General features: G+C 47.5%; 2 protein-coding genes and 1 pseudogene across 2 annotated transcripts in view; all 3 read right to left on the reverse strand.

The window, feature by feature from the left end:
• Nucleotides 1-21189: 21189 nt before the first annotated feature.
• On the reverse strand, nt 21190-38183 carry LOC137914342 (pyridoxal-dependent decarboxylase domain-containing protein 1-like; annotated as a pseudogene).
• A 2946-nt stretch (nt 38184-41129) lies between these two features.
• Nucleotides 41130-47064, reverse strand: LOC137914346 (major histocompatibility complex class I-related gene protein-like; the record flags this gene model as incomplete). The annotated part of the gene is made up of 7 exons (XM_068757948.1): nt 41130-41755; nt 42016-42193; nt 42354-42458; nt 43677-43979; nt 44888-45184; nt 45428-45694; nt 47022-47064. Coding segments are annotated over 6 exons (1188 nt in total), but the record flags the coding sequence as incomplete, so codon positions are not given.
• Nucleotides 47065-59924: 12860 nt separating this feature from the next.
• LOC137914344 (pyridoxal-dependent decarboxylase domain-containing protein 1-like) overlaps nt 59925-68382 on the reverse strand; it is an 11256-nt gene continuing 2798 nt past the window's right edge. The window contains 12 exon segments of the mRNA XM_068757946.1: nt 59925-59957; nt 60117-60148; nt 60151-60208; nt 60332-60454; nt 60544-60688; nt 61877-62051; nt 62162-62267; nt 62737-62807; nt 63567-63627; nt 66472-66522; nt 67843-67911; nt 68228-68276. Coding sequence (XP_068614047.1) covers nt 59925-59957; nt 60117-60148; nt 60151-60208; nt 60332-60454; nt 60544-60688; nt 61877-62051; nt 62162-62267; nt 62737-62807; nt 63567-63627; nt 66472-66522; nt 67843-67911; nt 68228-68276 — 973 coding nt within the window.

The following is a 68382-nucleotide window of genomic DNA, read 5'->3' on the forward strand; positions in this document are numbered from 1 at the left end:
GTCGCATATGCATCTCGGACTCTTTCAGACACGGAAACTCGATATGCACAGATCGAAAAAGAACTGCTCGCAGTGGTTTTCGCGTGTACAAAGTTCAAGGACTACATATATGGCAAGTTCACAGTCATTGAAACAGACCACCAACCCCTGGTCACCATCTTAAAGAAGCCAATCCACACAGCTCCGGCTCGTTTGCAAAGGATGCTACTTCGTCTTCAAGCCTTCAACATCACTCTGGTATACAAGAAGGGTGAGCACATGTACCTTGCCGACACCCTGTCACGTGCTCCAACCTGCACTGATTCCCAGACGACAAGTGCACATAATTTGTTTGATGTAATGTCTGTGAGCTTTATCTCAACGGCCAGGCTCGAGGAACTCAGAGCACACACAGCAGAAGACCAGGTGCTCCAGACCCTCAGCAACGTGATCCGGAATGGATGGCCTAACAAGGAACGCCAGGTACCTCTCTCTGCCCAGCCATACTTTCCTTACAGAGATGAGTTGGTAGTGGAGGATGGCGTAGTTGTTAAAGGACACAGACCAGTCATTCCTAACGCATTGCAAAAGGAGTACATCCAAATTATGCACGGAGGTCACCCAGGTGTTACGGTTGTCTCTCTGCCTCTGCGTTGTGTTGTGTAACAGAATTGCAGGTCCACATACGGCTGGTTCTGTCGTCTTTTTACTGGATTTATACAAAAAAAAGGTACATTCGTTCATCTCGGGATCATGTACTGCTCCGTCCAGCGTGTTCGAATGAAGTGCTAATATTGTACAGAACAATAAAATTAAACATTTTCAACACGAACTGTATTGCAACTCAATATAACCACAGGTTAGCATTTTAAGCTAAGCGGAGCCTTAGCTTACTGCATAGCGATTAGCTTCATGCTAGCGGACTGAGTTAGCACAAAGCTCCAACCATGAAAACCAAAGAAAATAAATGAAAACCATGCTAGCGGAGTTCACTAACATTAAACTCGTAACATCAGCATCACAAAGAAATAAATAATTACACACCTGGATTTATACAAAAAAAGGTACATTCGTTCATCTCGGGATCATGTACTGCTCCGTCCAGCGTGTTCGAATGAAGTGCTGGGGGAGGGGAAGCAGGAAATGGGCCAAAACCATAGGACGGCAAGCCAGGAGGGACAAAATACTCCAAATCATAAACACCCCGAGATGTACATTATAACAAATGAAATAAAAAACGTGTGTAATTATAAAAAGGGAAACAAGACAAATACATTACTAGAAAATAAATAAATCCCCTTTATGCAGGATTTAACTGCATCCATATTTACTCCGTTACACAGGCATGGAAGCGACGAAAAGCAGAGCCAGAAGCACAGTATTTTGGCCCAGTATGAACAAAGACATTGTAGACAAGGTACTGTCTTGTGCGGTTTGTAACAGTACACGTCCGCACCAACAGAAAGAACCACTGAAACCACATCCTGTACCTGTTCTACCGTGGTCTACGGTTGCTACCGACATCTTTGAATGGCATGGACATCAATATTCGGTGCTGCTACTCGTACTCAGGATGGTTTGAGATAGATCTTCTCCGTGACATCTCCTCAGCTACTGTCATCAAAAAGCTGAAAAGACACTTCTCTGTTCATGGTGCACCGCACACCCTAATCTCAGATAATGGTGGACAGTACACAAGTCAGCGTTTCCGGGAGTTTGCGAAACAGTGGGACTTTGTTCACACCACCAGCAGCCCAGAGTACCCGCAATCCAACGGACTAGCTGAACGTGCAGTCCGCAGCGCAAAGCAGCTAATGGAAAGGTCACACAGAGATGGTTCAGACGTTTTCCTTAATCTGTTGAACATCAGGAACATTCCTCGTGACAACACGCTAGGATCACCGGCAGAACGTCTCATGTCTCGACACACACGCTCAACCTTTCACTCCAGCAGAAGAGACTTGTTCAGAAACGGTACTACGATGCAGCCAGTCGACCATTGCAACCACTCGCAGAAGGTCAGGTTGTCAGACTGCAGACCCCACTGTAATGTATTCGACACAACACACCGTGTTTAGCAGGGAGCCATCTTGATTTATTCTGCCCTACGGCAACTCCACAGGGACAAAAACACAACAGCACGAAAGGCGAAGCACGCACTCAATTCGCGCGTCATAACACAATACGTTACATCTCCCCTCCTTAGCAAAGAAACATGCATTATATATCAGAGATGAACATATGAACATAGCCAAAACTTACTTACCTGTTATTTACAGTTTTACTTACTTAGATAAATAACAAACTTAAATATCCAGTCTGCAGCATCAACAAACTTAAACAAAAACAGAAATCAGTGAAAACATTCGATTTCACACACTGCAACTAGGAAGGAATGTTATAAATTCAGTCTATCGGGAGGCTTCACAACTCTTCCGAGCCTGGTAGTAATCTGTCCAGGTGGGCGGACTCGAGTAGGGCTCAAATGTACTTTGGGTGATGAGGGAGAGAGTTCAGGAGACGCTGTCTCCTTCTCAGGCAGACCTGATGTCTCAGTCCAGGGTTCCTGACGCATCCAGTGGCGTGGACGGTTGGCTGCTGCAGTGCTTTTGCGAAGGTGTTGGCTGTTGCGGCGGTATTCCTTGTTTCCACATTCCACAACATAGGATCGCGGTGCACTGTGTGGCTTAACCACAACTCCAGGGGACCACTTGTGGTTGCCAGGATACGGTTGCATCCTGATCTCATCACCCGGTTTGAGAACAGCAGGCGGATTGCTTGCTCTCTTCCGGTCATAATAGAACTTTTGAGTGTCCTTTGTCCTGTCCAGAAGTTTCTTAACTTCAAGAGGGTTATAGGCTGTAGGTACAAGCAGCACACGAGCAGAAGGTAATGTGTTGCGAAGTCTCCTACCCATGAGCAGCTGAGCTGGCGACAGACCTACCGACTCCATTGGAGTAGTTCTATAATCCATCAGAGCTAGGTGCTTGTCTGGCGCTTTATACCACAGCTTCTTTACAGTTTGCACTGCACGCTCTGCTTCACCATTTGAGTGTGGAGTGTGCGGTGAAGATGTCTTGTGTGAGATTCCATAACTCTTACAGAAATCTCTGAATTCCTCTGAGGAATACTGTGGACCGTTGTCTGTCCTCAGAGTTGCAGGAATTCCATGTCTGCTGAATTGGGCTTTCAGAATCTGTACCGTGGTGCAGCTGCGCATGTCTTTCAGTTCATCCACTTCGATAAACTTTGAGTAGTAATCTACTAGCAGGATATACTGTTTTCCTTGAAACTCAAACAGATCTGAAGCCACCTCCTCAAATGGCAGTTCTGGAGTTTCTGTTGGCTTGAGTGGATGTCTGGGCATCTTATTCTGAAAGTCTGCACACTTGCTACAGTTCCTGACCACTTCTTCAATTTCTGAACTCATTCCTGGCCAGTACAGAACTTCCCGAGCTCGCTGTTTGCTCTTCACCATCCCTAGATGAGATTGGTGTACAAGTTTTAGCATGTGCTCTCGCATGGTTGGGGGTACTACTATACGTAGTCCTTTGAAAATAATCCCATCAGACATGACGAGTTGGCTTCGGGAGTCCCAGTACGGCTGAACAGCAAGAGGCGCGTCCCGTCTGTGTTCAGTCCAGCCATGTTGAATGGTCTGTTTGAGACAGCTTAGCTCGTCTTTTGTGCGCTCCTGCAGTTCTATTTGTTTCTGGTTGCTAACTGAGACAAAGCTGAGCATGGACACACACTCTAGTCCATCCATCTCTGGCCTGCTCTCTGTAAGCTGTGCTCTGGACAACGTGTCAGGCAGCTCCATGTCCTTTCCTCTCCTATATTTCACTGTTAAGTCATACCATTGCAGACGAAGACGCATTCTCTGGATGCGCATGGGAGTAGACAGCAGTGAATTTTTGAAGATATCCTCAAGCGGCTTGTGGTCGTTGTAAACCGTGACATGGGTGCCAAATATGTAGTTGTGAAACTTGATGCAGGCATGCACAATGGAGAGCATCTCCTTTTCGATTTGCGCATAACGCGTTTCCGCGTCAGTCAATGATCTTGATGAGAAAGCAACAGGTTGACCGTCCTGCAGCAGGACAGCTCCAAGCCCACTGCTGCTAGCATCGCTGAAAATCTCTACAGGCTTTGCAGGATCAAAATACTTGAGCACTGGAGGGTGTGTACACAACTCCCTGAGTTTGTTAAATGATTGCTGCTGCGCTGGTTGCCATGCAAACTCTACATCATTCTTGAGGAGCTGACGCAGCGGAGCATCCTCCTCACTGAGGTTTGGTATGAACTTTGACAAATAAGTGACAAAACCCAAGAAGCGGCGGACACCATCTTTGTCTGTTGGTGGTGACATACACCGAACTGCCTCAACTTTCGCTGGGTCTGGTTTCAGTCCATCAGCTGTTATCAAGTGCCCCACGTATGGCACTGACGCCTGACGAACGTAGCACTTATTGAAGTTGAGTCTCAGATTGTAGCTTGTTGCTCTCTGAGCTACTCTGCGCAGGATAGCATCATGCTCCTCCCTCGTAGGTGCTGCTATCAGAATATCATCCATCACGCTGATTGCTCCAGCGATGCCCTCGAGCATTTCATCCATGATGCGCTGGAAAATTTCTGGTGCACATTTCAGTCCAAACGGGAGTCTCAGCCATCTGTACCTTCCTATCGGGGTGTTGAAGGTTGTGATGAATGAGGATTCTTCATCCAGCCTTATCTGAAGAAATCCTGACTTTGCATCCAGAACTGAAAACACTTTAGCACCAGGTATTGCAGCTATAACTTCCTCTATGGTGCGCATGGGGTGGTGTTCCCTCTTTATTACTTTATTTAAGTCACTTGGATCTATGCAAATTCTGATCTTGCTATTGCGGACTACAGCTACCATTGAACTCACCCATGCTGTTGGTTGCTCAACTCTGGTGATATAGCCATCTTTCTCCATCTCATGTAGCTTCTCCACTATCTTTCCTTTGAGTGCAGCTGGCTGGCGGCGGACAGGGTGAACCACACCTACAGCATCTGGATCAATTTTGATCTTGTACGTACCTGGCAGGGTTCCAGTCGTGCGTGACAACTCTGGGAACTCAAGCAGTCCAGCTGTTACACTCTGTGTTGGAGCGGTGGCATCAGCAATACTCAAGATGTTCTTCTCAGCAGCATATTTCAGTGTGTCAACACGAACAATCAAGCCTAAAGCCTCAGCTGTCTCACCGCAGAGCACATTCTCCTGTGCAATGTCCACAATTTCGAATTCTGCACACACTTCACACTTCTTGTGTTTGGCATGGACATCAATATTCGGTGCTGGTAGACTCGTACTCAGGATGGTTTGAGATAGATCTTCTCCGTGACATCTCCTCAGCTACTGTCATCAAAAAGCTGAAAAGACACTTCTCTGTTCATGGTGCACCGCACACCCTAATCTCAGATAATGGTGGACAGTACACAAGTCAGCGTTTCCGGGAGTTTGCGAAACAGTGGGACTTTGTTCACACCACCAGCAGCCCAGAGTACCCGCAATCCAACGGACTAGCTGAACGTGCAGTCCGCAGCGCAAAGCAGCTAATGGAAAGGTCACACAGAGATGGTTCAGACGTTTTCCTTAATCTGTTGAACATCAGGAACATTCCTCGTGACAACACGCTAGGATCACCGGCAGAACGTCTCATGTCTCGACACACACGCTCAACCTTTCACTCCAGCAGAAGAGACTTGTTCAGAAACGGTACTACGATGCAGCCAGTCGACCATTGCAACCACTCGCAGAAGGTCAGGTTGTCAGACTGCAGACCCCACTGTAATGTATTCGACACAACACACCGTGTTTAGCAGGGAGCCATCTTGATTTATTCTGCCCTACGGCAACTCCACAGGGACAAAAACACAACAGCACGAAAGGCAAAGCACGCACTCAATTCGCGCGTCATAACACAATACGTTACATCTCCCCTCCTTAGCAAAGAAACATGCATTATATATCAGAGATGAACATATGAACATAGCCAAAACTTACTTACCTGTTATTTACAGTTTTACTTACTTAGATAAATAACAAACTTAAATATCCAGTCTGCAGCATCAACAAACTTAAACAAAAACAGAAATCAGTGAAAACATTCGATTTCACACACTGCAACTAGGAAGGAATGTTATAAATTCAGTCTATCGGGAGGCTTCACAACTCTTCCGAGCCTGGTAGTAATCTGTCCAGGTGGGCGGACTCGAGTAGGGCTCAAATGTACTTTGGGTGATGAGGGAGAGAGTTCAGGAGACGCTGTCTCCTTCTCAGGCAGACCTGATGTCTCAGTCCAGGGTTCCTGACGCATCCAGTGGCGTGGACGGTTGGCTGCTGCAGTGCTTTTGCGAAGGTGTTGGCTGTTGCGGCGGTATTCCTTGTTTCCACATTCCACAACATAGGATCGCGGTGCACTGTGTGGCTTAACCACAACTCCAGGGGACCACTTGTGGTTGCCAGGATACGGTTGCATCCTGATCTCATCACCCGGTTTGAGAACAGCAGGCGGATTGCTTGCTCTCTTCCGGTCATAATAGAACTTTTGAGTGTCCTTTGTCCTGTCCAGAAGTTTCTTAACTTCAAGAGGGTTATAGGCTGTAGGTACAAGCAGCACACGAGCAGAAGGTAATGTGTTGCGAAGTCTCCTACCCATGAGCAGCTGAGCTGGCGACAGACCTACCGACTCCATTGGAGTAGTTCTATAATCCATCAGAGCTAGGTGCTTGTCTGGCGCTTTATACCACAGCTTCTTTACAGTTTGCACTGCACGCTCTGCTTCACCATTTGAGTGTGGAGTGTGCGGTGAAGATGTCTTGTGTGAGATTCCATAACTCTTACAGAAATCTCTGAATTCCTCTGAGGAATACTGTGGACCGTTGTCTGTCCTCAGAGTTGCAGGAATTCCATGTCTGCTGAATTGGGCTTTCAGAATCTGTACCGTGGTGCAGCTGCGCATGTCTTTCAGTTCATCCACTTCGATAAACTTTGAGTAGTAATCTACTAGCAGGATATACTGTTTTCCTTGAAACTCAAACAGATCTGAAGCCACCTCCTCAAATGGCAGTTCTGGAGTTTCTGTTGGCTTGAGTGGATGTCTGGGCATCTTATTCTGAAAGTCTGCACACTTGCTACAGTTCCTGACCACTTCTTCAATTTCTGAACTCATTCCTGGCCAGTACAGAACTTCCCGAGCTCGCTGTTTGCTCTTCACCATCCCTAGATGAGATTGGTGTACAAGTTTTAGCATGTGCTCTCGCATGGTTGGGGGTACTACTATACGTAGTCCTTTGAAAATAATCCCATCAGACATGACGAGTTGGCTTCGGGAGTCCCAGTACGGCTGAACAGCAAGAGGCGCGTCCCGTCTGTGTTCAGTCCAGCCATGTTGAATGGTCTGTTTGAGACAGCTTAGCTCGTCTTTTGTGCGCTCCTGCAGTTCTATTTGTTTCTGGTTGCTAACTGAGACAAAGCTGAGCATGGACACACACTCTAGTCCATCCATCTCTGGCCTGCTCTCTGTAAGCTGTGCTCTGGACAACGTGTCAGGCAGCTCCATGTCCTTTCCTCTCCTATATTTCACTGTTAAGTCATACCATTGCAGACGAAGACGCATTCTCTGGATGCGCATGGGAGTAGACAGCAGTGAATTTTTGAAGATATCCTCAAGCGGCTTGTGGTCGTTGTAAACCGTGACATGGGTGCCAAATATGTAGTTGTGAAACTTGATGCAGGCATGCACAATGGAGAGCATCTCCTTTTCGATTTGCGCATAACGCGTTTCCGCGTCAGTCAATGATCTTGATGAGAAAGCAACAGGTTGACCGTCCTGCAGCAGGACAGCTCCAAGCCCACTGCTGCTAGCATCGCTGAAAATCTCTACAGGCTTTGCAGGATCAAAATACTTGAGCACTGGAGGGTGTGTACACAACTCCCTGAGTTTGTTAAATGATTGCTGCTGCGCTGGTTGCCATGCAAACTCTACATCATTCTTGAGGAGCTGACGCAGCGGAGCATCCTCCTCACTGAGGTTTGGTATGAACTTTGACAAATAAGTGACAAAACCCAAGAAGCGGCGGACACCATCTTTGTCTGTTGGTGGTGACATACACCGAACTGCCTCAACTTTCGCTGGGTCTGGTTTCAGTCCATCAGCTGTTATCAAGTGCCCCACGTATGGCACTGACGCCTGACGAACGTAGCACTTATTGAAGTTGAGTCTCAGATTGTAGCTTGTTGCTCTCTGAGCTACTCTGCGCAGGATAGCATCATGCTCCTCCCTCGTAGGTGCTGCTATCAGAATATCATCCATCACGCTGATTGCTCCAGCGATGCCCTCGAGCATTTCATCCATGATGCGCTGGAAAATGTCTGGTGCACATTTCAGTCCAAACGGGAGTCTCAGCCATCTGTACCTTCCTATCGGGGTGTTGAAGGTTGTGATGAATGAGGATTCTTCATCCAGCCTTATCTGAAGAAATCCTGACTTTGCATCCAGAACTGAAAACACTTTAGCACCAGGTATTGCAGCTATAACTTCCTCTATGGTGCGCATGGGGTGGTGTTCCCTCTTTATTACTTTATTTAAGTCACTTGGATCTATGCAAATTCTGATCTTGCTATTGCGGACTACAGCTACCATTGAACTCACCCATGCTGTTGGTTGCTCAACTCTGGTGATATAGCCATCTTTCTCCATCTCATGTAGCTTCTCCACTATCTTTCCTTTGAGTGCAGCTGGCTGGCGGCGGACAGGGTGAACCACACCTACAGCATCTGGATCAATTTTGATCTTGTACGTACCTGGCAGGGTTCCAGTCGTGCGTGACAACTCTGGGAACTCAAGCAGTCCAGCTGTTACACTCTGTGTTGGAGCGGTGGCATCAGCAATACTCAAGATGTTCTTCTCAGCAGCATATTTCAGTGTGTCAACACGAACAATCAAGCCTAAAGCCTCAGCTGTCTCACCGCAGAGCACATTCTCCTGTGCAATGTCCACAATTTCGAATTCTGCACACACTTCACACTTCTTGTGTTTGGCCATAAGATCAACTGCAGCCACTGGCTTCAGCTTGTGGTTAGAATATGAGCGGAGCACCTTGCTAGAGCGCTTCAGCTCACCTGAGTGCATTAGCAGCTGGTACCTGTACAGGGTCATCGTGTTGCACTTTGCTCCTGTATCTATTCTGAAAGTCACCTCCTGAGACAGAATCTCCAAATTTACCATCCATTTATCCTCCGCAGCACCATCAGTCCATGTCAGGTTTATGTCCAAAATTTCATCATCTGTGAAATCTTGACTTGGTTCGACACTCACTGTATTAATCGGTCGCTTTCGACACACAGCCACCCAGTGATTCGGTTTCTGACAGTAGGAACACACAGAGCCTTTAGCTGGACACTTGCCCTTGGTCCACTTATGTTCTGTGTCTTTTCCACAACTCGTGCAGCTTCTCTGCTGGCTGACTGATGCTTGCTTCTCATAAATGGGCTTCGTTTGTCTTTTATTGAATATTTTCTTATTGGATGCTGAGTAGTTAGGCTTAAAAGACATAACAGATACTGGTGAATCTTCTTCTCTGACTATTTTTATTTGCTTCTGCGACATTTCAAACTGCTGAGGTATTTCGATAGCTTTAGCTAGCGTTAGCTCCTCACCTCTGTCTAGCAGTCTTTCTTGGACACGTTTTTCTTTCACTCCCGCGATTATGGCATCAATTAGCATGTCGTCTGAATCCGGGTACTCACAGTCCATTAGAATGAGTCGCAATTCCTTCACAAAGTTATCAAAACTTTCACTGGAGCCTTGCTTCCTCTGCTTGAAACGGTGTCTCGCAATCCTTTTATTTTTCCTCGGTCTGACATAGCTTGCAAACTTATCCAGCACTTTCAAAGGATCTTCTTTCTCACCTTCGGCCCACGTCAGCGTCTTATATATTTCTCGTCCTTGCTCGCCGATCCACGTACCTAGCCAGCCTGCTAGCTGCTTAGCCGTTAGCTCGGAGAGCGGTCCCTCGAAGACAAATTCGACGTGACTCCTGAATCGCTCGAATTCCTTGTACATATCCTGGGCTTCCCAGTCGATCTTCGGGTGCTCAAACTGCGAAGACGCCATTATTGAGTTCTTTTTGACTGTTCTTGACAGACTTCTGACACCATGTAATGTATTCGACACAACACACCGTGTTTAGCAGGGAGCCATCTTGATTTATTCTGCCCTACGGCAACTCCACAGGGACAAAAACACAACAGCACGAAAGGCAAAGCACGCACTCAATTCGCGCGTCATAACACAATACGTTACACCCACAGGGATACGACCGCCTTGGCACGGTGGTACAGGCTTGCAAGGAGCCACGCTCCTACTTTATTAAATCAGAAGGAGGCACCTACAGGAGGAATCGCCGCCACATCCTTCCGGTCAGTGAGCCATCTCCACCTCCACATGTCGACCCTGATGATCCTTCTTCCCAACCGACTGTATCTGGTACACCGATCCTTATTCCATCATCACCACGATCACGTCGTTTTTCTCAGCCGACGATTCACCGTTCCACCTGTGAGCAACCAAACGCTCCGGCTCGCTCATCAGCCCTGCTGCCACACGGTGGCTCCCCTTATGTTACACGCTCGGGTCGGATTTCTAGACCGAATCCAAAATATAAAGACTGAACTGAGTGTTGTTTGTTTCTTGAAATAAAAAAAAGAAAAAGAAAAAAGGGGATGAATGTGTTATAAGATGTGATGATATGTTGATGTTTTTACAGCCTGAGTGATTTACGTTTTTCAGTGTTTCTCGTGCAACATTATTTAGGTATAGACACATAATTGGTTAAATAACTGTTAAATATTTAAGTTAATAAAATGCTGCTAATTTCATGCAGGACTGTTTACGTTAGAAATGTTTGCATAGATGATGGCAGTACACTTTATTTTATTCCTAGAGGCACAAGCTAAAGGAAGAGGATGTAGATCATGCACTAGAATGATCGCATGTTTATTGTGATGTATGTCCTACATCAGTTGCCGTAGGTTCGTGCTGCGCATGCTCGGGTTCTAGTTTATGGTCTTGTTGTTGTAAAAGCCACGCACGGGAGTAAGAGGCAATAAAGACGTGTTACCGAAAATAAGTATCTGTTCTCATTGCACGAACATTTTACACAGCCGTCCCAGCAGGGTGTGAGGGTCAATAGTGCCAGGGGCCATAAGGGCCCCCCGCTCAGCCTACCAATTATCCCTAACAATGAATGGACTGGATAACCCCAAATGTCCGAAAAATTTAACTAACAGCGCTCTAAGGCCTCAAAGGGTCGCCCCCAGACCGTCATCAGGTGAGGCGACGTGAGGAATGAAGATGCTACAGCCCAGTTAGCAGACAGTCAAGAGCAATATAATCTGAGTAAGTGTTACATCTAGTTCCTAGTGTCTCCGTCCAGTGGCCAGTGAAGTAATGGCATTTACACAACTGAACACAGTGACGGCCTGTGTGGGGTCATCCAAAGAAAAATTTCAATCAAACCTCCAATAATTTGGTCATCTCATTTAGTTAAGCTGAGTTACCCTCGCCGAAGCGGAAGCGAGGGTATTGCAATTGGGTGCGTTTGTCTGTCTGTCTGTCTGTTTGCTTGTCTGTTTGTCTGTCCGAGCGCATAACTCAAAAACTAGTAACCCAATCGACTTGAAATCTTTAGACAAGCAAGGTTCTGTCCGTGGCTCGGTCCTCCCCGAGAATGGCGTCGATCCGGATCTGGATCCAGATTCTAAAATTATTTTTACATCTGGAATTGTGCCTGTGCTGTAAACTGCCACTTTAAGAGGGAGGGGCACGAATGGCATGATGGGAAAAAGAGTCCAGAAGGAGTCTTGTAGTACGTTCCGGAGCAGCAAGCTAGAGCAGGTTTGGCTCCTCTGATCTGGAATCCTCTCAGGATTCTAATAACATCTCCAAGTTTGTGCTCTACCTCCAAACCTATTCCCTTTAACCTATCGTACCTAAAGTCTATCAGAAAGGCGGTCCACCATCCGCCCCAACAATTCAAGGAACACCTCTCTTTCCTATTCTCAAAATTAGTTCCACATTTTATTTCCCACTTCAGGTCACTCACACATCAAGCAAACACCACCGATTAACATCTCCATCGTCCGAGGGCGCCCCCAGTGGTGACTGACCGATCAGTCAGCGTTCTCTGATCCGTGTCTCCTGTAATGAGGTTCCTGACACACGGCAACCGTCTGCATCTATCTTAACCTACTGTGAACGCCAGACCCCACCACGCCGTCCTTCGCTGCACCTTTACCCAATCATCTCTGTCTCAGGGGTTCTCCTGTGGTGGACATAAAACTGTTAGAATCTTGAACCTGTGTTCCTGTTACCTGCCTCACCTCGAGACATCTCACAGGCGCGGTCCACTCCCATCAGCTCAGCCATCTGTGTAGAGGACGGCGATGGAAGAACCTGCTCTTCCAGGACCGTCCACCCTTGTTGTGTCCATGGTGTATGTTCTGCTACTGTACAGGGGACACCTACACCCCCTGCGGATGTAGCATGATTCAGTACATCAGTGAAAAATGTCCTGCCTGGTTCGGGTTCCCGGAAACATGTGACATAGTATCCCGTCCGTCTGTCCTCCCTGTCCATATTATTGCATGTCCCTTCTGTGGAAGTGTGACCTCTTTGCTGTTGAGAAATGTGCTACTGTGTGTGGATTATTGTTCACTATACCGCACCCAGTTCCTACATCTATCCTCTAATTATAACCCGATCTTCTACCTGCATGGTAATTCTTGATCCTGTAAACCAGTCTGACCCCCTGTAGCTGGACCCTGGCCTCCCTTTCTTGACCTGGTCGAACCCAAAGACAAAAACACCCCGCATGAAACATCCTCCCTTTAACTGAAATTTGGTCTGTCAGAACTCCAACAAAAGAGATCATTAATTCATCTTATTATGGTTTGTTTTCAATGGAACAGAGACACCCAGAGATGAAGGCCAATATCAGATGCTAATTTAGAATATACCTTCCTCTCTTCCTATAATGTCCTAAAGTCGCTCTCTTTCTTCTTTATTTTCATGTTAAAATCGCCACATCTAATGTGGACATTTTAATAATAAGTGCCTGTCCTCCTCAAGACTGTGTAAGTAGGTGATCTAAGTTACAGAAATAATTCAGTTCCAGATTCTCTGTTTTATTCTCATTCTTTGTTTTACTGCAATAATCCGTTTTCAGTTGAACCATGCTAACTTATTTTAACATCTACTCTTCCTCCTCAGAAGCATTTATATTCCTTGTGTGTTCCTGGGTTGATCCTCCTTTGCCCTGTATTGATCTAATATATATTTGTGCAGCTCTTATTGTACAAACCTAGCCCTATTTTCTAGGTAAGTTTTATAATGCATCGACATCGTCTACATGCAGTGTTCTGTTCATATTTAAGATCTTCATTCAGTGCCTGCAGGGCTTCTAATGATCTCATTCTGCTTTATTTTGCACTGATGTTTTGCATTAGTTTATGGTCGTATCTAAACGCAGTAGGAACGAGTAACTGGTCACCGTTGGCTGTCGTCAAAACCCTCTCATAGCAGTGTCCCCATTCACACTCACTGTTTTGTTTAAAAAGGGAAAATGTGTTTCATTCACTTCATTTAATTCAAGAAGTCTGTTTCTAGATTGGGGCACTGTATGTGTGTATACAGTGCACCCCCCTGTGTGTATGTGCACCCCCCCTGTTATTCTGTGGGTAGTCCCGGCCCAAGCTTTAGCAATGGCCTGCTGCTAGAGGGGATGGCTGCTGTCCCTCTAGTCAGTGCATGTATCCTTGTCCAGGGATCCAGAGTCGATACAAAGGATCTGGACCTTCCCCACAGCCCTCACTAAATCATTGATCCCCGCCAAGTCCAAGTGGAAATGCAAGGAGAAAGCCGGAGTAGCCAGCGCGCTAGCCCTGGCCAGAGCCAATAGCTGTACAACATCGCCCGTCCTGTTGATGGACCATCGTGTACTTGTGTGACTGTATAAAGAAATTCCCATGGTGCTTGAGCAACTCTCAAACACCCAACTTTATTCATTCCATACATTCACCTCCCATCATTATAGGGTGGGGGTCATGGGAGGTCTCATGCCTCCTTGTAATGCATGTGAGGCCAGGGAGGGAGGGGTGCATGGATGTGCGTGTTTAAACTAAGAGAAGAAGTCAAGGACGGAAGGAAACAACCAGTTCCTCATCTAAACTGCGCTAGCAGGTGCAGACAGAAGGCCGTATGAACGATGGGATAGAGTGTTATCAGAGGACACTGAGCACAGAGGGAAGTAATAACAGCATGTACAGTTCAATCGTCTCACCAATAACTCCCCTAATACTCTGTAACGTCATTAATATTCTACTAGTGCGTTCCGTTGTTAGGCTAATTACAGTGACGCCTGTCTCCCTACTCTGATCTATGTTGGACTCTCAGGTGACTGGTAAGAGTCCAGGTAGACGTCCTGTGTTAACCTCTCATCAAGGCCCCAAAATGTCTTTATATATCTATCTCAGTCTGTAATAGTTGTTATCTCAGTTATGTTGCTTAACTGTCTCTGCAAAGTCTGCTGTCCCCTATCGTGAATAATTATTTGTCTTGACCTCCTCCCCAATATCTCTCATCTGATTGTCAAACCTTGAACGTCATAAAATTGATATGTTTCTATCTACGTCTGAGCTGTTCCTGTCTGCTTAACTTAACCAAGGACAGTCAATGTTCATCTCTTACCTCCAGATATGGTGGACTCGTTCGTTCTCTGTTTGTCTCTGTCCCGGAATGTTGTGAGAACACCGAAGCTCCCCCGTCCCACATCTGTGCACTCCCCTCACAATGTCTCCATACGTCCGATGAGCTTCCTCGAGCTTCTGTGCAAAACTCTCTATAACCTAAATTAACTACCCAACCATCAATTATGTGAAGGTTAGCTTCCGGTGCCACAGTGTTTAAGATGTCCTCAACCTTACCTCTTGAGCCCTGCATTAACCCCGTGTTGTGAGCGCGTCAGGGGCAACATTATCCTCGTGTGTGTGAAATAGCTGTATGCGATGACGAGTATGTACACACAGGGAATGACTTGTCATTCTCAGAGTGTTAACTTTATTGAACGTGTTTGCGTTCTCACTGAAAGTGGGTCAGTGTTGATGGATGAAGCTGAGGGAGGAGTCTATCCCACCCTGGTTGTTGTCCGTTCTGTCCCTTCTCCAGATCATCCTGCATGGGGACGTTCGATATCTACAAAAATAGAGCATATGAATTTGCAATGGTCTTCTACCTCAATAACACTGTCCGGCGTCCTGTGACAGAGTGTGTTTGTACTCCCCCAACGTATGTGTTCCTTTCCGGCGTTCAGGACATCCATGGTGGGACCCTGGGATGGTCATTGTCAGAAGGTTTCCTCCACTGTCTCACAACCTCTGTGTTTCTGGCGGCCCCCCAGACGTGGTTCTCCTGTCACACACTCATCAGGCCTCCATTAGAACCTGCAGCACACTCAGACAAAATCTTTACATTTCTACTCCAAGATTATAGACACATTTACAGAACTTCTTTCCTATGATTAGTAATATGTGCTCCCAGATAATCTTGACTTCTGTCCTGCATTCTGTGACGTGCAGCACTGCTCTGTGATTGTCTGGTTCTGGGGTGTGCGTGTCTGTGTTCTCTGCCCTGCCTCGTCTCTAGCAGGGTGCATCATATATCGTGAATGCTTTTTGTGGATCATGTAGCTTCTCTGTCACCTTATCAGTGATCTACTGACGTAGCTCCGCGTTATCGGAGGTCTTCATCCTGCCTCTATCTCACCCCGGCGCCTCTACTAGGCCTCGATCTCCCCTCAATGACTCCTTATTTTACGTGCAGCAATGCTCTTCGATTAGGTAACTAATTTTGGGGTTTGTGTGCAGGTGTTCTGCATTTACATCTTGATACTCGTGAGCATGTTGGCCTAAGGTCAATTCCAGCTGTCAGGTTCCAGTGGGACCGAGAGGGTCCTTCTCTGTCCCACTCCACCGCAAGCCGAAGGTGTAAATTTAGGTGTAGTGTGTGTGTGTGTGTGTGCTTGCTCTTTCTTACACAGGTTACGGCTCAAGAGATTTTGAACCACCCATCTAAAACATTTGAACTCCCTCACAATCTTTGACAATTTATCCATTTTCAGTTCCAAGCCGAAAGTTAATTTTGATTTATTTTCAATTTAATCATTTAGTTTTAGACATTGCTGCATGCATCAAGTAGTTGGTGTTTCACCGTTATTAAATTCACCAGATATGTGTGTGTGTAAACGGGCCTGCTAGCCCCCCCCGATCACCTTTTTACTGAAGTAAATCTTTTAGCATCTTATCATATTTTGCAAGTTCACATATTATTCCTCCCCATGTAGATGATGGAGAGTTGGCGGCCGCCATTCTATGAATTTCAACCTTTTTAGATGCCATTTGGATTTTAACATGCCCAAACTATTTCAATAACAGAATCAGGTTTTCTTAATTAGTCTGTTCTTTATTTATCTATTTATGCAGTTACGATTTTTCCTGGATTTTATATTTTAACCGGTTGTTTGCCCTGTCTACACTAGTTTTATAGACGTCTTTCCTTTCGGACCTGTAGGTATTGCGGTGTTGTGTGTCTGGGCGGTGTTGTGTGACTGGGTGGTGTTGTGTGTCTCTGCGGTGTTGTGTGTCTGGGTGGTGTTGTGTGTCTCTGCGGTGTTGTGTGACTGGGCGGTGTTGTGTGTCTGGGTGGTGTTGTGTGTCTGGGCGGTGTTGTGTGTCTGGGCGGTGTTGTGTGTCTGGGCGGTGTTGTGTGTCTGGGTGGTGTTGTGTGTCTGGGTGGTGTTGTGTGTCTGGGTGGTGTTGTGTGTCTGGGTGGTGTTGTGTGTCTGGGCGGTGTTGTGTGACTGGGTGGTGTTGTGTGTCTGGGTGGTGTTGTGTGTCTGGGCGGTGTTGTGTGACTGGGTGGTGTTGTGTGTCTGGGCGGTGTTGTGTGTCTCGGTGGTGTTGTGTGACTGGGTGGTGTTGTGTGTCTGGGTGGTGTTGTGTGTCTCGGCGGTGTTGCGTGACTGGGCGGTGTTGTGTGTCTCGGCGGTGTTGCGTGACTGGGCGGTGTTGTGTGTCTCGGCGGTGTTGTGTGACTAAGGTGTCGCCTACAATTATTACGGTCATGCCTCCTCGAATGAGCAGCCATGCCCCCCCCCCCCCCCCCCCCCTTACCATCACCTTCCAGTGTTGTCAAGGCAACACAGCTTTTGTACTGGAGCTGTTAGTCATCAGCGTGACGTCACGGGGACTGTCCCACCCAGCTCGCTCATATTTACTTATTTACATTTCTACTGTCACGCGGCTTGAGGACGTCCGAAACGCACACAAGCACGCGCGTATTTGTGTGCGTATTACGAGCGTGTTGCGCGCGCAGTGCCGGGAGGAGGAGGAGGAGGAGGAGGAAGAAGGCGGATCTAGCAGGAGACGCCAGCACCTCCTCGGCAGAGAGGAGCGCAGCCGCCCGAGCAGTAAGTAGCCCGAACCGAACCCGAACCCGAACCCATCCGGAACCGGCGCGTTTACTCAGGTCGGGTCGGGAAGGTGACGTCACGTGCGTCTGGGCGGTAACGTTGACCGGGAGCGTTACCTGACGTGTCTTTTGCCTTTGATTTGTGCTCGTGTCTCCGCGCCGCACGTCCTCCCTGTAGCATCAACGTGACGTCATGGCGGTTCTGTCCTTTAGACGTGAACTCCAGAAGTTAATGCAGTTCCCAAACACTGCTGCAGGACAGCGTTCCTCATTTCTGTCTCAAACAGATGCTGCAGGACAGCGTCCCTCATTTCTGTCTCAAACAGATGCTGCAGGACAGCGTCCCTCATTTCTGTCTGAAACAGATGCTGCAGGACAGCGTCCCTCTTTACTGTCTCAAACAGATGCTGCAGGACAGCGTCCCTCATTTCTGTCTCAAACAGATGCTGCAGGACAGCGTCCCTCATTTCTGTCTCAAACAGATGCTGCAGGACAGCGTCCCTCATTTCTGTCTCAAACAGATGCTGCAGGACAGCGTCCCTCTTTTCTGTCTCAAACAGATGCTGCAGGACAGCGTCCCTCATTTCTGTCTCAAACAGATGCAGCAGGACAGCGTCCCTCATTTCTGTCTCAAACAGATGCTGCAGGACAGCGTCCCTCATTTCTGTCTCAAACAGATGCTGCAGGACAGCGTCCCTCATTTCTGTCTCAAACAGATGCTGCAGGACAGGGTCCCTCATTTCTGTCTCAAACAGATGCAGCAGGACAGCGTCCCTCTTTTCTGTCTCAAACAGATGCTGCAGGACAGCGTCCCTCATTTCTGTCTCAAACAGATGCTGCAGGACAGCGTCCCTCATTTCTGTCTCAAACAGATGCTGCAGGACAGCGTCCCTCATTTCTGTCTCAAACAGCTCTGTCAGAAATGCTCTAAACGCGGAAGCTAAATTACGTTCATAGCGAGCACGGGCGCAGCAGCGCTACCATGGTAACCGTGAAGGACGTTTTTAGCACACCCCCAAAAAGAATTGGGGCTGGGACATTACCACATAATGAAAACTTTATCCACCCTGCTCTTCTTCTACAGGAGACAGAGGGAGAGCTGGATCAATCAGGGGGAGCGTCCACACACACACACACACACACACAGAGACACACCCACACACAGCGCGATGACGCCAATAATCTTAGGACATGATAAAGATACTTTGAATCATTAAGGCTTTTTTAAACTTCTCCCATCTGTTAAACTGGTGAGATCAAAGTCTTTTGTGGTCGTTGTGGACGAGGCTCTTTATTCCCTCAGTTGGTAAAGTCGGCCATTCCTCGTCAAAAAGCCTCCAGTCCCTGTCACCTCTTGGGCCGTCACAAACCGCTGCAGGTTTGAGATCTTCCCGCAGTGGCTCTCTGACATTGCGGTCAGGGGCCGAGACGGCCACGCCAGAACCTTCGTTTTATTCTGCTGGAGCCAATGACGGGTCGTCTTGTTCTTGTGTTTCGGATCGTGATCGCATTGGACCGTCCCAGTACGTCCCGTACGAGTCCAAGCTCACCCCAGCCGACAGAGACCGTGTTCCTTTGAAGCCAAGCCTCCCCAGTATTTCCTGATAACACGCTTCATTCATCTTGTGATCCATTTAGTCCATTTCCAGTGCCTTTGTAGCGCACACATCCCCGACCCACCTCACAGAAGAAGCGGCGTACCTTTCATCACAAGTCTCGTTGGACTCATCACTTTAAAGAACTTTGTTCCAGAGGTTTTGGGGCTTGCTTCTGTGCCGTTCGGTGTACAGTCGTCCCTCGATATAATGCGCTTCATCTTCCGCTGCTTCGCAGAGTTTTAATGCAATTTTTCAGATTTTCCTTTTTGCACTTGAACGCGCCTTGAAATGGCGCAAGACGAAGGGGCGCGGTCGGAGGAACTGTGAAATACACGCGAGTTGCTATTAATAACTTCTTATGTGTTCAACCTCGTAGATTGATCATTAAAATTAAATTCGTTATTCTAAAAGCTATCATGTTTATTTGTTAAGCGTTTGTTTAATAGCGCTCTTATTCTCGGTGTACAAAGAGGCTTTTATTTTGTAGGAGCATAAACGTCACGTCCCTTTTGGGTTTTGTTTCTTCCTGTTGATACATGTAGCCGCTGCCGTTCCGCTGTGCTAAGCTATCCAATAAAGCAGCATGAGAGGCTAAAGACAGCACGAGTAGAATATTTGTTCTTCTGCACTCCAAGCGGCTCTTTCCTCGACCTGCACGCCTTAACATTATTAACAGGAAAACGTTTACTGTACGTACTATATATTTATATTTCTCAAACAAATGTTTAGTTCTGAAAAGGTTCTGATCTTTGGTTTCATTCTATAATACTGAAACAATCTATTTAGATTAATGCCTGACTGTTAAACGTGTATAAAGTGTGTGGTGAGGGGTTTTACAGCCTTAAAACATTTATGTACATGTATAATAATTGTAAAAAAATAAAAATTACTACATTGCGGATTTCACTTATTGCGGGCTGTTTTTGGACGTAACCCCCGCGGAAAATGAGGGACTACTGTTGTTAGAGTAGCGTTGTATTTTCATTGTAAAACTGTAAAGATGGAGGAAGCCACGAGGTTTTCCCATAGGAAAACTTCCCTTTGTCTTTAGTTTCATCGAAGGGGGTAGGGATCTATGTAAATACCTGGGACAACCTACTTTCACCGTGTGAATAAAAAGGCCGAGAGGTCTCGGGCGAGGGGTCTTTTGTTCGCAGCCGCTGGGCGAGCAGGGTCCCTCCTTACCGGTAAAGTATCGAAGTTTGTCTGCCTGATTCATTTTGTGTGCGTTTAATTATTTCTTACACAGTGTGTCGGGGAATAACCCCTACAACTGTATAGTGAGCGGGATGCTTTGTGGCATTTGCGTACTAATGGTTAGTAACCCTGACCCTAACCCAGGGGTCGGCAACCCAAAATGTTGAAAGAGCCATATCGGACCAAAAAAACAAAAAACAAATATGTCTGGAGCCGCAAAAAATTAAAAGCCTTATATAAGCTGTGGCGTATATAAATGAATTCACACGCCACGGTGGGCTGAGTCGTAGGGGTTAAAACATTGACGACTCGCACGCAGTACTTTGCACAGGCCTTGACGCATTTATTCTGCTCCAGCTCGCATAGAAAGCAGACTGTCGACTTACGTTGGCTGTTGTATCGGTTGACGGTAAATACCTCGTTGAGCCAGTGCAATCCGTCGTTGTTCCCGTGTTGCGTATATCCTGCGTTTTAATGCGGTCAACAAAAAGTTTTTCCTCACGCTCACCCCACCAGCATAACAAGGCCACACACACACTAACACAGCACAGGTGCGCACACAAATAAAGCCTCCACTCCAGCTGTGCCACGCCCCAATCACCGTGGCGTGGATGCGCACACACCCAGCACGCGCACACACCCAGCGCGCGCACATTGGCTCTTACATTCCGGCCCCTAATTATTAAGTGATAATAATTATCCATCACCATTAACTTATAGGATAAAGAAAAAACATATACCAAGGGCACCAAGTGACACATAATAAGGCTGTCAGAGTCCAGTCAATAGAAATGTCCATACGGCATCCAGAACTCTTCCTGTAATCCATGGGTACGGGGGTGCCATTTTATCCACAAGTATCATGATGTCCTCAGGAACAAAGTCCCTTTGAGCACTGTTCCATTTCTGTCGCTCTTATAATCCCCTCTGAGGGGACCATTCACCGTCCATCCCAGGATAGTCTTGGTAGCATAAGGGCCTCCATTCACTCCACGGACCACCTCCCAGGGCTCAAGCGCCTGAGGTACGTTGGTGCCAATGAGTAGATCCACATCCGCATTGAACTCTGCAGGTATCTGTATGTGCTTCAGATGCGGCCAGCGTTCGAGGTCTTTTGCTTGTGGGATATTTCCTCGGTGGACAGGCATGCTCTTCTGTGTGAAGATCTCAGGCAAATCACAAAAGTGGTTGGATTCCAGGTCGGCTACTTCCAAATCCACTAACATGTCGCTGTCCACAACTTCCTCTTGCCCCATTGTTTTGAGGAGAATCTCTGTCTTCCTTCCGGTGAGGTTAAGCCGGTTCATGAGACGTTCAGTGCAAAACGAAGCAGTACTTCCCGGATCCAAGAACGCATAAGTGACCAGAGTCTCATGTCCTCTCTTGCTCTTCACCTGCACAGGCAGGATAGACAGCGCGCAGTCCTGTTTGCCGGCCCCAGTTAAGCCACTGGACTGAACAGACACCCCAGCACCTACTCTGGCCCCTTCGTAGCCACCATTAGTCTGCGTAGAACTTGTTTGCATTGATTTGGACTGGACATGCAACAATGTGGGGTGTTTCAGATTGCATATTCCACACATCAAACATTTTCTGCAATCTCTGCTCACGTGCCCAATGCACAGACAGCCAAAACACATCCTGTTTTCCTTCAAAAAAGAAATCTTTTCCTCTTGCGTCCTTTTATCCAACAGAAGGCAAGCATCCAAATTATGTCCAGCACCACAATACAAGCACGCCCTTTCAGGTACCGGTAAGTTCTTTTCTCTTCTGTTCACAGACTCCACTTTCCTTTCAACAGGTGCTACAGTGATGGCAAAACTACTACCTCGAGGGTTTGTATCAGACCGGGATGTTACAGGCGAATCTTGAATATCCCCAAAGACAGGGTCACTTGCGATCTTAACTTGCCTCTCAATAAACTCCACAATGTCATGAAAGGCTGCTCTACGATGGAACCTTCCCTGCAGGTCACAGGCCTCACTTCTCCATTGATCTCGCAATTTATGGGGAAGCTTTTTCATAATATTTTGCATGTTAGTGGGCACATTTAGGTCACCCACAGATTCTCCCATAGTGTTACAACACTCTCGCAGCAATAGACTGTAGGCTTGTAATGCCTTGAGATCTTCACCCTTTAAAAGAGGCCACGAGAGCACCTTGTCCATGTAAGCTGAGGCTACTTTAAATGGATCTCCAAAATGTTCTTGTAACAGAGCCTTCGCGTTATTGTATCCATAAGCAGGTGGCAGGTGCTGGCAGCTTCGGACCAAATCCCGGGGCTGACCTCTGGTATACTGCTCAAGGTAGTACAAACGGTCCTTGTGACTCGGAGTTCTGTCTTCAATGTTGTGCTCGAAGGCTCTTATGAAGGTTTGATATTGCAGTGGATCTCCATCGAAAATGTGTAGATCAAGGTTAGGCAAAAGGAAAAGTGACTGTTGCTGAACCATTAAGGATGTGATTTCATTCTGCTTCTCCAGCACCGTAATCAAACGCTGATCAAAAGTGTTCTCTGTTGTAGGTGCGGTTAGATCACACTGGATGGAAGCAACAGGGTGAAACTCATCTGCCGGTAATGCTTGTAGGCCGGCCCCAGACACAACAGAACGAGGCTCAGTTTGGTGACTTGTTTTAGGTTTCACAGCAGCACAACCTAAAGACACAGTGTCCTCCATCCCCGATGGCTGGGTGGGGAATGCAGGCACAAACGCTGCAGCATCCGTACTTAACTTAATGTTTGTGTTCTTATTCAGATAAAAGTCCATCCCATCTGATTTAACAGAAACATGAGAACCTTCTGAGGCCCTTAACACGTTCACTTTAGCTATAGCAGCAACCAGTTCCATGTTCAAGTCCATTGCCTCCATCCTCCTCTTTAACTGCTCCTGTTGTTCCTGCATAGCATGCTTCTCTTTCAGCAGCTTCTGGCGAGCCATCAGAGCGGCGGTCTCAGCCTCTGCTATTATTCTGATCGACGCAATGCTGGACACAGCAGACCTGCTGCTTATGGTGCTGCTCCTTTCATCAGCTTCATCTACATCCGATCTGGTGTCCTGTTCTGGATCCATATTTATTTCACAAAATAACCAATAATTTACCAAATCTGCAGTGCACACAAAAAGCACAGCGCCTTATTCTTCTGAATTATATTCCTTTTATCCACGGGACCATTCAACCCCGCCCTCTTGATCACGCAGAGTTGTGGATAAACATCCAACGTCCCAGAACAAACAGCGCTTCACCGTCAACAGCTTCAAAACTTTTTTGTTGACAAAATATTGTGGCGTATATAAAATGAATTCACACGCCACGGTGGGCTGAGTCGTAGGGGTTAAAACATTGACGACTCGCACGCAGTACTTTGCACAGGCCTTGACGCATTTATTCTGCTCCAGCTCGCATAGAAAGCAGACTGTCGACTTACGTTGGCTGTTGTATCGGTTGACGGTAAATACCTCGTTGAGCCAGTGCAATCCGTCGTTGTTCCCGTGTTGCGTATATCCTGCGTTTTAATGCGGTCAACAAAAAGTTTTTCCTCACGCTCACCCCACCAGCATAACAAGGCCACACACACACTAACACAGCACAGGTGCGCACACAAATAAAGCCTCCACTCCGGCTGTGCCACGCCCCAATCACCGTGGCGTGGATGCGCACACACCCAGCACGCGCACACACCCAGCGCGCGCACATTGGCTCTTACATAAGCCTTATAATCAAGGCAACACATGCTGCATCTATCTATATTCCGAAACGGCTCTTTTTCTCTCATCTCCATCCGGATATTTTTGAGCAAAGTCTGTGTTTATTCTGGAAATGTCTTGCGACATTTGACTTTTTGTGGTTTGCTAACTTCTCATTCCATATTAAGCGTACCGGTAAACCCGTCTGGTCAGCAGTGAAGGCGAACGAATCTGCCCACGTATCATTAAACGTTCTGCTGTCTTCAGACACTTTTCTTTTCTTAGATTTATCCACAGTTGTCCTACCTGGGGGGCGAAAAATTCAAGAAATCGCACATTTGGCGTTTGTGACGGGATATACAACGTATATCCGGTCACGGTTCGATGGTTGTGACGTATATTATGAGCGACAAAAAAATTTAATACGTTTTATTTTGTATTATTTATAATCGCCATAATCTTCAAATTTAGAGTTACACTTTAAAAACGAACGAACTAAAATAAAATACATTGAATTAAATACGCAGCAGAGGGATGAAAGAGCCACATGCGGCTCCGGAGCCGCGGGTTGCTGACCCCTGTCCCTAACCCGTTGCCTCCTTATTGTGCCTCTTGAAGAAGCCGCCCTACTCCATTTCAGCTTTACCATTTGTGGGTAATTCTTTGCATCCCTTTCCATGGCAGTTGTGACTGAACCTTTTGTTGGTCTACCTCACCATGGATTGACTTCAACAGAATGTAGCATGTATTACAGTTTCACACATCACAGCTGTTTCACTGAAAGCTGCATCTCCTGTTCAAACCTGCCGACATGTAGCCCGGTTAGCCGAGCAGCTAACGCTAACGCTCGAGTTTGAGCCCTGCTGATTGGCTGTCTCAACTTCCTGGATATCTTTTTATTCCCTTTCCTGTTTTCTCCTGTTCGATCACCGTTTCCTGCAGATCTTTTGTTTTCCATGACTCAAGTCTGGAGCCATGGAAAGTCATTCTGTAATGGGCAAAACGATTCTTATTCTTTTAATATTGCTCATTGTGTATTGGTCTGTATTGTTTTATGTGTGCCCTGTCCCCCCCCCGTTGATCCCTGCGTGGGCTGCGCTGGGCGTGGTCACAGACTCAGTTCAGGTGCAGGAGAAAACGCACCTGCTGGAGATTCAACCGAGGAGAACTTTACTCACGCAGCATCCCCTTGAGCGGCTTGGACATAAAGCTGACGGTCTTTTTCTTTTTTTACTCAAAATCTACCAGTGTATTTAAACTTCTGAGTACAACTGTATATAGCAGCATATACACTACAAAAAGAAATGTCTGTGTGAATTCAGTCTGGTTGGTAGCTGGTTTTTAACACTAAGACGCAAGACATTCATTCATTAAGCCAGTGGTTCTCAAATGGTGGGGGGCGCGGTGCGATGTCAGGGGGGGCGCCTGTGACCGCGGAGAAAATGTTTTTTTGCCTTACGAGAGTAAAGTGTAATTGCACATCCACTCCAGTAGTTGGCAGTGGCGCCCTGATTGTCAGAGTGCGCGCAGGGAGGATTATCAGAAGAAGAGCGGTCGTAAACAATCTACGGTGGGAGAAGAAGAAAGACTTGACTTCCTCATTTTCTGTTGCAGACAAAAAAAAAATGGTAATAAAGTTATTCTTTGTTGTAAGTTGATCTATATTTCTTTCTTTTTCATATTTCTTTGTATGTTAATAAGGATACAAAAGTGTTTTTTTTTTTCGGGGGGGGGGGTGGGGGGGCGCGAAATGTTTTTTTCTTCCTAGGGGGGGCGCGACAGAAAATAATTGAGAAGCACTGCATTAAGCCAACCTTGCGTTTTAAATGGCTGTAAAGTTCCATGTTTCTGTTTAATATTAAACCCAATGTGGCATTAAAGCGACAAAAAGCACCGGTACCTGCGGCCAGGTGGAACGTCCTGCCCTTTATAGAGCTCTGGAATGGGGAGAACCAGTTTAAGACGGAGCCAACCAGAGGAAGCTGCCTCATCACCCCCTGCAACACACACACACACACACACACACACACACAGCCAATGAAGCAGCCTGCTCACAGCTGCTACGGCCGTCCATCCTCGGTGGCCGTTCACACCCGGGCAGCGTTCAGGCAGCTCACACCTGGCAGAACCATTTGCCTCCAGCGAACACGCCCGACTCTGATGCGCAATAGAGAAATGAATGAATGAATACTATCTGCTAAACACACAGGACCCGCCGCTGAAGGGCATTCTGAAGGAAAAAGGAAAAAGGGGACTCGTGGGGAGCATTTCAGAGAAACGCTGCAACGGGCAGACGATGACCAGGACTCACTAGCGTTCACGCTGACCTACCCGTGTGTGTTACAGACACGAGCGCTGACTCATCCGTGCACACACACACACAACACACCTCCTCCAGGAGTTTCTCTTCATTGGCCTTTGCAGCTGCAGCTCCGCCTCCAGGATGCCCTTTCTCACCACCTCCGTCATGTTCTCCAGCAGCTGAGCAGAGCAGGAACATACGGTGTGTTAAACGTATGACAGACACACACACACACACGCACACACACACACACACACACACACACACACACTTATACGTGTATACGGAGTAACCCGTGATAGGACTTTTTATTTACTCTTCCGTTCTCCTCGATGTCTCTTCCGAAGGCCGCTATCGTCTCCACCAGGGCGGAAATATCAACATCCTCAGTTACCATGCCAACGAAAACACCATCCTCTTGTGCTCCAAACTCCGGGCCTTGGGAGGGAGGGGGACGGGGACGGGGAGTTGGACATGGAGACAAACAACAATCCAAACGATCTAGCGGACAGACGCAGGACTGGACACTTCGTGAAATGAGCAGCGGTACTCACCAGTGGAGAAGACGATGTCCGTGTCAAGGTCGTGGAGTTTCTTCAGCAGCTCCGCATTGACCTTCTTAACTTCCTGCTTCCTCCTGCTCTCATCGCTTCCATCAGTCTCAGGCTCGTACCTGAATATCACAATATCCGTCATGGTGCTGTGCATGAAGCACACAGAAAGCTGAGCAGGCCGAGCTAACACCGTTCAAAGGATCTGCCACGTGTCCTCCAGTCAAAGGTTTCCACTCTGCAGATCTGTGTCTTGGAGTTTTATTCAGTCCTGCCCCCCCCCCCCCCTTATTAACGAGACGGGGTCAGAGCACAGACAAACGTTGCTGAGATCACACTGTCCACCAGAGGACAGTGTGATCTGTGGTTTGTTTCAGAGGAATAGCCCCTCCCCCTTCCTTCTGCCCCTCCCCCTCCCTCCAGACACCGCAGCCTAAACTGTGTAAATGATACAGAACTGTGTTAAATTAACTTTTATTATGCTTTTGTTTTTCGTATTATTTACACCCTTATGTGTTTTCTGTTGTTTAGATACACGTAGTTACATATTAATATAACTGTCGGCATGGAAACGGACATTAATCTGCTGCGTAGGAACGGATTCATCCAGTTTACATTATTTCTGAAGGGAAATAGAGTTTCGGATTTGGAACAGTATTGTGGAACTAATTATGTTGGAGAACTGAGATTCAACTGTAGCTAAAGTGTTCCTTCCTAGCCGATGTTTACTGCTTCAACAGATTCCACATTTACCACAAAGGTTACTGCAATATTACCATCATATTATAGTCCTGGAGTTATCAGTCAATCCTTTGTGATGCTTTCCTCTGTGGGTAAATGTCCTAGAGTCCCTTGTGAAAGAAACCTCTCAGTCTTAGGAGGATGTTCTAAATAAACCTCTAAATTAGCTACACATCTGGTCTTTCTTCCGTTTGTTCTGAGGTATACATGTTTAACGCTATGTAAACTCAAGCAGTCACCAGAGATGACTTCTAAACGGACTAAAACGACCGACTGGGAAGTGTCTCCTCATGAATGGGTCAGCCAGGCTGGCTGGTGCCAGCAGGCTTCCACAGGACCCTACCGGCTCCCCTCGCTCCTCCTATTGAGGGATATTTTAAGGAGTAAAGCTGGGCCAACGCCATTGAACCCTTAGTTCAATGGCAGCCGGACCCTTTAAAATCTATCGAGCTTTACCGGAGAGCACCCAGGCCGGGCCAGCTGAGATCCTCGATGTATACGAGTGAAGGGGCGTGGCGATGGGCTTCCTCTCTGAAGTCTTGTCTGATGCTCAGGGTGGCGCTCATGGTGACAGTCAGCTCCGACAGCTTCCTCACCAGGTCCTCCACGTCCTCCTGCTGGGTGCCCAGACCTGGACAGAAGAGAGGACGCCATGTTCAAAGCATTTCCTTAGCAAAATGCCACATCTGTGTGTGTGTGTGCGTGTGCGTGTGCCTGTGTGTGTGCGCGTGTGTGTGATACCTGCAGCAGTCAGGAGGGGGCTGAAGCGAACACAAACACCCTCGTCTTCCAGCTCCACCACATCGACCCCACTGGTGGGGAGAAGCTGGATCAGCCGTTCAGCCAGCTACAACAGAAAGGGGGGGGGGGGGGGGGGGCAGTTGAGAGCATTTACAGCAGCACTGTTGAGCTCCATCTAAACGTCTTTCAAAGCAGATTACCGTCTAATTACAACCTGTCCGTACTGCTGTAGTCTGGAAGCCATGACCATAAAAGGTAGATTATAATCCAAAACCACCTCATCTGAACTGACACAAGGTGGAAAAGTAGTCTTTGGTCCGAGTCTAAAACCAAATCAGGGGATTGATTTATTGTTCCAGACATTATTTCTGTGATTTGATTTCTTTTTTCATAACATTTTAACATCTGCAGGAAAATGATGGGGAACACTTCCAATTTCCATGTGCAAAGTAAATGCACAGAGATGTGTACATATATCCCTGTGTACGTATATCCATGTGTACGTATATCCATGTGTACGTATATCCATGTGTACATATATCCATGTGTACATATATCCATGTGTACGTATATCCATGTGTACGTATATCCATGTGTACGTATATCCATGTGTACGTATATCCATGTGTACGTATATCCATGTGTACGTATATCCATGTGTACATATATCCATGTGTACGTATATCCATGTGTACGTATATCCATGTGTACGTATATCCATGTGTACGTATATCCATGTGTACATATATCCATGTGTACGTATATCCATGTGTACGTATATCCACGTGTACATATATCCATGTGTACGTATATCCATGTGTACGTATATCCATGTGTACGTATATCCATGTGTACGTATATCCATGTGTACATATATCCAGACTCATAGACCTATAACGATTCATCGTTACACAGACGCTCACCCATCTGTTGAAGGCGTCAAACACCTCCATCTCCCCAGCGCAGTACCGCTCCACTGAAGCCCCATCGGATGCTACCGTCACAAAAAAGGAAACAACTAGCACAAACTAATGGCAATCCGTTCAGGGAATTATTAGATATATATTAAAAGGCAGAATTTGAGAATATGGACCGAACGCCGATACATTGAATGATCGCTGACGTTATCTTGTGTCGTTAATAGACGAGGGTCACTGAGCGAGTCGGCTCGAAACCTAGTGTCGGCCAGCCTCAATAATGAGGAGTTAATTAACGCCCTGGTGAACGTGTACTGGTACCTGTACACCAGCGTTCGGTCCATATTCTCAAATGTCACCTTTATTTTTATATATATATATAATAATAATAATAATATCAGTGTCTCACTGAAGTAGAGGAGCCACACTAAACATCTTCCTGCAGACGAGGGCTGAAAACGGCGCGGCTAAGGGCAGCGTTTCTTTTATTTATCAGTTCACCCTGAAATGTTGCCTGTGGGTGTGGGCATGCCACAGGCCAATTCCTCTGCACACCCACAGGCAACAGGAGAGCCGAGTCCGTCCTCCACCTGTTGGACACAGAGACACGGGCAAACAAATTCAGCATCATCACCTTCGTGCTTTAAGCAAGCCGTCGTGTGACATGCAAAGCTGAATGGGTGAAATTTAGATATTTTTATTTTTTGCATTACAAGAAAGAAAACCTAAAACTCAGGACACCTTATTGGATTTTGGCGTAACAGGGGGGGGGGGGGGGGGGTCAATGGGGACTGAAGACAGGAAGAGAGCATTTATCTCATCCAGGCCTTTTTGAATCCTGACCATCATTAGTCCACAGTCTATCGGATACATTACGAAAAAAAGTACAATATTTGTGGGCAACCATCAAAGGGTTTTGGGCAGGCAGTTTTCAGAGTTAAAGTCGAACCCTGTAATGACTCCGAAGGGTTGAAGCAGGCTTTAGAGAACAAATGTCCCACCAAGGCACTACCCCAATAAGAAGACGATGGACCAGACTGGACCTTGAAACCTCAACACAAGTACCACCCATGTTTTAAGACCCAGGCACAGGAACTAGGGCCCACAAGGCTGACTCTTGTATTGCCCCGCATCACCCGAGGCAGAGAACAACAGAATGCATTTGCATTTGATATAGTTTATATCAGTTTGACCAAGTATGATGTCTTTGCTGCCATGCTCTTGAGAAAAAGCAGCATTTCCCTCCCCTTAGTCAGTTTAGTTCATCTTCAGCTGCTTTATTCAGGATGCTTAGATCATCATGAACATCTGAATTGGGATGATTGATGAAAGATCTGTCCTCTTGAAGTCTCTCACTTTCATCACTTCTGTTTATCTTCTCACATAATGACTTAATTAAATTAATTCAATCAGCCTTGAAACGTCTGTGTAAAACCTTAAGACTGTCCAATGGAAGACTCTTGGCCTGAAGTACCAGCGCCCGCACCTTTAAGAAACACCTCAAAATAATGTATCATAAAATGCTGTTGTACCGGTTACAAACCCAGACCTGAGCAGGTCTCACAGGAACAGTCCTGTGTTTGGAGGGACAGACTTATTTTGGGACAATTGGAAGTTTGATTCTGCAAACTACAATGTATGGCGTTCCCCAGGGGTCAGTCCGAGGACCCTTTCTGTCAGCTTAAGAACATATCCAGAGGGAAGGTAGCCTATCCAGAACTCTGCAGCTCAAGGGTTGACCAGAACAATGAGCTCAGATCACTCCAGTTCTGAACTCTGTACACTGGCTCCCAGTGGGCTATGGGATAGTTTTGCTACTGGTTTATGAATCAGTCAGTGGGTTAGAGGCAGAATGCTTCAATGACACGTTAGTTGAATATAAACCTGGCGAAGCAGCGTTTAGCTTTTATGCCGGGAACCCCCGCCCCCAGTGAACCGAGATCAGCAGCAACGGTTCAGACTCTTACATTGGAATCTTGCACTTTATATGTTTTTGCATTTATATTTAGCAGCTTTTTTCTTCTTTTTTTAAGCAGTGTATGGTAAACATCTCAAATGGAAAAAATGTCCCGATGCTTTCAGACTGGCAAGAAACTCTCAATGCGACCTGAAAACGTAAAAGTACCGGTAGGCAGATATACCCTACAAAGTACCTGCGAAGTGTTTTATGATTCTGTCAAGCTTGGCCTACTCCTCATTACATACCGATAAATGAATGGATTGATCAGGACCCCAAACAGCCCGACAAAATGTAGGAGTTTCAATTAACGGGCAGATATTCATGACCCTTTGTATTATATATACATTAAAGGCACAGAAATGCAATGAGTGTTTAAATACACTCGCTGAATACCTCAGAGATTATGCCTTAGTGGTTCTTTTCTTAAATACTGAACACAAAGTGAACAGCCCTTCAGCCAGATGAAACCCAAAAACCACAGAGCCGGAGAGAGAAATGCTCCGGAGTGACAGGAAGAAAGACGAGAGAGAGGATGGAGAGAACGAGGCGAGGGCGCCGGGAACGTCCCGGAGTGAAGCACCAGAGACGGGCGGAATCAGCTACGCCACGCCCTGAACCCAAGGCAAGCCGCACCGACTATAGGCACACGCACACACCTGGAGTTGCAGGTATTGGTATCTCTGCATCTCCACAGGGAATGCAGTAAACTGAAATGTATTCCACTCTCACCAGGTTTAAGTACCACTGAGATCTGGATTATTCACGGCATGTTTCGATGCTGCTAATCATAGATCGGCGAGTTGGAAAGATGCCAGTGAACAAGCCTTCGAGCCGCCAGCACTCCGGAGAACGAGACTTTTACCGTGGCCGAGGCGATCCCGGCGTCAAGCACAGCCTACAAACACAAACGAGCTCCGTTTCTGATTCGTTCATGCTGCTCGAGTCAGGGTCAGTTAGAAGGAGCCACACAAAAGTAAAGGCGTCCAGTTGGGGATAATAATTCAGCATTTGGTTCCGTTCCAGCTGGGCACGAATAGCATGAATAAAACTATATATGGTTCAGCGTTTCAGCGTTTTGCAAATGATCACGTTTCTCTTTCCGTTTCCATTAAATGGGAATAGAGATTCTTCTTTTGATCAGATCACGTTTTACTTTGATATTACAGTAACTGGAGGTGCATGCATCCTGTACAGAGACTGTTCAGGCAAGAGAAAAGTGTTTCTGGATGTTTCGTAGGAACCGCATGATTCAGTCTTTAAAATGTTTCAGTTCATCTGGAGCGTGTGCAGACAGCCTATATGGTATAAAGATACCAAGAACAATGTAGAACCTTCTGGTGCTGATCCAGATCACCATGTGGACGGTGTAGATCCAGCTAGGGGGGGGGGGGAGCTGCTTGGGGGAGGTCTGTGCTCTCTGAGTGCTTTTCTCGTTATGGCAGAATGTCAAGCAAACACTTACCGAGGTCTTGATGGAGGCCACAGTTTTGAGCTTCTGCAGGAGTTGATGGCTCTGAAGAGGGTTAGACACAGAATAAATTACTTTTATTAAAGAACCAAACGTTTTTGTTTTTTATATTGCTGGCACATTATTGTGAAGTGAAAACAGCGATCTTTCCAAAAATAGAAGCTTTCTCAAAGGCAACAAGGACCTGTCAGTATTTCGGGGCCACGATTCAATACATGTATCACATATGTAGATTTAATTTTGGGTTTTTGCCATTATTAGATTGGGCAGTAGGAAGTAGAGATTATTACTGAGACCCGCTGGAGAGGATCCGGTGGCTATTTGAGGAATTCTTTTTCATGCAGTCCTTGCTGGGCGTGTTGTTACTGCTGGACTGCACCAAACCGCCGCGCTTCACCGATGTTACCGCGTCACTGGGAGCTTTTAAGTCGCTGGACACTGGCCCTCTGTGAGCCGAGGGGCGTGTCTCGAGAACTCTGGCCTGGTGTTCATGTCGTGGAGCAGAGAATCCGTCGGTTCATTTCCTGGTTTACTGTCGGACGTTTCTCTTTTTTGTACACCGTTTACGGTTTAATGCATGCAAGTTACTGGACTGCAGAATGGCGTCTACTCCAGGTTTAACTATAGTAGCTCTATAAACGACACCACAGCCATTAGATTGGGAAAACATCATAATGGTAAAACATCAAACACATCACTTTTAATGTATAATTTTACTGTTTGAATTGTATTGATTTTATAACCGTGTTCACTTTTTTTATTGTCTGTATTTCTTTACTGTTTTTATATTATGTACACTGTAAAGCGTCTTTGAGTTTCCAGAAAAGCGCTATACAGTAGTCCCTCATGTTCCGCGGGGGTTACGTTCCAAAAACAATAACAATAAGTGAAATCCGCAATGTAGTCATCTTTATTTATTTTAATTATTATACATGTACATAAATGTTTTAAGGCTGTAAAACCCCTCACCACACACTTTATACACGTTTAACAGTCAGGCATTAATCTAAATAGATTGTTTCAGTATTATAGAATGAAACCAAAGATCAAAACCTTTTCAGAACTAAACATTTGTTTGAGAAATATAAATATATAGTACGTACAGTAAACGTTTTCCTGTTAATAATGTTAAGGCGTGCAGGTCGAGGAAAGAGCCGCTTGGAGTGCAGAAGAACAAATATTCTACTCGTGCTGTCTTTAGCCTCTCATGCTGCTTTATTGGATAGCTTAGCACAGCGGAACGGCAGCGGCTACATGTATCAACAGGAAGAAACAAAACCCAAAAGGGACGTGACGTTTATGCTCCTACAAAATAAAAGCCTCTTTTTACACAGAGAATAAGAGCGCTATAAAACAAACGCTTGACAAAGCAGGCAGGCCCAGCCACGGACCGGGGGTGAGGGTCATACTGTCACACCTGGTTGCTGCCTGGAGGTGAAGGAGCACAGAGAGCCGCAGGTTACCAGAGCAGGAACGGCTGCAGCGGCGTCGTGGGTCAGGGGAGGAGCGTTGCACCGTTCCCCTACCCCGCCAGTTCCGCTGAATGATAAATACATTTTCCGCTTTAAATGTGTTGTAAAATAAATCCCGACGCTGCAGCACCGTTTTCACGAGAAGCTCCAGAAATGTTTGTGTTCTACGCGTTTGTAAGGATTAATGGCCGAGACTGAGAAACGGGCCACACATTTCACGCCGCTCTGAACATTCTGTGTTGAAACTGGAGACAGTATTTACACCACGTTACCAGGATAGCTGAGGTGACCTGACCCGCCACCAGGGTTGCCAGGTTGACCCTAGAGGAGAAAGCACAACAGCAAGATAAACGACAAAACGGACCTCACGTAAGACATAAGAATCCTACGTAACAAATGCTGCTGATAATATTAGCTCGGTTAAATAATAGATAAGATTAAGGTGAGAAGCATTGGGAGACGGATCTCATCCCAAATGGGTGCGTGACGTTCATCTCAGCCGTTACGCTGCTTTATAGACCGGCAGGCGGCACCGAAACTAAAACAGGAGGACAAGATGCGTTTCGTAATTCATGCAGTGAAAGAAGCAAAGTCTGGCTTGTAACCCGAGAACAGACAGAGCTACAGGGAGAACCGCCCACACGCCTCCTGATGAGCGTCTCAGTCCCGTGCAGGAGGCGTGACCCACCCCTCAACATGGAGCCATATGTTGTACTGCTCACAGAGGTCCTTCAGACGAGCCAACTTGTCTGTGTGACCTGCTCCAGGGGTGCCTGGGGGGGCGGGGGGGGGGGGCAAAGCAGATTATTACTCCTGGAAAGCACCAAATACTAGGACTGTGCCCGCTGGCTCACCTGCATTGGCGATCAGCAGCAACGGGAGCCTCCCGGCCTCGATGTCCTCTTGGATCAGTTTGTCCAACAGCGCAACATCCTGATGGCGTCAATGAGGACGAGTCCAACAACAGGCTGGAACTACGGGAAGCTGCGCTTTCAAGCGGTTCGTCTCCCCACCATCTGGTGCTGCGATCCGAAGACGGTGTTGCAGGGGGCCGCACACAGGCTGGAGAGCGGGAGGCCGAGCTACGGAGACAAGCTCCGACCACTGTCAGAGACTTATCGGCAAGTCTGCAGGACCAACCAAAGACGGGACAGAGACGACCAGCGTAAGACGAGAAAAGGACAGTTTAATCACTTTGTGGGAGCTCAAGAGGAATACGAGGGCGACCTCTGCTTTTAGATACGACTATCATGATGGGCCAAATGTGCAGATGGATTATGGGTAATCTGTAAGGTTGAACTCATGGTAGCTCATACAAAAAACGACTTTTCCTCAGTAGCGGAGTTCTTATTGAATCCCAATGATCCCTTTCATGACCCGATCCCGACTCACCACCCCCACAGGGACGCCTGGCAGCATGACCCCTAACCCGAACCCGAACCCGAACCCGAACCCGAACCCGAACCCGAACCCAAACACCCGATGCTTAATAAATGAGGATTCGCACCACGGCCTTCAGACTGTTTAATTATGGTGCCGAGCGTTCTCTCCTTCCTACCTGGCTGCACAAGTGCTGTCCCTGCCCTGGCCCGCCGGAGGCGCTGTGGTAGACGACGGGCTGTTTGGAGCCGAGCACTCCGTATCCCTCAGAGGCATATTCTTCAAAATGAGTGTGAATGGCCAGCCGGCACACTTTGACGAGGCCGTCCCTGTCATCCTCATGGAAGTAGGCGGAGCCGTTCTCATACCTGGACAGGGGGGGGCAGAGCAGCGAGTAGCTGGAGAGTTCACTATGGGTGCTAACAAATCCCAGAGGACCCCCTAGAGGACCCCCCAGAGGACCCCCCCAGAGGACCCTCCAGAGGCCCCCCCAGAGGACCCCCCCAGAGGACCCTCCAGAGGCCCCCCCAGAGGACCCCCCGAGGACTCCCCCAGAGGACCCTCCAGAGGACCCTACAGAGGCCCCTCCAGAGGACCCTCCAGAGGACCCCCCGAGGACCCCCCAGAGGATCCCCCAGAGGATCCCCCAGAGGACCCCCCGAGGACCCCCCAGAGGATCCCCCAGAGGACCCTCCAGAGGACCCCCAAGGACCCCCCAGAGGATCCCCCGAGGACTCCCCCAGAGGACCCCCCGAGGACCCCCCAGAGGATCCCCCAGAGGATCCCCCAGAGGACCCCCCGAGGACCCCCCAGAGGATCCCCCAGAGGACCCTCCAGAGGACCCCCCGAGGACCCCCCAGAGGATCCCCCAGAGGATCCCCCAGAGGACCCCCCAGAGGATCCCCCAGAGGATCCCCCAGAGGACCCCCCGAGGACCCCCCAGAGGATCCCCCAGAGGATCCCCCAGAGGACCCCCTGAGGACCCCCCAGAGGACCCCCCAGAGGACCCCCCAGAGGACCCTCCAGAGGACCCTCCAGAGAGCCCCCCCAGAGGACCCTCCAGAGAGCCCCCCCAGAGGACCCCCCAGAGGACCCCCCCAGAGGACCCCCCCAGAGGACCCCCCCAGAGAGCCCCCCCAGAGGACCCCCCCAGAGAGCCCCCCCAGAGGACCCCCCACGCATCCGACGCCGCCCACCTGAACAGTCTGCAGAGCCACAGCGTGGTGTCGGGCAGGATCCGGGCGGTCAGCGTCCGCAGCCGCTCTCTGTCCAACACCGACATGTAGGCTGCCAGGCTGTGGCCCAACAAGGTCATGTGACCCAGCTGGCCCACGTCCCGCCTCCTGCTGGAAACACAGAGCAGCAGCCGGATCAGACTCCTTGAAGGTTTCTCTCCTCTCCTACGATCACCTGCAGGTTATCGGTCCAGAGCAGCGGCTCCGACAGATCAAAGCGTCACCAAAGCGTTGATGGAAAAGCGTCCGTCACGTTTCAGTCCGCCTCCTCTGTGGAGGCATTCACACAGCGCCAGCTGCTCATTGGCCGTGGCTGCCAGAGGGGAGGAGCCGCGGACGCCGCAACTCACAAGACTTTTCACTAAATAAATATGTGGAGTAAAATCAGCCTCACAGAACTTCAAAGGATGAGGAACGCGTTTGATTTCACAGAAAGGTCAATGAGGTCAAACAGTAATCGGGCTACAAATACTGCCAGTACTCATCTTCATCACTTTTGTCACAGGCTAGTTCTGCTTACTGTTGGCTGGGCGGGTCCTCTTCTTCCTCCTCCTCCTCCTCTTCATGCATGAGGTTATGAACGAGGTGCAGGATGGTGGCAGCATCCTGACCGCTGCGGATCAAAGAGAGCATCGAGCCTTTGAACTCAGAACCGCTGCAGATCAAAGAGAGCATCGAGCGTTTGAACTCAGAAACACACATCGGGTTCTCCAAGGCGTCGGAAATAAAGCGCTTCATCGCTGCACCGCATTCACACCTGATCGTACTCAGACAGCGGCATTGCTACGAGCTTAGCAGTGCCCCCCCCCCCCCCCCCCCCCCCCAATCCCAGGCAGGTTTTAAACACATCTAACAGAAGTACAGAGGGATGGCAGATTTAAAAATACATTAATAAGTGAAAATATAAATAATATTAAAGAACAAAGAAAACAAAGACACATACAAAATAGGACCGAAGTAAATATCAAATAAGTATGTTTAATTCATAAAGTAAAAGTACCCAAAGTGTTTTGGGTGGCCAGTCGCCTGTGGTGTGTGTGTGTGTGTGTGTGTGTGTGTGCGTGTGTGCGTGTGCGTTTGGGCACGTCTTACTCTCCCTGCAGCGGTCCAGGGATGATCGCTCCGCTGAAGCTCCGCCTCTCTGATCCCGCCTCCAGTTCTCTGAACAGGTGAACAGCACAAACAAGCACCTGAACGCGTGCGTCTCCCTCGTGTGTTCAGTACAACGTTCAGCAGACAGAGGTCGCCTGTTTCACATCGTGCAGTAAAAACTACAAATAAATACACAGCGAAGCAAAAAGAAATAAAGACAAAAAAATAAATCTCACCTCTCTCCATCGCCAGGAAGCTCATAGCGTCACTGAGGTTCCTGCCGACTTCAGCAAGCGTGGCGTCCACCATCGTGTGTGTGTGTGTGTGTGTGTGTGTGTGTGCGTGTGTGTGTGCGTGTCTGTGTCTGTGCGTGCGTGTCTGCTGGGAAAGTTAAAGAGAATTTAGAGGAGTTAGTCATTACAAACGCTCCTCGGTTTATCACGGAGACAACCTGAGAGGAAGGTAAGATAAACGATTGTGAGACTCCAGCCGGTTAGACGATGGTCGATTATCAACAACAACAACAACAACAACAGGCGCCCAGGCAGACGCTGCGTCACCGCCTCCACCCAAACAGGTACTTCTGATTCAACTGGTCCTCACGCCATCAGGATGAGACAATCCGGAACGTCAGCTGTGTCCACGTTGCCGGTTCCAAACAATGGACGACAGAACATCGTGAAGACACTCGAAAGACACGTCTCCAAGTTCCATTTTGGTATCTATTTAGCAAATCTAAATTTCAACGCTGTGATGTTCAGTGTTCAGAAGAGACGCTTCAGCAAAAAAGAAAAGCCTTTGAAAAAAATCAGTGGAACGCGTCAGATTAAATTACACGCTTCAGACTAAATTAGACGCTTCAGATTAAATTAGACGCTTCAGACTAAATTAGACGCTTCAGATTAAATTACACGCGTCAGATTAAATTACACGCGTCAGATTAAATTACACGCTTCAGACTAAATTAGACGCTTCAGACTAAATTAGACGCTTCAGACTAAATTAGACGCTTCAGATTAAATTAGACGCTTCAGATTAAATTAGACGCGTCAGATTAAATTACACGCGTCATATTAAATTACACGCGTCAGATTAAATTAGACGCTTCAGATTAAATTAGACGCTTCAGAATAAATTAGACGCTTCAGACTAAATTAGACGTGTCATATTAAATTACACGCGTCAGATTAAATTAGACGCTTCAGATTAAATTACACGCGTCAGATTAAATTCGACGCTTCAGATTAAATTAGACGCTTCAGACTAAATTAGACGCGTCAGATTAAATTAGACGCTTCAGACTAAATTACACGCTTCAGACTAAATTAGACGCTTCAGATTAAATTAGATGCATCAGATTAAATTAGACCCTTCAGATTAAATTAGACGCACCAGATTAAATTAAACGCTTCAGATTAAATTAGACGCTTCAGACTAAATTACACGCTTCAGACTAAATTAGACGCTTCAGACTAAATTAGACGCTTCAGATTAAATTAGACCCTTCAGATTAAATTAGACACGTCATTAAATTAGACGCGTCAGATTAAATTAGACGCGTCAGATTAAATTAAACGCTTCAGATTAAATTAGACTTCAGATTAAATTAGATGCTTGAACCTCAACTCAGAATACGTTCGATTACAAGTACCGTGTGTTTTCCTCTGAATGCATCTTTAATCAGTAACGTTATAACGACTGCTGTTCTTTTCATTCATCGTTTCCACGACACAAGTTTAACAGCAGTAGTGGTAGGATACGTAGAAGTACAGGTAGAAGTACACGTAGATGTACGCGAAGAAGCACGCATAGAAGCGCACGTAGAAGTACAAGTAGAAAATGTTACAAGTAGAAGTACGCGTAGAAGTACAAGGTAGAATTACACATAGAAGTACGCGTAGAAGTACACGTAGACGTACGCGAAGAAGCACGCATAGAAGCGCACGTAGAAGTACGTGTAGAAGTACGCGTAGAGAATTTTACACGTCGAAGTACACGTAGAAGTACGCGAAGACGTACGCGTAGAAGTACAAGGTAGAAGTACACGTAGAAGTATCTGTGGAAGACGAGGTAGCAGTACTATCATTACTACAGCAGGTACTGCGGTTCATTCCTGCCTATAGGAAGCTCGGAACTCTATGGAGATCCGGTTTCCTCCGTGGTTCTGACAGCTGCTTCCTGGACCGACTGAGCCGCGTCCGGTTCGGCTGGCAGCCCGCACGGAAGCCGAGCCGGGTCCGAACCGGGTCCGAACCGGGTCCGAACACGGGCAGCCGCGGCTCCGCTCGCACGGCTTACCTTCACCGCGGACAGCTGAGGAAGACGCTGGAGAAGCCCCGCGAGGAAGACCCGCCGCTGCGCTCCTTTACGCGTCTTCAGCCCGACGCTAATAGCATAAACCGGACCCGAACCAAAGTACTGACCCAAAAAGACCCAAAAAGACCCAAAGCCTGCTGCGCTCCTCTAACGCAGCCGGACAGTTCACTTCCGGGTTCGACGTCGTTCCACGTTGGCAGCGCGACGTCACGCGCTGGACCCAGTCAGGTGGCAACCGATGACGACACAGAAGTATTTAAATGAGTACACTGTACCAGGGTAAGGAAACTCGGTTCCACCAGTTGGATTAAAAAAACACACAAAAAAACTTTATGTGTAACGAACAGGGATTTAATAAAAAATAAAAACGACCTCAGAAGCAGCCTCTATGGTGAGTTAGTGCGTGGAGAGTCACTGGCTTAAAAAAATAAAAATGACAAAGCAGGAAGCTGCGTGTCCAGTTCCAGTTGTTCCGCTTCACTCGTGATGAAACTGGACCAGAGTTTGTGTGTTTGTATAATTTTTATGTTTTAAAATAATCCTAAAACCAGAGTCCACCATCTCACTTCCTCAAGGATCACCTTCATCTAACTGCCATTCCTCCTCTTCATTTTGCATCTGGAGGTCCGTCATGTTCACGGAGTCTCCGTGGCTAAAGAGAGAACTGGGAATATTCACGGGATTGGAGACGGAGCAATCGGACTGGGAATATTCACGGGATTGGAGACGGAGCAATGAGACTGGGAATATTCATGGGATTGGAGACGGAGCAATGAGACTGGGAATATTCACGGGATTGGAGACGGAGCAATCGGACTGGGAATATTCACGGGATTGGAGACGGAGCAATCGGACTGGGAATATTCACGGGATTGGAGACGGATCAATCGGACTGGGAATATTCATGGGATTGGAGACGGAGCAATCAAACAAGAAACGTGGGAAATGTGGGATTTTATTGTAAAGCAGAATTTCTGTCTAAAGAAAGGAACCAGCAGGACGACTTCAGCCTTCGTCTCGTTAACAACACAGGAAGTGATTGTGATCCGTGAACAGACAGGAAGCACTGGGGGAGGGGCGGAGTCCAGGAGGAACAAAGACACGCCCGTTTACTCCGACACCTCCGGACTCGTTAGTGTCCGAGTCCCGCCGCAGGTTCCAGGAGGACTGGAAGCAAAGGAAGGATTTCTGAGGACGGACAGCAGAGACGACTCTAGAGGCCGTCAGATGTCTCTCGTCTCAGATCACATGACCCCAGGAGGACCAATAGGACAAAGGGAAAGCACAAACAACCCAGCAGCCGAAGAGTTAAAGTGTAATGATGGAGGACGTTCTAAGGACGTCGGATGAAGACAGTCTTAAAGATCCTGTTTGACGTCTCCAGAGAAGAGAGACGAGAACAATCCCCGAAATATTTAAATGACACCGTTTAGACTCTAATCAATAAGTATCGATCACTGGATCCTCGTCGCTGATATCTTTGATCGGATCGGGTTCTGGTGAAGACCCGGTGGACTCCAGTTCAAACAGGACGATGTGGGGACACCGCTCCTTGTCCCAGAACCCTGCGGAGACAGAACCAACAGAACTGAGCAGAAACGCCACGAAGCCACACCCGAACCCGATCAGTCCACCTTAAATGTCCAGGTGGACTCATTGTCTTTGTCCAACAACCTCAGATCCCTTCAGGTGAAACAGCTTCACCTTTTGTTGGGGAAAAGACACCAAAGGACAAAGACTATCTTGTCTCACAAGTCTGACAGAGAATAATCTCCCCGTGTCAGAAGGTTCTTCTACACATAGTGTCCCACACGAAGACACTCACTGCGTTCATTCTGTCCTTGTCCCAACGCCCTCCGGCTGGATGACGACCTCTGGCTGGATGTCCACCTCTGGCTGGATGTCCACCTCTGGCTGCATGTCCACCTCCGGCTGCATGTCCACCTCTGGCTGCAGTCTCTTCGTGAGCTCAGCGCTGTCCTCAGAAGGTGGACGAGGTTTACCTGGATAACAAAGACGCATCAGTCCACCGCTCACGGTTGCAGGTGACGTGAACGGATGCGAGTGGACTCTGAAGCTGAAACCACCTCCTGTTTGCTTCATCAGGTCAAAGTGTCCAATCAAAGCCAGGAGACAGAGACTGGTTCTGTCTGGGTCGCTCACCTGTCCTCTGTCTGTACAGCTTGAATCCAACGGCAGCCGTGAGGACGAGAAGAACCGCTGCAGTGATGACGATGATGATGATGGCGTTCACGTTAGTGGGTTCCTCTGGAGAGCAGAAAACAACAAGTCAGAGAACAACGTCCATGTCCCAACAGAACCGTCCTGCAGACGGACACCACCTGGTTGGTGGTCCTGCCGTCCTGTTTAGGTGGTTTCATGTCCACCTGTCCACAGGAGGACGGTCTGTGCTGCTTTCTGTCCTGATGTTGGTTCCAGTCTCAGGGAGACTCGTCCAATGTTCTAATGTTCTAGTGTGTTCTAATGTTCTGACAGAGGTTTGACTTTAAAACTAGAAACTTCTGAAAACCGAAACGGATCCAAAATACTTTTTCTCCAACTCCAGACTGAAACCTCCGAAGCGCTGGAAGGCTGCGTCCCTCTGCTGAGGCTGGACAGTCCCACAGCTCTGTGGACCTGTCCTCATGGAGAAACACAAGGTTCTGATAACATCCTGGTCCACATCAGGAATATGGGGAACGTTTTACATCCCAGCTTCTGGAGAAACGAAGGAACGTGGTGAAGAACGCTGATTTCATAAAGGAGCGTTAGAATCAACGTGTCTTCCCACGGTACTGAAGGACTTCATGTTGGACCCGTGTCCCACCCTCCTAGCTTCACGTCAACATTCACTGGGTTCTGGATCATCCTGCTAACAAGCAGATCCAGGTCCAACAGAACCTCCTCCGCAGTTCTGGATCGTCCTGCTAACAGATCCAGGTCCAATCAGAACCTCCTCCGTGGTTCTGGATCATCCTGCTAACAAGCAGATCCAGGTCCAATCAGAACCTCCTCCGCAGTTCTGGATCATCCTGCTAAAAGATCCAGGTCCAATCAGAACCTCCTCCGCAGTTCTGGATCATCCTGCTAGCAGATCCAGGTCCAATCAGAACCTAATCCGCAGTTCTGGATCGTCCTGCTAACAGATCCAGGTCCAATCAGAACCTCCTCCGCTGAGGACATGAACTGACTTTACTGACATCGTCCTGCATGAATGAAAGCCCAGTGGACATTGGACCGCCACCACCAACAGAACTATCACTGATTCAAAGGCTTCCATCTTCTGTGCAGGTACCGGGTTAGGGTTCTGGTACCGTTGTCTGGGTCCCGGGTGGTTTATTGATTATCTGAACTTTAAAGTTACACAGAAAACAGCAAACGACAGTGAAAGAAACAAAACTTCTGTCCAACTCTTCAAACCCATGATCTGGACCATCAGAGAGACAGAAATGTGTCCCCACCTTCACCCCCTGATCCCAGTCTCACCCCAGTTGGTCCAGATCTTTCCTTTGTCCAGTCTGGTGACCAAGTCGTCCTTCACACCGAAGAGCTGGAACACACAGTCGTACCTCCTCCAGTCTTCAGCCGCCGCCGATGAAAGGTCCAGGTCCACACTCATCTGGAAGGTTCCGTCATGGTTGGGGAGGATCTCTCCGTGCTCCACCTCCTCATGAAGCTCCTCCCCATCCTTCCTCCAGGAGAGAGCGGCTCTGTCTGGGTAGAAACCTGTAGCGAAGCAGCTGACGGGAGAGGAAGGAGTCTTCTGGAGGAGAAACACTGAGGGGAGCTCTGGAGGAGGAGACAAAGACACGTTAGAGAGGGGAGCTCTGGAGGAGGAGACAAAGACACCTTAGAGAGGGGAGCTCTGGAGGAGGAGACAAAGACACGTTAGAGAGGGGAGCTCTGGAGGAGGAGACAAAGACACGTTAGAGAGGGGAGCTCTGGAGGAGGAGACAAAGACACCTTAGAGAGGGGAGCTCTGGGGGAGGAGACAAAGACACGTTAGAGAGGGGAGCTCTGGAGGAGACAAAGACACGTTAGAGAGGGGAGCTCTGGAGGAGGAGACCAAGACACGTTAGAGAGGGAAGCTCTGGAGGAGGAGACAAAGACACGTTAGAGAGGGGAGCTCTGGAGGAGGAGACAAAGACACGTTAGAGAGGGAAGCTCTGGAGGAGGAGACAAAGACACGTTAGAGAGGGGAGCTCTGGAGGAGGAGACAAAGACACGTTAGAGAGGGGAGCTCTGGAGGAGGAGACAGAGACACGTTAGAGAGGGGAGCTCTGGAGGAGGAGACAAAGACACGTTAGAGAGAGGAGCTCTGGAGGAGGAGACAAAGACACGTTAGAGAGGGGAGCTCTGGAGGAGGAGACAAAGACACGTTAGAGAGGGGAGCTCTGGAGGAGGAGACAAAGACACGTTAGAGAGAGGAGCTCTGGAGGAGGAGACAAAGACACGTTAGAGAGGGGAGCTCTGGAGGAGGAGACAGACACGTCATCAGGAGTCACTGTTGTCGCCAGAGACACTGAAACGACGCAAATAAACCTCAGAGGAGAGGAGGCGACAAAAGAAGGGAGGAGCAGAGGAGAAGAAGACTGAAGGAGAGAGAAGGAGGACAGAGAGGTAAAGGACAGAGTGTGTCTCTGTGTGTGGGTCAGAAACAGCAGAGGAACATGAAGGTTGTTGGTTTGAAACTCCACCAGGTGATGTGCTTCTACCTGTTCTCAGCAGAGAGCTCCTCCCATACTCCAGATACTTCCTCCCCCACTCAGGACACTCCTGGGTGAGGTAATACTTGTAGTATTCCATCGCAGCTCTCTCATGATCCCATCTGTGTTTGGTGATGACAGCCTGAGGACTGGGAGCGATCCATGTCTCCGTCTTCAGGTCCAGGACGATGAAGTCTTCTCCATTATAACCGAACTGATTAAAACCAGTGACCTCTCCAGTCTCATCGTCCCACTCACAGCCGTACATCTGCTGGAAAATGTGGACACCTGAGAGAGAGACAGACTCCAGTCATCGACCTGGTCCTCACTGGACCCAGCAGAACCAGCAGAACCAGCAGAACCAGCAGAACCAGTCTGTGTCCCGGAGCTTTAGAAACCCAGCAGTGATGCAAAAGGGTTCCTGCAGAGGTGTGTGTGTGTGTGTGTGTGTGTGTGTGTGTGTGTGTGTGTGTGTGTGTGTGTGTTTACTTCCTACAGCATGAACACAACATTTAATAAACACAAACAAACCTTCTGATTGGTTGAAGCGCTTCCTTAAATTTTCCATGCTGATTTTGTACCATTCTTGGTTCCCCACACCGATCCTCGTCTGTTGGGTCCAGTACTCTGGATCCTCTGCTGTGACTTTGTCCATCCAGTCCTGTTTGGGTTCTGCTCTCTTGGTCTTACTGTCATAGTGAATCATCTGGACGTCATCGATCAAACCAACGGACACAAACTCCGGGAAGTTTGAGACTCCAGAAGACGCCGTCTCGAAATACTTCAAAGAGTGAGTCTCTGAAAGAAACACCAGAATCACGATCTGAAGGTTGAACCTGTTTCCACCTGATGACATCACTTCCTGCTCTCCACTCACACCTGAACCTGTGACCGATGACAACTTCTGGTTCTGATTACAGGTTTGAACTCTGAGGCTCCTGCAGCTGAAACCCAGCAGAACTTCTTCTTCTATGGTTTCACAAAGTCGCGCTGGTCATTTTCCACCATCAGCTGATAACTGGCATCATTTTCAAGGCCAGATGTCGGAGAGTTTGTGAATTAAAAAGGTTTTTTGACCCTAAAGATTTGGGTTTCAGCACCACAACAAATAAAGGTGTGACCCGGTCCCGAAACACCGTCAGGTCCTGATGGGCAGAACCTGCAGAACCCAAAACCTGTTTCACTCACAACAGATTTTGTGATGAATATTTCTCATTAATATTGATACATTTAATATTTGAAGGACACGGTTCTATATAAGAAAGAACGCCAGTCTAACACCAGTTATTACAGCAGTTATAATACCAGTTATAACACCAGTTATAACACCAGTTATCACACCGGTTATAACAGCAGTTATCACACCGGTTATAACAGCAGTTATAACAGCAGTTATAACAGCAGTTATAATATCCGTTGGATTCAGAGCGGATTCTGATCCTCTGACGTTCCAACATTCCCTCCATCATCAGCTGACGTCTCTTCCTTCTCGTCCTGGTTCTAACAGTTGGTTCTGTTCAGGTATCAACAGGAAGGTTCTCTGATTTGTTCTCTTTGAGTTCTGACACTTCCATTGTTGTTCTCCTCAGAACCTCCGCCGTCGTCTGAAGACGTGGACGTCCTGTTTCTGTGTCACGTCCAGAATGCTGAACAAATCCGTCCCCTGCTCATAGTTCGGTGTGGAAACCGTGCGGTCCAGTCCATGCTGGGTTCTGAGGCTGACACGGATCAGAACCCATCCAAACGGATCAGGACATTTGTCAGCTGGAGAATAAAGCTGTCCACTCTCTGGTGGACAAACTCTATCATGAAGACGCAGCTTGGAAACCATCTCTAAACCGGTTTGTTGTTGGACCTCAGCAGAACCACCGACCGACACCAGCACACCTCCGTCATCAGGTCTGATGTCCGTCTGAGCCGGAGGTTCTGAACCCATCAAATTAAAGAGGACAAAGAAGGAAGAACTACCTCTGTCCTCCTGTCCCAGTTTGACCTGAAGTAAATGGACTTTACAGGAACAACTTTAAGATGACGGGTCGGTACCGTTTGGACATTTCTAGACTCCTAACATATCAGGAAGTCCAACGACAGAACCGTCAACCCAGACAGCAGGATAGAAACTCACCTCCCACCGCCCCAGGTACACGTGTACCCAGAACCAGAACCAGAACCAGAACCAGAACCGAGGTCTTCATCGTGAACTGTCCCATCTGCAGCTCAAACAACAGAACAGCCACAAGATTCTTTAAAGCTTCCAGTCCGACCATCAAGGGTGAAGTGAGGACAAAACCCGAGAGGAGCGGACTTCCCCGTCCGTCTGAGCCAATCAGAATTTAGTCTGAGCCAATCAGAATTTAGTCTGAGCGATGACGTCACTTGTTACTCGGCAGAACTGTCACAGGTTGTGAATCAAAAGCGAAAGTAGAATGGATCTTATTTTAAGCTGCGTCAGAGTCTTTGTTTGAGCGTCTCAGCAGGTTCTGAGTTCTGGACGCTGAAAACTTCTGGACCGACAGAAACGTGAGCCGCTGTTGATGTTTGATCCGGATGCTGCTCCGCTTTCTGCTCCACTTTCACTGCGCTCATGTTCCTGGTAGAGTCAATGCGGAATAATAAAAGTCCCACCTTGAGTTCTTCAGCTGAGACAACAGAACCCATGATCCGAACAGGGTCCATCTTTACCTGACAGGTTCTGCTGTTGGTGACGTCGAGGCTCGACCTGCTGGTCGTTACCTGAGCTCATCATTTAGCTTCAGTAAGGAAGTAAATGTTATTTATATATTATATATTATTCATGGATCACCTTCACAGACAACAAGCCACAAAGTGCTTCACAAGGAGAAGACAGCCTCCACGTGGCCTCCGCATGTCGCTGTTAGGTTTCTCCTTTTTCCCCGGTTCTTTTATTATATCTCGTGTTGGAGGTGTTTATTCAATAATGAGTCAGGATTATAAAACGAATCAAGTTTACAGAATGTTTTCAGTAAGTACAAAGCTGGTAAGGAAACACAGCGCTGGACTCTCCTACAGACGCGGGGGGGGGGGGGGGGGGGGGGGACTCTGTAGAAGAGTCCCGAATGTTCTACGGCAGTGATCTTTATAGTGGGCGTCAAAACACCCTCCTCCTGGGATGGGCCGTTAGGGCCCTCCATGTATCAGTTAACAATGTGATGCTTTATATGTGATTAATCTATGTGTGTGATTATTACCACAAAGTATGTAGAGATAAAGAAACTAAGAGTGTTTGTGCACCCTGTGTATTGTGAGCGTGCTGCAGAACTCAAATATCTAACAGTCCCCCTGCTGAGGTGGCCCGAATGGGTCACCTCACTAACCTATATGTGACCTATATGTTCACTCCCTGACCAGATCCGTGGCGCCCACCCCCCCAAGGGCATTAGCTTGGACCCCAAACCCGGCCAGCAGAGAGTGTGAGCAGACAAAATGGAAATCACTAACAGTAATTTGTTTACAGCGTAAACGCGGGAGCTAACCTCCCCTACGGGCCCCAAAGGGGACCCCGCAAAGCTTGCATAGCAAGGAGCTGTGGTAACTAATACAGATTACCAACCCTAATACCCCCACAGCCCCTCACATCAGCAATGAGCACAACATTATTAACATCCCCCCATTAACCTGCAAGCAAACAGCGTCATCATGTACTAGCATTAACACCAAAGCGTGAAATGTAGACCCAGACCCCGATCACAGTCGGTCCTCTTCTCCCGGATCTCCAGGCACGATGAAGTCCAGCCTGTAGATCATGCACTAGAATGATCGCATGTTTATTGTGATGTATGTCCTACATCAGTTGCCGTAGGTTCGTGCTGCGCATGCTCGGGTTCTAGTTTATGGTCTTGTTGTTGTAAAAGCCACGCACGGGAGTAAGAGGCAATAAAGACGTGTTACCAAAAATAAGTATCTGTTCTCATTGCACGAACATTCTACATGGTGTCAGAAGACGTTTCGGACCTGCCGACCGTGAGTTGTTGTTTTTTTTGTGAAGGAAACAAAACAGAAGAAGACAGTTAATCGTCTTAACCGTGCTTGTTAAGTATGGCGGAGGGATTCCGAAGACCCGACCCCCTTGTGTTCGAGGGAGACATTGCCGAGAAATGGCGTATTTTCGAGAGGGAATACGACATCTTCATCGAGGCGGCGCACACGGATAAACCTGCTAAAACGAAGGCGTATATCCTCCTCAATCCCGCAGGAGCGGAAGCTACAGAACGGGAGCGTTCATTTGTCTACGCAGCAGAAATTAGGGCGCCAGGCGACGATGCCGCTGTCCTCGTTCCCGCCGAGTCCCATGAAGATCCGGAGTGTCTCAAACGCAAGTTTCGAGATATGTGCAACCCGCAACACAACAGGACGATGGAAAGGCACAAGTTTCACACCCGAAATCAGAGACCAGGTGAGACAATTGACTCATTCATTAGCGACTTGAAGATCAAGGCAAAAAGTTGTCGTTTTGGTGAGCTGACCGAAGAGCTAATCTGTGACAGGATCGTGTGTGGAATCACTAATGACAGCGTTAGGAAGGCCCTGTTACGGGACAGCGATTTGACTCTCCACAAAGCCGTCTCAATCTGCCGTGTTTACGAGGTGACGGAGGAAAACACGAGAGCCCCGGCGAAGCAGACGTTCACCGTGGATGCGCTACAGCGAAAGTCCACCAGAGGGCAGCACAGACCGTGGAATAGTCGAGAAGCCACACAGCCCATTTTGAACTGCAATAATTGTGGTGGCAGCCATCCAGCGCAAAGGGAGAAATGTCCGGCATTTGGTCAGCAATGTCACAGATGCAGCAGGATGAACCATGACAAGAAACGCTGCAAATCAAGGTTAGTGAGTCAGAATCCAGAAAAAAGAGGCTTCACAAAGAGAAACTACTCCAGAAAACCAGTTCATCAGGTGGAGGTAAAGCAGTCTGAGCAGGCTGACACTGATGACACTTTGTATGTTGATGGAGTATCTGTGAACACAGTGGATGATCCGGCACAGGACCGAGACGAGGGTTTTGTCACTCTGCATGTGAACGACAAACCGATTGAAATGAAAATTGACACAGGAGCAAAGGGTAATGTAATGGCGAAAGACACTTTCCAACAGATTTCAGGAGGGAACGTCATCCCATGTGGCAAGAACACAAATCTAGTGGCTTATGGAGGCTGCAAAATTGAAACTGCAGGCCTCATCACTCTGTCTTGTCATTTAGATGGAAAACAACACACGCTATCTTTCTTCCTTGTAGAGCGTGATGTTACACCACTCTTGGGGTTCCGCGCATGTATGCGTCTGAATCTTGTTACCCTCAGCCCTCATGTTCATCAGGTCAGTGCAGAGACTACAACGGACTTTGTCAAACACATTAAAGAGCAATACCAGGATGTGTTCAGTGACGATCTGGGAGAGTTGCCGATAACTTATTCCATGACGTCGGATCCAGCTGTGCAACCAGTTGTATGTCCGGCGCACCGCATTCCCTTGGCAATGCAGGATCGTGTGAAAGCTGAACTCGACAAGATGACGAACAAAGGAGTCATCATCCCTGTCTCTGAGCCCACGGACTGCGTTTCAGCAATGGTAGCGGCACATCAAAGAGACAAAGAGGAAATAAGGCTGTGTATTAACCCCAAAGACTTGAACACTGCTTTAAAGAGACCCCACTATCCGATGCGTAGCGTGGAGGAAGTCGCCACCCAAATGTCAGGTGCAACTTTGTTTTCAGTGCTCGATGCAAAGAATTCTTTTTGGCAGATCAAGCTAGATCAGAAGTCATCCAGGTTAGCGACATTTAGCACACCTTCTGGACGCTATCGGTTTCTCAGGATGCCATTTGGCATAAACTCAGCAAGCGAAGTTTTCCAGCGCTCAATGGAACAACTGTTCGCTGGCTCCATGTGCTATTATAGTTGACGACATACTCGTGGGAGGTCGTGATGCTGCTGAACATGATGCAAATCTGAAGAAGGTGCTTGACCGCGCACGAGAGATCAAACTCAGACTCAACCCGCAAAAGTGTAAGTTTCGTCTAGATCAGGTTTGCTATGTAGGTCACATCTTCACAAAGGAAGGTCTTAAAGCTGACCCCACGAAGACTGAAGCCATCACGAACATGCCAGTCCCAGGATTCTCTGGCAGTGCAACGTTTCCTTGGTATGGTGAACTATTTGGGGAAATTCATTCCAAATCTGAGCAACATCGCAGCGCCGCTCAGACAGCTCCCTCATAAAGACACTGCATGGTGCTGACTTCCACAACACCAACAAGCATTCGACCATCTCAAGTCATGCTTATCCAGGTCACCGGTTCTGTCATACTTTGATGTGAAGAAGCCGGTGACACTAACCTGTGATGCATCTTGTTATGGACTTGGCGCAGCATGTATGCAAGATGGAAAGCCTGTCGCATATGTATCTCGGACTCTTTCAGACACGGAAACTCGATATGCACAGATCGAAAAAGAACTGCTCGCAGTGGTTTTCGCGTGTACAAAGTTCAAGGACTACATATATGGCAAGTTCACAGTCATTGAAACAGACCACCAACCCCTGGTCACCATCTTAAAGAAGCCAATCCACACAGCTCCGGCTCGTTTGCAAAGGATGCTACTTCGTCTTCAAGCCTTCAACATCACTCTGGTATACAAGAAGGGTGAGCACATGTACCTTGCCGACACCCTGTCACGTGCTCCAACCTGCACTGATTCCCAGACGACAAGTGCACATAATTTGTTTGATGTAATGTCTGTGAGCTTTATCTCACCGGCCAGGCTCGAGGAACTCAGAGCACACACAGCAGAAGACCAGGTGCTCCAGACCCTCAGCAACGTGATCCGGAATGGATGGCCTAACAAGGAACGCCAGGTACCTCTCTCTGCCCAGCCATACTTTCCTTACAGAGATGAGTTGGTAGTGGAGGATGGCGTAGTTGTTAAAGGACACAGACCAGTCATTCCTAACGCATTGCAAAAGGAGTACATCCAAATTATGCACGGAGGTCACCCAGGCATGGAAGCGACGAAAAGCAGAGCCAGAAGCACAGTATTTTGGCCCAGTATGAACAAAGACATTGTAAACAAGCTACTGTCTTGTGCGGTTTGTAACAGTACACGTCCGCACCAACAGAAAGAACCACTGAAACCACATCCTGTACCTGTTCTACCGTGGTCTACGGTTGCTACCGACATCTTTGAATGGCATGGACATCAATATTCGGTGCTGCTACTCGTACTCAGGATGGTTTGAGATAGATCTTCTCCGTGACATCTCCTCAGCTACTGTCATCAAAAAGCTGAAAAGACACTTCTCTGTTCATGGTGCACCGCACACCCTAATCTCAGATAATGGTGGACAGTACACGAGTCAACGTTTCCGGGAGTTTGCGAAACAGTGGGACTTTGTTCACACCACCAGCAGCCCAGAGTACCCGCAATCCAACGGACTAGCTGAACGTGCAGTCCGCAGCGCAAAGCAGCTAATGGAAAGGTCACACAGAGATGGTTCAGACGTTTTCCTTAATCTGTTGAACATCAGGAACATTCCTCGTGACAACACGCTAGGATCACCGGCAGAACGTCTCATGTCTCGACACACACGCTCAACCTTTCCCATGGACAACAATCTTCTAGCACCTGCCCCTAAAAGCAATAAACAGGTCGCTACACAACTCCAGCAGAAGAGACTTGTTCAGAAACGGTACTACGATGCAGCCAGTCGACCATTGCAACCACTCGCAGAAGGTCAGGTTGTCAGACTGCAGACCCCACAGGGATACGACCGCCTTGGCACGCTGGTACAGGCTTGCAAGGAGCCACGCTCCTACTTTATTAAATCAGAAGGAGGCACCTACAGGAGGAATCGCCGCCACATCCTTCCGGTCAGTGAGCCATCTCCACCTCCACATGTCGACCCTGATGATCCTTCATCCCAACCGACTGTATCTGGTACACCGATCCTTATTCCATCATCACCACGATCACGTCGTTTTTCTCAGCCGACAATTCACCGTTCCACCTGTGAGCAACCAAACGCTCCGGCTCGCTCATCAGCCCTGCTGCCACACGGTGGCTCCCCTTATGTTACACGCTCGGGTCGGATTTCTAGACCGAATCCAAAATATAAAGACTGAACTGAGTGTTGTTTGTTTCTTGAAATAAAAAAAAGAAAAAGAAAAAAGGGGATGAATGTGTTATAAGATGTGATGATATGTTGATGTTTTTACAGCCTGAGTGATTTACGTTTTTCAGTGTTTCTCGTGCAACATTATTTAGGTATAGACACATACTTGGTTAAATAACTGTTAAATATTTAAGTTAATAAAATGCTGCTAATTTCATGCAGGACTGTTTACGTTAGAAATGTTTGCATAGATGATGGCAGTACACTTTATTTTATTCCTAGAGGCACAAGCTAAAGGAAGAGGATGTAGATCATGCACTAGAATGATCGCATGTTCATTGTGATGTATGTCCTACATCAGTTGCCGTAGGTTCGTGCTGCGCATGCTCGGGTTCTAGTTTATGGTCTTGTTGTTGTAAAAGCCACGCACGGGAGTAAGAGGCAATAAAGACGTGTTACCGAAAATAAGTATCTGTTCTCATTGCACGAACATTTTACACAGCCGTCCCAGCAGGGTGTGAGGGTCAATAGTGCCAGGGGCCATAAGGGCCCCCCGCTCAGCCTACCAATTATCCCTAACAATTAATGGACTGGATAACCCCAAATGTCCGAAAAACTTAACTAACAGCGCTCTAAGGCCTCAAAGGGTCGCTCCCAGACCGTCATCAGGTGAGGCGCCGTGAGGAATGAAGATGCTACAGCCCAGTTAGCAGACAGTCAAGATTAATATAATCTGAGTAAGTGTTACATCTAGTTCCTAGTGTCTCCGCCCAGTGGCCAGTGAAGTAATGGCATTTACACAACTGAACACAGTGACGGCCTGTGTGGGGTCATCCAAAGAAAAATTTCAATCAAACCTCCAATAATTTGGTCATCTCATTTAGTTAAGCTGAGTTACCCTCGCCAAAGCGGAAGCGAGGGTATTGCAATTGGGTGCGTTTGTCTGTCTGTCTGTCTGTTTGTCTGTTTGTCTGTCCGAGCGCATAAGTCAAAAACTAGTAACCCAATCGACTTGAAATTTTTACACAAGCAAGGTTCTGTCCGTGGCTCGGTCCTCCTCAAGAATGGCGTCGATCCAGATCTGGATCCAGATTCTAGAATTATTTTTACATCTGGAATTGTGCCTGTGCTGTAAACTGCCACTTTAAGAGGGAGGGGCACGAATGGCATGATGGGAAAAAGAGTCCAGAAGATGGCTTGTAGTACGTTCCGGAGCAGCAAGCTAGAGCAGGTTTGGCCCCTCTGATCCGGAATCCTCTCAGGATTCTAATAACATCTCCAAGTTTGTGCTCTACCTCCAAACCTATTCCCTTTAACCTATCGTACCTAAAGTCTATCAGAAAGGTGGTCCACCATCCGCCCCAACAATTCAAGGAACACCTCTCTTTCCTATTCTCAAAACATTTTATTTCCTACTTCAGGTCACTCACACATCAAGCAAACACCACCGATTAACATCTCCATCGTCCGAGGGCGCCCCCAGTGATGACTGACCGATCAGTCAGCGTTCTCTGATCCGTGTCTCCTGTAATGAGGTTCCTGACACACGGCAACCGTCTGCATCTATCTTAACCTATTGTGAACGCCAGACCCCACCACGTCGTCCTTCGCTGCACCTTTACCCAATCATCTCTGTCTCAGGGGTTCTCCTGTGGTGGACATAAAACTGTTAGAATCTTGAACCTGTGTTCCTGTTACCTGCCTCACAGGCGCGGTCCACTCCCATCAGCTCAGCCATCTGTGTAGAGGACGGCGATGGAAGAACCTGCTCTTCCAGGACCGTCCACCCTTGTTGTGTCCATTGTGTATGTTCTGCTACTGTACAGGGGACACCTACACCCCCTGCGGATGTAGCATGATTCAGTACATCAGTGAAAAATGTCCTGCCTGGTTCGGGTTCCCGGAAACATGTGACATAGTATCCCGTCCGTCTGTCCTCCCTGTCCATATTATTGCATGTCCCTTCTGTGGAAGTGTGACCTCTTTGCTGTTGAGTAATGTGCTACTGTGTGTGGATTATTGTTCACTATACCGCACCCAGTTCCTACATCTATCCTCTAATTATAACCCGATCTTCTACCTGCATGGTAATTCTTGATCCTGTAAACCAGTCTGACCCCCTATAGCTGGACCCTGGCCTCCCTTTCTTGACCTGGTCGAACCCAAAGACAAAAACACCCCGCATGAAACATCCTCCCTTTAACTGAAATTTGGTCTGTCAGAACTCCAACAAAAGAGATCATTAATTAATCTTATTATGGTTTGTTTTCAATGGAACAGAGACACCCAGAGATGAAGGCCAATATCAGATGCTAATTTAGAATATACCTTCCTCTCTTCCTATAATGTCCTAAAGTCGCTCTCTTTCTTCTTTATTTTCATGTTGAAATCGCCACATCTAATGTGGACATTTTAATAAGTGCCTGTCCTCCTCAAGACTGTGTAAGTAGGTGATCTAAGTTACAGAAATAATTCAGTTCCAGATTCTCTGTTTTATCCTCATTCTAGGTTTTACTGCAATAATCCGTTTTCAGTTGAACCATGCTAACTTATTTAACATCTACTCTTCCTCCTCAGAAGCATTTATATTCCTCGTGTGTTCCTGGGTTGATCCTCCTTTGCCCTGTATTGATCTAATATATATTTGTGCAGCTCTTATTGTACAAACCTAGCCCTATTTTCTAGGTAAGTTTTATAATGCATCGACATCGTCTACATGCAGTGTTCTGTTCATATTTAAGATCTTCATTCAGTGCCTGCAGGGCTTCTAATGATCTCATTCTGCTTTATTTTGCACTGATGTTCTGCATTAGTTTATGGTCGTATCTAAACGCAGTAAGAACGAGTAACTGGTCACCGTTGGCTATCATCAAAACCCTCTCATAGCAGTGTCCCCATTCACACTCACTGTTTTGTTTAAAAAGGGAAAATGTGTTTCATTCACTTCATTTAATTCAAGAAGTCTGTTTCTAAATTGGGGCACTGTATGTGTGTATACAGTGCACCCCCCTGTGTGTATGTGCACCCCCCCCCCTGTTATTCTGTGGGTAGTCCCGGCCCGAGCTTTAGCAATGGCCTGCTGCTAGAGGGGATGGCTGCTGTCCCTCTAGTCAGTGCATGTATCCTTGTCCAGGGATCCAGAGTCGATACAAAGGATCTGGACCTTCCCCTCCTGAGGGCAGTGTTTAAAAACACAGCACTCATTAAATCATTGATCCCCGCCAAGTCCAAGTGGAAATGCAAGGAGAAAGCCGGAGTAGCCAGCGCGCTAGCCCTGGCCAGAGCCAATAGCTGTACAACGTCGCCCGTCCTGTTGATGGACCATCGTGTACTTGTGTGACTGTATAAAGAAATTCCCATGGTGCTTGTGCACCTCTCAAACACCCAACTTTATTCATTCCATACATTCACCTCCCATCATTATAGGGTGGGGGTCATGGGAGGTCTCGTGCCTCCTTGTAATGCATGTGAGGCCAGGGAGGGAGGGGTGCATGGATGTGCGTGTTTAAACTAAGAGAAGAAGTCAAGGACGGAAGGAAACAACCAGTTCCTCATCTAAACTGCGCTAGCAGGTGCAGACAGAAGGCCGTATGAACGATGGGATAGAGTGTTATCAGAGGACACTGAGCACAGAGGGAAGTAATAACATGTACAGTTCAATCGTCTCACCAATAACTCCCCTAATACTCTGTAACGTCATTAATGTTCTACTAGTGCGTTCCGTTGTTAGTCTAATTACAGTGACGCCTGTCTCCCTACTCTGATCTATGTTGGACTCTCAGGTGACTGGTAAGAGTCCAGGTAGACGTCCTGTGTTAACCTCTCATCAAGGCCCCAAAATGTCTTTATATATCTATCTCAGTCTCCAATAGTTGTTATCTCAGTTATGTTGCTTAACTGTCTCTGCAAAGTCTGCTGTCCCCTATCGTGAATAATTATTTGTCTTGACCTCCTCCCCAATATCTCTCATCTGATTGTCAAACCTTGAACGTCATAAAATTGATATGTTTCTATCTACGTCTGAGCTGTTCCTGTCTGCTTAACTTAACCAAGGACAGTCAATGTTTATCTCTCACCTCCAGATATGGTGGACTTGTTCGTTCTCTGTTTGTCTCTGTCCCGGAATGTTGTGAGAACACCGAAGCTCCCCCGTCCCACATCTGTGCACTCCCCTCACAATGTCTCCATACGTCCAAATGAGCTTCCTCGAGCTTCTGTGCAAAACTCTCTATAACCTAAATTAACTACCCAACCATCAATTATGTGAAGGTTAGCTTCCGGTGCCACAGTGTTTAAGATGTCCTCAACCTTACCTCTTGAGCCCTGCATTAACCCCGTGTTGTGAGCGCGTCAGGGGCGACATTATCCTCGTGTGTGTGAAATAGCTGTATGCGATGACGAGTATGTACACACAGGGAATGACTTGTCATTCTCAGAGTGTTAACTTTATTGAACGTGTTTGCGTTCTCACTGAAAGTGGGTCAGTGTTGATGGATGAAGCTGAGGGAGGAGTCTATCCCACCCTGGTTGTTGTCCGTTCTGTCCCTTCTCCAGATCATCCTGCATGGGGACGTTCGATATCTACAAAAATAGAGCAAATGAATTTGCAATGGTCTTCTACCTCAATAACACTGTCCGGCGTCCTGTGACAGAGTGTGTTTGTACTCCCCCAACGTATGTGTTCCTTTCCGGCGTTCAGGACATCCATGGTGGGACCCTGGGATGGTCATTGTCAGAAAGTTTCCTCCACTGTCTCACAACCTCTGTGTTTCTGGCGGCCCCCCAGACGTGGTTCTCCTGTCACACACTCATCAGGCCTCCACTAGAACCTGCAGCACACTCAGACAAAATCTTTACATTTCTACTCCAAGATTATAGACACATTTACAGAACTTCTTTCCTATGATTAGTAATATGTGCTCCCAGATAATCTTGACTTCTGTCCTGCATTCCGTGACGTGCAGCACTGCTCTGTGATTGTCTGGTTCTGGGGTGTGTGTGTCTGTGTTCTCTGCCCTGCCTCGTCTCTAGCAGGGTGCATCATGTATCGTGAATGCTTTTTGTGGATCATGTAGCTTCTCTGTCACCTTATCAGTGATCTACTGACGTAGCTCCGCGTTATCGGAGGTCTTCATCCTGCCTCTATCTCACCCCGGCGCCTCTACTAGGCCTCGATCTCCCCTCAATGACTCCTTATTTTACGTGCAGCAATGCTCTTCGATTAGGTAACTAATTTTGGGGTTTGTGTGCAGGTGTTCTGCATTCACATCTTGATACTCGTGAGCATGTTGGCCTAAGGTCAATTCCAGCTGTCAGGTTCCAGTGGGACCGAGAGGGCCCTTCTCTGTCCCACTCCACCGCAAGCCGAAGGTGTAAATTTAGGTGTAGTGTGTGTGTGTGTGTGTGTGTGTGTGTGTGCTTGCTCTTTCTTACACAGGTTACGGCTCAAGAGATTTTGAACCACCCATCTAAAACATTTGAACTCCCTCACAATCTTTGACAATTTATCCATTTTCAGTTCCAAGCCGGAAGTTAATTTTGATTTATTTTCAATTTAATCATTTAGTTTCAGACATTGCTGCATGCATCAAGTAGTTGGTGTTTCACCGTTATTAAATTCACCAGATATGTGTGTGTGTAAATGGGCCTGCTAGCCCCCCCGATCACCTTTTTACTAAAGTAAATCTTTTAGCATCTTATCATATTTTGCAAGTTCACATATTATTCCTCCCCATGTAGATGATGGAGAGTTGGCGGCCGCCATTCTATGAATTTCAACCTTTTTAGATGCCATTTGGATTTTAACATGCCCAAACTATTTCAATAACAGAATCAGGTTTTCTTAATTAGTCTGTTCTTTATTTATCTATTTATGCAGTTACGATTTTTCCTGGATTTTATATTTTAACCGGTTGTTTGCCCTGTCTACACTAGTTTTATAGACGTCTTTCCTTTCGGACCTGTAGGTATTGCGGTGTTGTGTGTCTGGGCGGTGTTGTGTGTCTGGGCGGTGTTGTGTGTCTGGGCGGTGTTGTGTGTCTGCGGTGTTGTGTGTCTCGGTGGTGTTGTGTGTCTGGGCGGTGTTGTGTGTCTGGGTGGTGTTGTGTGACTGGGCGGTGTTGTGTGTCTCTGCGGTGTTGTGTGTCTGGGCGGTGTTGTGTGTCTGCGGTGTTGTGTGTCTCGGTGGTGTTGTGTGTCTGGGCGGTGTTGTGTGTCTCTGCGGTGTTGTGTGTCTGGGCGGTGTTGTGTGTCTGGGCGGTGTTGTGTGTCTGGGTGGTGTTGTGTGTCTGGGCGGTGTTGTGTGTCTGGGCGGTGTTGTGTGTCTGGGTGGTGTTGTGTGTCTGGGCGGTGTTGTGTGTCTGGGTGGTGTTGTGTGTCTGGGCGGTGTTGTGTGTCTGGGCGGTGTTGTGTGTCTCGGCGGTGTTGTGTGACTAAGGTGTCGCCTACAATTATTACGGTCATGCCTCCTCGAATGAGCAGCCATGCCCCCCCCCCCCCCCCCTTACCATCACCTTCCAGTGTTGTCAAGGCAACACAGCTTTTGTACTGGAGCTGTTAGTCATCAGCGTGACGTCACGGGGACTGTCCCACCCAGCTCGCTCATATTTACTTATTTACATTTCTACTGTCACGCGGCTTGAGGACGTCCGAAACGCACACAAGCACGCGCGTATTTGTGTGCGTATTACGAGCGTGTTGCGCGCGCAGTGCCGGGAGGAGGAGGAGGAGGAGGAGGAAGAAGGCGGATCTAGCAGGAGACGCCAGCACCTACGGCCGTCCATCCTCGGTGGCCGTTCACACCCGGGCAGCGTTTAGGCAGCTCACACCTGGCAGAACCATTTGCCTCCAGCGAACACGCCCGACTCTGATGCGCAATAGAGAAATGAATGAATGAATACTATCTGCTAAACACACAGGACCCGCCGCTGAAGGGCATTCTGAAGGAAAAAGGAAAAAGGGGACTCGTGGGGAGCATTTCAGAGAAACGCTGCAACGGGCAGACGATGACCAGGACTCACTAGCGTTCACGCTGACCTACCCGTGTGTGTTACAGACACGAGCGCTGACTCATCCGTGCACACACACACACAACACACCTCCTCCAGGAGTTTCTCTTCATTGGCCTTTGCAGCTGCAGCTCCGCCTCCAGGATGCCCTTTCTCACCACCTCCGTCATGTTCTCCAGCAGCTGAGCAGAGCAGGAACATACGGTGTGTTAAACGTATGACAGACACGCACACACACACACACACACACACACACACACTTATACGTGTATACGGAGTAACCCGTGATAGGACTTTTTATTTACTCTTCCGTTCTCCTCGATGTCTCTTCCGAAGGCCGCTATCGTCTCCACCAGGGCGGAAATATCAACATCCTCAGTTACCATGCCAACGAAAACACCATCCTCTTGTGCTCCAAACTCCGGGCCCTGGGAGGGAGGGGGACGGGGACGGGGAGTTGGACATGGAGACAAACAACAATCCAAACGATCTAGCGGACAGACGCAGGACTGGACACTTTGTGAAATGAGCAGCGGTACTCACCAGTGGAGAAGACGATGTCCGTGTCAAGGTCGTGGAGTTTCTTCAGCAGCTCCGCATTGACCTTCTTAACTTCCTGCTTCCTCCTGCTCTCATCGCTTCCATCAGTCTCAGGCTCGTACCTGAATATCACAATATCCGTCATGGTGCTGTGCATGAAGCACACAGAAAGCTGAGCAGGCCGAGCTAACACCGTTCAAAGGATCTGCCACGTGTCCTCCAGTCAAAGGTTTCCACTCTGCAGATCTGTGTCTTGGAGTTTTATTCAGTCCTGGAACAGAAAAGAGGAAAGTAGAGAGAACAACTGTCGAATTAAAGAAGGAAATAATCACCAAATATGGAAACGGCGTCCGTGTCTGGGATCTCGCTGCAGGACGGGGTGGAGAAATCAATGATCCAGACTTTACTATAGAAAACTGAGCTAAAGGGAAGGAATAAAACCCAGGAGGACAGTTACCCAGTCGTTTAATGGAGGAGGACTCCCTTTCAGAGGAATAGCCCCTCCCCCTTCCTTCTGCCCCTCCCCCTCCCTCCAGACACCGCAGCCTAAACTGTGTAAATGATACAGAACTGTGTTAAATTAACTTTTATTATGCTTTTGTTTTTCGTATTATTTACACCCTTATGTGTTTTCTGTTGTTTAGATACACGTAGTTACATATTAATATAACTGTCGGCATGGAAACGGACATTAATCTGCTGCGTAGGAACGGATTCATCCAGTTTACATTATTTCTGAAGGGAAATAGACTTTCGGATTTGGAACAGTATTGTGGAACTAATTATGTTGGAGAACCGAGATTCAACTGTAGCTAAAGTGTTCCTTCCTAGCCGATGTTTACTGCTTCAACAGATTCCACATTTACCACAAAGGTTACTGCAATATTACCATCATATTATAGTCCTGGAGTTATCAGTCAATCCTTTGTGATGCTTTCCTCTGTGGGTAAATGTCCTAGAGTCCCTTGTGAAAGAAACCTCTCAGTCTTAGGAGGATGTTCTAAATAAACCTCTAAATTAGCTACACATCTGGTCTTTCTTCCGTTTGTTCTGAGGTATACATGTTTAACGCTATGTAAACTCAAGCAGTCACCAGAGATGACTTCTAAACGGACTAAAACGACCGACTGGGAAGTGTCTCCTCATGAATGGGTCAGCCAGGCTGGCTGGTGCCAGCAGGCTTCCACAGGACCCTACCGGCTCCCCTCGCTCCTCCTGTTGAGGGATATTATAAGGAGTAAAGCTGGGCCAACGCCATTGAACCCTTAGTTCAATGGCAGCCGGACCCTTTAAAATCTATCGAGCTTTACCGGAGAGCACCCAGGCCGGGCCAGCTGAGATCCTCGATGTATACGAGTGAAGGGGCGTGGCGATGGGCTTCCTCTCTGAAGTCTTGTCTGATGCTCAGGGTGGCGCTCATGGTGACAGTCAGCTCCGACAGCTTCCTCACCAGGTCCTCCACGTCCTCCTGCTGGGTGCCCAGACCTGGACAGAAGAGAGGACGCCATGTTCAAAGCATTTCCTTAGCAAAATGCCACATCTGTGCGTGTGTGTGCGTGTGCGTGTGCCTGTGTGTGTGCGCGTGTGTGTGATACCTGCAGCAGTCAGGAGGGGGCTGAAGCGAACACAAACACCCTCGTCTTCCAGCTCCACCACATCGACCCCACTGGTGGGGAGAAGCTGGATCAGCCGTTCAGCCAGCTACAACAGAAAGGGGGGGCAGTTGAGAGCATTTACAGCAGCACTGTTGAGCTCCATCTAAACGTCTTTCAAAGCAGATTACCGTCTAATTACAACCTGTCCGTACTGCTGTAGTCTGGAAGCCATGACTATAAAAGGTAGATTATAATCCAAAACCACCTCATCTGAACTGACACAAGGAGGAAAAGTAGTCTTTGGTCCGAGTCTAAAACCAAATCAGGGGATCGATTTATTGTTCCAGACATTATTTCTGTGATTTGATTTCTTTTTTCATAACATTTTAACATCTGCAGGAAAATGATGGGGAACACTTCCAATTTCCATGTGCAAAGTAAATGCACAGAGATGTGTACATATATCCATGTGTACATATATCCATGTGTACATATATCACTGTGTACGTATATCCATGTGTACATATATCCAGACTCATAGACCTATAACGATTCATCGTTACACAAACGCTCACCCATCTGTTGAAGGCGTCAAACACCTCCATCTCCCCAGCGCAGTACCGCTCCACTGAAGCCCCATCGGATGCTAACGTCACAAAAAAGGAAACAACTAGCACAAACTAATGGCAAGCCGTTCAGGAAATTATTAGATATATATTAAAAGGCAGAATTTGAGAATATGGACCGAACGCCGATACATTGAATGATCGCTGACGTTATCTTGTGTCGTTAATAGACGAGGGTCACTGAGCGAGTCAGCTCGAAACCTAGTGTCGGCCAGCCTCAATAATGAGGAGTTAATTAACGCCCTGGTGAACGTGTACTGGTACCTGTACACCAGCGTTCGGTCCATATTCTCAAATGTCACCTTTATATTTATATATATATATAATAATAATAATAATATCAGTGTCTCACTGAAGTAGAGGAGCCACACTAAACATCTTCCTGCAGACGAGGGCTGGAAACGGCGCGGCTAAGGGCAGCGTTTCTTTTATTTATCAGTTCACCCTGAAATGTTGCCTGTGGGTGTGGGCATGCCACAGGCCAATTCCTCTGCACACCCACAGGCAACATTTTCCACACTGAACCAATTCCCACTGAACTTTGTGGAGGGCTGAGGCACACAATCTGGCTTTCACCACCTCATCGTCCGTCTCCGTCTCCAAAACGAGATTTGATGGATGCCGATTCACGTGTCCCACGGACACAGCAGAGAGGATCATTCCACACGGATTGCAATACCTCATCACCGTGGAAGACGGAGGGGGAAGGGGGTTTTACTATTTCTAAAGAACTCTTTACTACCGCTGGTTGAACTGCAGAAACAGAATTAGACTCTTACCAGAACATATTTCCTGGGAGAACTTAAACAGTACCACAGGAGAGCCGAGTCCGTCCTCCACCTGTTGGACACAGAGACACGGGCAAACAAATTCAGCATCATCACCTTCGTGCTTTAAGCAAGCCGTCGTGTGACATGCAAAGCTGAACGGGTGAAATTTAGATATTTTTATTTTTTGCATTACAAGAAAGAAAACCTAAAACTCAGGACACCTTATTGGATTTTGGCGTAACAGGGGGGGGGGGGGGGGTTCAATGGGGACTGAAGACAGGAAGAGAGCATTTATCTCATCCAGGCCTTTTTGAATCCTGACCATCATTAGTCCACAGTCTATCGGATACATTACGAAAAAAAGTACAATATTTGTGGGCAACCATCAAAGGGTTTTGGGCAGGCAGTTTTCAGAGTTAAAGTCGAACCCTGTAATGACTCCGAAGGGTTGAAGCAGGCTTTAGAGAACAAATGTCCCACCAAGGCACTACCCCAATAAGAAGACGATGGACCAGACCGGACCTTGAAACCTCAACACAAGTACCACCCATGTTTTAAGACCCAGGCACAGGAACTAGGGCCCACAAGGCCGACTCTTGTATTGCCCCGCATCACCCGAGGCAGAGAACAACAGAATGCATTTGCATTTGATATAGTTTATATCAGTTTGTCCAAGTATGATGTCTTTGCTGCCATGCTCTTGAGAAAAAGCAGCATTTCCCTCCCCTTAGTCAGTTTAGTTCATCTTCAGCTGCTTTATTCAGGATGTTTAGATCATCATGAACATCTGAATTGGGATGATTGATGAAAGATCTGTCCTCTTGAAGTCTCTCACTTTCATCACTTCTGTTTGTCTTCTCACATAATGACTTAATTAAATTAATTCAATCAGCCTTGAAACGTCTGTGTAAAACCTTAAGACTGTCCAATGGAAGACTCTTGGCCTGAAGTACCAGCGCCCGCACCTTTAAGAAACACCTCAAAATAATGTAGATCATAAAATGCTGTTGTACCGGTTACAAACCCAGACCTGAGCAGGTCTCACAGGAACAGTCCTGTGTTTGGAGGGACAGACTTATTTTGGGACAATTGGAAGTTTGATTCTGCAAACTACAATGTATGGCGTTCCCCAGGGGTCAGTCCGAGGACCCTTTCTGTCAGCTTAAGAACATATCCAGAGGGAAGGTAGCCTATCCAGAACTCTGCAGCTCAAGGGTTGACCAGAACAATGAGCTCAGATCACTCCAGTTCTGAACTCTGTACACTGGCTCCCAGTGGGCTATGGGATAGTTTTGCTACTGGTTTATGAATCAGTCAGTGGGTTAGAGGCAGAATGCTTCAATGACACGTTAGTTGAATATAAACCTGGCGAAGCAGCGTTTAGCTTTTATGCCGGGAACCCCCGCCCCCAGTGAACCGAGATCAGCAGCAACGGTTCAGACTCTTACATTGGAATCTTGCACTTTATATGTTTTTGCACTTATATTTAGCAGCTTTTTTCTTCTTTTTTTAAGCAGTGTATGGTAAACATCTCAAATGGAAAAAATGTCCCGATGCTTTCAGACTGGCAAGAAACTCTCAATGCGACCTGAAAATGTAAAAGTACCGGTAGGCAGATATACCCTACAAAGTACCTGCGAAGTGTTTTATGATTCTGTCAAGCTTGGCCTACTCCTCATTACATACCGATAAATGAATGGATTGATCAGGACCCCAAACAGCCCGACAAAATGTAGGAGTTTCAATTACCGGGCAGATATTCATGACCCTCTGTATTATATATACATTAAAGGCACAGAAATGCAATGAGTGTTTAAATACACTCGCTGAATACCTCAGAGATTATGCCTTAGTGGTTCTTTTCTTAAATACTGAACACAAAGTGAACAGTCCTTCAGCCAGATGAAACCCAAAAACCACAGAGCCGGAGAGAGAAATGCTCCGGAGTGACAGGAAGAAAGACGAGAGAGAGGATGGAGAGAACGAGGCGAGGGCGCCGGGAACGTCCCGGAGTGAAGCACCAGAGACGGGCGGAATCAGCTACGCCACGCCCTGAACCCAAGGCAAGCCGCACCGACCATAGGCACACGCACACACCTGGAGTTGCAGGTATTGGTATCTCTGCATCTCCACAGGGAATGCAGTAAACTGAAATGTATTCCACTCTCACCAGGTTTAAGTACCACTGAGATCTGGATTATTCACGGCATGTTTCGATGCTGCTAATCATAGATCGGCGAGTTGGAAAGATGCCAGTGAACAAGCCTTCGAGCCGCCAGCACTCCGGAGAACGAGACTTTTACCGTGGCCGAGGCGATCCCGGCGTCAAGCACAGCCTACAAACACAAACGAGCTCCGTTTCTGATTCGTTCATGCTGCTCGAGTCAGGGTCAGTTAGAAGGAGCCACACAAAAGTAAAGGCGTCCAGTTGGGGATAATAATTCAGCATTTGGTTCCGTTCCAGCTGGGCACGAATAGCATGAATAAAACTATATACGGTTCAGCGTTTCAGCGTTTCAGCGTTTTGCAAATGATCACGTTTCTCTTTCCGTTTCCATTAAATGGGAATAGAGATTCTTCTTTTGATCAGATCACGTTTTACTTTGATATTACAGTAACTGGAGGTGCATGCATCCTGTACAGAGACTGTTCAGGCAAGAGAAAAGTGTTTCTGGATGTTTCGTAGGAACCGCATGATTCAGTCTTTAAAATGTTTCAGTTCATCTGGAGCGTGTGCAGACAGCCTATATGGTATAAAGATACCAAGAACAATGTAGAACCTTCTGGTGCTGATCCAGATCACCATGTGGACGGTGTAGATCCAGTTAGGGGGGGGGGGGGGGGGCTGCTTGGGGGAGGTCTGTGCTCTCTGAGTGCTTTTCTCCTTATGGCAGAATGTCAAGCAAACACTTACCGAGGTCTTGATGGAGGCCACAGTTTTGAGCTTCTGCAGGAGTTGATGGCTCTGAAGAGGGTTAGACACAGAATAAATTACTTTTATTAAACAACCAAACGTTTTTGTTTTTTATATTGCTGGCACATTATTGTGAAGTGAAAACAGCGATCTTTCCAAAAATAGAAGCTTTCTCAAAGGCAACAAGGACCTGTCAGTATTTCGGGGCCACAATTCAATACATGTATCACATATGTAGATTTAATTTTGGATTTTTGCCATTATTAGATTGGGCAGTAGGAAGTAGAGATTATTACTGAGACCCGCTGGAGAGGATCCGGTGGCTATTTGAGGAATTCTTTTTCATGCAGTCCTTGCTGGGCGTGTTGTTACTGCTGGACTGCATCAAACCGCCGCGCTTCACCGATGTTACCGCGTCACTGGGAGCTTTTAAGTCGCTGGACACTGGCCCTCTGTGAGCCGAGGGGCGTGTCTCGAGGACTCTGGCCTGGTGTTCATGTCGTGTAGCAGAGAATCCGTCGGTTCATTTCCTGGTTTACTGTCGGACGTTTCTCTTTTTTGTACACCGTTTACGGTTTAATGCATGCAAGTTACTGGACTGCAGAATGGCGTCTACTCCAGGTTTAACTATAGTAGCTCTATAAACGACACCACAGCCATTAGATTGGGAAAACATCATAATGGTAAAACATCAAACACATCAATTTAATGTATAATTTTACTGTTTGAATTGTATTGATTTTATAACCGTGTTCACTTTTTTTATTGTCTGTATTTCTTTACTGTTTTTATATTATGTACACTGTAAAGCGTCTTTGAGTTTCCAGAAAAGCGCTATACAGTAGTCCCTCATTTTCCGCGGGGGTTACGTTCCAAAAACAATAACAATAAGTGAAATCCGCAATGTAGTCATCTTTATTTATTTTAATTATTGTACATGTACATAAATGTTTTAAGGCTGTAAAACCCCTCACCACCCACTTTATACACGTTTAACAGTCAGGTATTAATCTAAATAGATTGTTTCAGTATTATAGAATGAAACCAAAGATCAAAACCTTTTCAGAACTAAACAGAGGAATACAATTTGAGGAATACAAATATATAGTACGTACAGTAAACGTTTTCCTGTTAATAATGTTAAGGCGTGCAGGTCGAGGAAAGAGCCGCTTGGAGTGCAGAAGAACAAATATTCTACTCGTGCTGTCTTTAGCCTCTCATGCTGCTTTATTGGATAGCTTAGCACAGCGGAACGGCAGCGGCTACATGTAGCAACAGGAAGAAACGAAACCCAAAAGGGACGTGACGTTTATGCTCCTACAAAATAAAAGCCTCTTTTTACACAGAGAATAAGAGCGCTATAAAACAAACGCTTGACAAAGCAGGCAGGCCCAGCCACGGACCGGGGGTGAGGGTCATACTGTCACACCTGGTTGCTGCCTGGAGGTGAAGGAGCACAGAGAGCCGCAGGTTACCAGAGCAGGAACGGCTGCAACGGCGTCGTGGGTCAGGGGAGGAGCGTTGCACCGTTCCCCTACCCCGCCAGTTCCGCTGAATGATAAATACATTTTCCGCTTTAAATGTGTTGTAAAATAAATCCCGACGCTGCAGCACCGTTTTCACGAGAAGCTCCAGAAATGTTTGTGTTCTACGTGTTTGTAAGGATTAATGGCCGAGACTGAGAAACGGGCCACACATTTCACGCCGCTCTGAACATTCTGTGTTGAAACTGGAGACAGTATTTACACCACGTTACCAGGATAGCTGAGGTGACCTGACCCGCCACCAGGGTTGCCAGGTTGACCCTAGAGGAGAAAGCACAACAGCAAGATAAACGACAAAACGGACCTCACGTAAGACATAAGAATCCTACGTAACAAATGCTGCTGATAATATTAGCTCGGTTAAATA

This window comes from Brachionichthys hirsutus, unplaced genomic scaffold (genome assembly GCF_040956055.1).
Source record: "Brachionichthys hirsutus isolate HB-005 unplaced genomic scaffold, CSIRO-AGI_Bhir_v1 contig_971, whole genome shotgun sequence".
Classification (NCBI taxonomy): Eukaryota; Metazoa; Chordata; class Actinopteri; order Lophiiformes; family Brachionichthyidae; genus Brachionichthys; species Brachionichthys hirsutus.